Source organism: Pipistrellus kuhlii, unplaced genomic scaffold, assembly GCF_014108245.1.
Source record: "Pipistrellus kuhlii isolate mPipKuh1 unplaced genomic scaffold, mPipKuh1.p scaffold_m20_p_1, whole genome shotgun sequence".
Lineage (NCBI taxonomy): Eukaryota > Metazoa > Chordata > Mammalia > Chiroptera > Vespertilionidae > Pipistrellus > Pipistrellus kuhlii.
The window spans coordinates 158079604-158151692 of record NW_023425404.1 but is presented as its reverse complement, the minus strand read 5'-3'; the positions used below and the strand labels follow the sequence as shown (position 1 = coordinate 158151692).

Here is a 72089-nt window from a genome sequence, read left to right as displayed (position 1 = left end):
CCTGGAGGTCTTCAGGTTGACTCCCACTTCTTAAAGGGGGAATACAAGAGACCACAGTACATAACTACAGATTGGAAGGCCTTTGGAGGGCTCATTTAAGGAGTTTCAATGGGGACTGATTAAGGCAGGACACCTAGACTCCTTTAGGACTTGCATATCCAAAGCCTGGGACTTTTCTAGCAACTCAGATGAGAGTATTTCATGAGGTGTTTCTGGACCAGGTACTGTTCAGTGCAAATTCTGAACCTTTAAGTGAGACTCAGCATAAAGGCACTGGCTTATACCTGGGAATATCAGAAAAGATGTTAGGACCAATGGTCTGAGGGAGTCTAAAGCCACAGAACAAAATCATAACAATTTACAAAACAATAATGGATAATTTTTATTAACTACTTTACTGGTCATATCTATTTGCTCATTATAATATCCTTTGGTGAATTATTTTTCCACTTTTGCAAGTGAGGGAACAAAAATATTGTGAATTGCTCACGATCTCCATAGATAGAAAATGGAATTTTTCTTTATCACAAATGCAGGCTGTTTAAATTACTCAAGGTAGAAAAAGAAGACAATACTATTTAAATGGTCTTATTCTTGCAATGGTTATAGTATTCAGTCATAGTTTTAGATTGGGAAGATGTCCTTTGATTTTATGGAAGGTCCTAAAGGCCCAGTTGGCCAAGATCACACAAATCTATATATAGATTTGGCCAACCATCCAGTACCTTAGCAAGACTCACACTGACCACTAGGGGGCAGACACACAATGCAGGAGCTGCTGAGCTATAGCAACTTTGCAGAATGCCCTCTCGCATTCTGGGACCCCTGGGAGGATGCTGGGGGATGTTGTACTGCTGGTTTTGGCCTGGTCCTCACAGGCCAGGCCAAGGGATCACCCTGGTGCATGAATCTGTGCACCGGGCCTCTAGTAATAAATGTGAGTTGAGAGTAAAACTCAAGTCTTTTGACAGCTAAGGCAAAGTCCTTCTCTTAACGTTTGATGGTAGAAGTTAGAGATGTTCAGAAAGTTCAATTGTTCTGAATAATACAGTAACCAGGAATCTGCTACCATCTAGTGGGGCAATTGAGTAATTAATATTTTTGAAAAGTTTCAGATATTGCACAAGTATACTCTTGTTAGAGAAAAATGTGTGAATAAGGAATTATAGAGGCTCTTTAGTCTATTGTCAATATTTTCCAGATGGTAAAATGGGGAAATTGAATGAAATATCCAAGGTCATACAATGTGGTGGCAAAACTGGGATAAAACTCTGGTCTCTATCTATACTTACAGTTCAGTTCTCTTTCGGTATTCCACCAATGAGAAAGGAAAGGGCCTTTCAATTCATAGAATCCAGTTAGTTAAAGTATTTTCCTAAATAAGTTAACTTGTGAGGATTTCAATTCTTTAAATTTTTTTTTTTTTTATTTATTTCAGAGGGGAAGGGAGAGGGCGAGAGAGATAGAAACATCAATGATGAGAGAGAATCATTAATCAACTGCTTCCTGCATGCCTCCTTCTGAGTATCAATCCCACAACCCGGGCATGTACTCTGACCAAAAATTGTACTGTGACATCCTGGTTCATAGGTCAACACTCAACCCTTGAGTACACTAGCCAGGTGGCAGTGAGTTTTTAGTTACATTAATGGAAAGGAAAACTGGTGGATGTAACATGGACATATGCCTATGCATATCCCTCTATATCTATGTATTTTGTGGCTGTGTCTACCCCTCTATATCTATAATCTTTTTTCTTAGGCCAGCACTAGAATAAGTTTCCTTTTCTTGGGTACTTGATAGTTTAGGATAGCCTAGAATTACACTGAATGGTATTTAATTGCTGATTAGTATTTTTCAAAAAGTTAATAAAGTTTTAAAAAGTTTAATAGAACATATAGTGTACATTATATGAAATAAACTTTAAGCCATTACAGTCATAATGGTAGAGAAATTTTATAACAAATTTAGAAGATGCTTATTTCAAAAACAGATTTTTATTTCTACTTTTGATAAATTTACTTTGTATATCAGAAAGTATACATGATTTATCACAATAAACTTATAAATATTCTTTAATAACTGGTTTCTTGAATCTGTGCATGAAATTTGTATTTTTTCTTCCATTAATGTAACTTAAAATTGTGGAGTCTGCTGGATTTGTCACATTTTCTAGTTTGTTTCTTTAATTCTTTTGTCTGAAACAATTTACTGAATATCTGGGGGAGTAAGAACAAATCATTTAAAAGAGTTGTTCTTTTGAAAAAGCAACAGGAAAACACAGATTTCTCTTAGGAAAAAGCAGTTCTTATCTTTTTTTGGATCTTATCCATATGGGAGATTTTGAAGATTTTCTTGGTTTTTACTTCTTTTCTATACTTTCTGGATGTATTTCTCTCATAGACAAAAGCTACTATCAAGTGTCTTATCATTTGTTATCATCTTGAAATTTTCAGGATGCTGGACACAGATTGCTGTATTATCAGCAATCTTACCTAATAATAGACAAACATGTAAATTGACTGTACCTCTGCTACACCCACCAGCCAATCAGAAGGTATATACAAATTAACCCAACAAAGATGGTGGTTAATTTCGATACACAGGCGCTGAGTAACTGGAGGTGGGATGCTTGTGTTGTTGCCATGGCAACCACATAGGAGTTCTGACCCCCTCAGGTCTCTCAGGGTCTCTGGGTAACATGGGAAGGAGGGGCTGGAGCAGAAGCTTCTGAGCAGAAAGAGACGGCTCTGGGGCCTGAGCAGAAAGGGGCTGGGCTGGAGTGGAAAGGCGGTGCTGGCAGCCAGGGAAAGGAAAGCCCATTCTAGCACAAAACTTTGTCCTTCTAGTTTTATAATAATACCTAAAAGCAAGAAAACTTTAAAACCCTTAACCCTAAACAAATATGTGTGAAATGAGCCTACCTATTGGAATATGTAGGTAGAAAATACCTTTCTGATCAAACCAAAAAAGTTTCTTTTATCATAATTTCAGGCATAATTTTGAGAATCTGCTCTTTCTTAACTAAGCACCCACAGAGAAGTGGGTGTCCAAGCTGAGTACATGTGCTCTGAGGTCAGACTACCACCTTGAATCCCAGCTTCACCACAATTTATGGGTATCCTGTAGCGCCAGTCACTTAATCTCATTATGTGTCAGTTTTCTGATTTATAAAATTGGCATAATTATTGTAGCTGTTTCACAGAGGTTTACTTGTATGTGTGAATATGAGATAGTGCAGTTAATGTATTTTAAACAATGCTTGACAAATAGTGAGCAGTAATTTTCAGTTATTAAAATACTGTTGAGAGGCTCCAGTTAAGAGATCTTGACGTGATCCAAGTCTAGTCTTAGCTCAGTGGCACCATGAATCAATTAGATAACATTTTAAATCCCTGTTCACATCCTCTACAAACAGCTGCCTTTTGGCCCAGTGACAGTGTGGTCTGCCCAGAGAAGAAGCCTGTGCAGATGTTGGAAGTATGCATGGGATGCTGGCATCCTGGGTACTATGGTGAAGTCTGGAAGGAGGAAGAGAGCAGGCATATCCTTTGGCCGCATGGATGCCTGGCCCAATGGGGAGGGTTTCTGGCTGGACAAAGCCTAGAACAGGGCACCCTAAAGTACGGTGCCCTGAAGTGTGCCTGGGTTTGAAGAATATACTGAGCAGTACTGTTGTTTTGTTTAAGCTTCGAGGGAAAATATATTTCCATCCACTTAAGTTCTGAAGAGACATAGTTGTTGCCCAACACGGTGCAGGGGGTAAAATGCTTTGGGAGTAAAATGAGCTGTGAACTCTGAGAAGAGAGACCTCTCACTCTAAATCCCATTTCTTTCTGTTGTACCTGCATAAGGAAGATCAGAATCACAATTCCCACTTTCTCAGCCTGGCTAGGAAGTGAGAATGTTGTGACTTACAACAGAAGCTAGAAAGTATGGATGGTGATTGAGGAAAGCAGCAATCTTACTAAGCATGGACAGAAGAATTGTCTTAAAGTTGTGTATGATTGGGTGTAAAATCAAATAATGTGTTTATTAATTTACCTGGGTAAGGAAAAAAGAGCCCAATCCTAAAATGTCCATATCATTAATGTTCTAAGCATTATGTTCAATGAGCAAAACCAGTCTTTTATAAAGGAGGGGGTGGTGAACAAGATGTAAACTTTGTTCCTATTTTGTAAATGTTGTGCTTTGGATTGGCAGCTGCACATATAAATATCTGTTTGGGAGGGCTTGACAATACCATATCCTAGTTAATAAAAGAGAAACATGCAAATTGACTGCACCTTTGCTATGCCCACAAGCCCCACCCACCAGCCAATCAGGGCGAGTATGCAATTAACCCAACCAAGATGGTGGATAATTTGCATATCTAGGCCAGAGCAAAGACTGAAGTTGCATAGAAAGAAGCCAAGCATTGTGGAGAAGCAAGCAAGTGGGGCGGGGGAGAAGGGAGGAAAGCAGGTGGACAGTGACCGACAGCAGGAAGCCCTATTGCAGGAATCTTCCTGCAAGGGGCATCTAGTAATATAAAGTAAGAGAAAAGGCTCAAATCTCAGAGATATGCAAGTCTAAAGATGGTGGCATTTCAATGGCCATTTATTGTCCTTCCTGTGTCTTAGATCCTTGTGACTAGAAGAATGATAAAGAAGAGCATTGGCCTAATTGCACTTGGCTCGCAAAGGAAGGTCTGGAGGATCCAGGTCTTGCAGTTAGTGTACTTCCATAGCCTGGGAAGAAGCTCAATCCTTTGTCTGAGGTTTTCTATGTTCTCCTCATAGATTTGAGCAGAGCAGTGGAGGCAGTGACCAGTCTCACAGATAGGTGCTCTTGAGAAAACTGCCTCTTCTCATGAGTTAAATATTTAAACCACAGCACACTCTGGCTTCATGGTTGTTTTCAGAAATGGTTAAGAAATAGAAAATGTTGACTTTGATTGGTGGTCATATGGTGCAATACATGGATCTTGTGACATAGAAACCCACACCTAAAACCTATATGTCCACATTAACTGATGTCATCCCAATAAATTTAATTTAAAAAATAAAAATAACAAAATAAAGAAATGGAAGAAAGATATGGAAGATGTATTTTCAGAAACCTGATCTTTCTTCAATTTATGACAATCACAATACTTTCTTAAAATTTTTAACATGTCAGTTTTGGTTAATGTTTGCATTACATAGCCATGGAAATGTTTAGAGTAGGGGTGTCGAACTCAATCAGAGAAGGGGCCAAAATCTAAAATCCAGCCTAAATCGCGGGCCGAATGGTTTACTGAACAGTCATAAACTGTCATTGTGATGGAAACGCAGCGGAGTGCAGTGATGACAGCGCGGTGCAGGCCACATTGCAAGGCCTGGCGGGACGGATTTGGCCCGAGGGCCTTGTGTTTGACACATGTGGTTTAGAGCAACAATTATTTTAAAATATGGCTGTGCTAATCCAAAATAATCTAATTGACTTTATATACTTGCCAATTGATGACAATATTGATTTTGTTTGAATTGAAATTAATCACAGGTTTTATCATTGCAATCTTTTGAGTTTATAACAGATAATTCTTCACAATTACTGTAATTCTCTGCTTTTACATGGAAACAACCTATTAGAAAGTACAATAGTGTCTGAGTACAATTGGTGGTTTAACTTGAGTATACCAGATATCATATTTGGAAACATGAATGACAATGAGCAATTGTATATAATGTAAACTGGAATTGAAAAACTTAATTTTCCCCCTCCGTATAAAGTTTATAGCACTTTCGGCCTTATTGTGAACTTATATTAGTTTCTTATTTTCATCTGATTAATTTTATGATATCTAAACTTATTCTATGAACTACTCAGGTTACTAAATTAGAAAGTAATTTTTTAAAAAATGTTGATTTCATTTCTGCTCAGCAAATGCACCTTTGATTTCTACTTACATTATCTCACCAACCTTAGGTGTGTTTTGTCATATTTTGCATGGCCAGTGCCAATGGCAAATATGTTTATCCAAAAAACTTCTAAGTGAGTAAAATTTATCTCTGATTCTCTCACTGTATCTTCTGATGGCCTTCTCCTTCTCTAAGCCTTTCCCCAACTACCCTAACTACTCCATTTCCTAATGGCCAGGAACTATTCAGATGTACACCCCTCTCTGACTCCCCCCTCCCCCATCAATATGGCTGGGCCAGTTGCCATTTTGTTCATGGCCATCATCTGTCCTTACTATTCAGTGTTCTATCCTGTTTAGTCAGACCTATGCTGTACCAATTGTTAGATATTTTGAATATCAACCCTGTTAAAGGCCTTTACCTCATTCCTTTCCTAACAAGATTGGCTTTTAAGAAAGTGTCTGTGGTCTGTTATTTATATGTTTTTATGGATTTGGATAAATTTTATTGATTTCTGAGAGAAAGGGAGAGGGAGAGAGAGAGATAGAAACATCAATGATGAGAGAGAATCATTGATTGGCTGCCTCCTGCATGCCCCATACTGGGGATGGAACCCACAACTCTGGCATGTGCCCTTGACTAGAATCAAACCTGGGAACCTTCAGTTTGCAGGCTAATGCTTTATCCACTGAGCCAAACCAGCTAGGGCATATTTTCTTTTCTTAAGTTTATTTATATATTTATTTTTAGAGAGTAAGGGAGGGAGGAAAAAGCATGAGATGAGAGAGAGAGAGAAATATCAATTTGTTGTTCCACATTATTATGCATTCATTGATTGGTTCATATATGTGCCCTTATTGGAGATCGAACTTGCAAACTTGGTATATTGGGATGATGTTCTAACTAACTAAGCTGCCCAGACAGGGCTAATGTTATATTTACAAGGACACTGAATTGGAGAATAGGTAAAAGAATGTTGTTTCAGGCAGGGGTAATTTGGAGGAAGTGGTAAGATCACTGTGGGGTTGGCTGCCTCACTAACAGGAAGAGAACACAGATCCACATGCCTCAGTCTGGTCTCCTAGTATGTCTCCTAAAATATTTCCTCCCATCCAGGTGCTTTTGAAATTTGAGTTACATATTGAGTACTTTGGCTTCTCTTCTCAGCCAATATATATTTTTTAACACGTTACACGCTCAACCTGTTTTGTCTTCCTAACAGAAAGTATAGTGTTAGTCAACCGGTGATTGACATGGCGCTTAATGTGTTAAGAAAACATTTTTTTTTTTCTGGAAAAGAGAATACTAAATTAAGTCAGCTTAAAAGATTAACCCAATTTGAAGACTGGTTAAACATATCAAATCTCTCTATATAAATGCCTGTGACTGGCCAATCAGCCAACCATTTGACCCTCCAACTGGTAGCTATGACATGCACTGACCACCAGGGGGCAGGCACTCAATGTAGGAGCTTCGGTGACTTGGCAGCTGTGCTTCTTGGATGATACTCCTGGAACCAGAGAGGAGGGAGCCTGATTCCAGGGTGTGTCACCTGAGTACCACCCTCTTGCCATCCAGGACCCCTTGGGGGATGTCAGAGAGCAGGTTTTGGCCCAATCCCTGCAGGCCAGACTGAGGGACCCCACCGGTGCATGAATCTGTGCACCAGGCCTCAAATCCTTGGCTCCCCACTTTGGGTCTGGCTCTCCACAGGGCCTCTAGCTCATTGCAGATAGAGGGTGTGGGTGCAAATTTTCCCACTGCCACTCTGGGTTGGGAAATCGGCTGCCACTTCCCTCCTTCTGGGTGAACAGTAGTGCCCTTGGGCAACTTCTGGTGAAGGAGCAGCTCAGGTGGGAAGAAGGAGGTTCCTGCTGTCACAGGACTCTGCTTAGGCAGACGAGCCTGGGTGGGAGCCTGACATGGAGCAGGGTCCTGCCCTAGGCTGACTAGATTCCAGGCTAAGTAAATCCCGTTTGCTAAATAATCGCATTTTGCAGCTAAATGCCCACAAGTCATCAGTTACCACCAAAATTAGGGTAAAGTGAGACAGATACAGAAAGTGACATAATATTGGGAGAAGAGAGGAGGGAGCCCAATTCCAGGGCATTTCACCTGAGAACCTCCCTCCCTTGGGGGATGTTGGAGAGCAGGTTTCAGCCTGAGCCCCACAGGCTAGGGTGAGAGATCTCACCGATGCACGAATTTGTGCATAGGACCTCTAGTTTGTACTAATAAAAGGGTAATATGCTAGTTAGACTGGGAAACTTCTGGGAGGCCTTCTGGATGTCCGTCCTGACAAGGCAATGGTGACAGGGCTGAGGCAAAGCAGGTAGGGGCAAGTAGGTTGGCGGGGGATGGGTGGGCGGCAGTTGGGTGTGAGCAGGCCAGCAGTGGGGAGCAGTTGGGGGCGAGTGGGCTGGCATGGGGGAACATTTAGAAGGGGGGTGATCAGGCTGGCAGGCAGAGTGGTTAGGTGCAATCAGACAGGCAGGCAGGTGAGCTGTTAGGAGCCAGCAGTTTCAGATTGTGAGAGGGATGTCCGAGGGGTCCCAGATTGGAGAGGGTGCAGACCGGGCTGAGGGACCTCCTCCCTTCCCCCTTCTCACCCCTTCTCCATGCATGAATTTCATTCACGAAGGTGGGGAGAGGCCACAAGAGTAATAATAAAAATACAAATCCATTGTTATCAGAACACTGGAAACCTTGAGAAGATTTTAGTAAAAAGGGGCTTAAGTAAAAAGCTCAAAGGTCCAGAGCTGGTGGTTAATTGAGGGCCTTTGAAGGCTTACTCTGTCTCCCCCCTAATTGTCCAGATAGGTGGTCCAGAGTCTGACTGGACAGGTGGCACCATGACTTATTATTATTTGATGTGTCATCTTCCCACCTATCACTAAAGTAAACACGAAATATAAAACGAAACAACTTCTGGTGACTTCTCAACTGGAGGCTGATGACTGATGCATCATTCTCGTCCTTCTGGACTTCAGTTCCCAGATGGAATTTCAGGAAAGCTGACTTGGCTGCTGGGCTGCAGGAAGTGAAATGGAAATGATAGACCTTGTGCTTCTTGCATTGGGCAAGAAGTGAAGTTTTACACAGTCACTTCCACTGGAGTTGGTTTAATGGCTGAGAGCAGCAATTTATAATACTTTAAGGAGCTTGTGTTGATATTCAAATTTTGAAACTTCCCATTGAGTTTTCCCCTCATCTTCCCCTCAGGGTTTCCCTTCTTTCTGCCTGAGTCACTTACTCCCTGGTTCATTGGTGGTGAGGGTGGCTGTCTTTCCTAGGAGAAAGGAGTTCCTCTAAGGATAGATATTGTACTTTGAAATGCTGACTAGATGCTCAGTAAATGTACATTTAAAAGATAATGTATTCTGTAAAACATGATCTAGCTAGATATGATTTCTTGTGGAAACAGGATAAAGGGAAATATGAATATAAGCTTTTCTAGTTTGTAACCTGATAATTAAGGTTGATAGTGAAATATCCTTCAGAATTGTCCTGAAATCCAGCTACCAATTTTAATGCCAATAGGGTATGCATAGATGTTAAGTGTATACAGATAGCCTGAAGTAAAACTATCTGGATTAAAAAATCCTAACAGTCAAACTAGTTATCCTTGGGAGGATAATGTAACCACAGTGTGCCTCAATTTCCACATCTATGTACTGTGGATAGTAGTAATGCCCACCTCATGGTGGTCAATTAAGCTAATGTAGAGATGGTGGTTATAAAACATCCACATATTATTTGATGTTCCATTCATTAAAAAATGCATTCTATTTCCTCTCCGCTTGAAAGTGGATGGGTGTTTGCACTGCCCCTTGAATAGAATGTGGTGGAAATGATGCTGCCAGACTTCTGAGGGACGATTAGAAAGGACAGCTCCTGCCATTACAGTGGTCCCCCTTGCCCCTGGGGAATGTGTCCCAAGCCTCCAGTGGATGCTTAAAACTGGATACTACCAAACCCTAGGGGATATGTATAATTTTTCCCCCGCTATGCATACATACCTATGATAAAGTTAATTTCTCAATTAGGCCATTTCATGGGTAGGAGATTTTTTTTTTTTTTTAATCATAGATCTTGGCAACCTCAGATATTTTTTCCTTTCCTTATTAAGTTGAGAACTTTTGCCTTTCCACTTGAAGGAAGCACTTCACAGCTCCTCTTTGGCATATCTGAATTGTCAGCATCATTATTTTTGAGCTTGGGGACTTTATTAAGTAAAGCAAAGGTGACTTGAACACAAACCCTTGATATTGGGACAGTAGATCTGATAACCTACATGGCTATGTGGTGACTAAGGGGTGGGGAGCATACATTGGACAAAGGAGTGATTTCCGACCAGAAAGGGATGAAGTTAATGGTGTGAGATTTCATCGTGCTACTCAGAATGGTGCACAATTTAAAACTTATGAATTTAAGAAATAAATGTATGTTTATTTCTGAAACTTTCCAAGTAATATTTTACTTGGACCACAGATAACTGGAACCATGGGAAGTAAAACTGTGGATGGGTGTGTGTGTGTGGCGGGGGGTAAGTGGGGGGCTGTTGGACTTCTGTGTGTCTTGGGGAACCCTCTGGAAACCTTCAGCTCCATGTGAGAAGTCTGGCTGTGCTGAGGCTGCTTGCTGTGTGGTGACCCCCTGACAGGGGTCCTCAAACTTTTTAAAGTGGGGGCCAGATCACGGTCCCTCAGAGAGCTGGAGGGCCGGACTATATGAACTACTAATTCCTACTGTAACACCTCGGCTGCGCTCACTGCCCAAAAAACCTGGCGGGCCGGATCAGACTCCTCTGCGGGCCGCATGTGGCCCGCGGGCCGTAGTTTGAAGGTCCTAGAGGGATGCCCAAGGAGCCCAGGTGATACAGACAACCGTTTGATTCCTCTGAAGCCCGTCTAGCTGATGTGAAAGAAAAAGCATTCAAAGTGTCCCAGCCCCAGCCACTGCTTGACAGCAACTACATGAGCAATCCTGTCCCAGTCTACCCCCAGAGTTAGGAGCAAGTTTGTTTTAAGCTGCTTTAGCTTAGAGCTGCTGAGCAGTAGCTAAGTGTGTTTGTGTCGTTAGACTTTTGCTGTTAGGTTTTTAATTCATAATTCAGTTATCTCTCTGAACCCATTTAGTCTGTAAGTCATATGAACTAGGACCTTTGCCTCGTGTGATGTGATGAAGATTAGGTGAGATAATGTAGGAAAGTATTTTGAAAAGTTAATACTGTGTAAAAATTCTACTCTTTTTTTTCTTTTTTCTTTTTTTTTTTTATGTATTACCTAATCTTAGCAGAAGTTAAATGTACTTCCATCACTAATGCTATCTGTTTAGAGGTAAAAAAGGTTGAATATTTCCTCACATTTATTAATTCTCAGGAACTAAATGAAAAAAAAATTAGGTGAGTCATTTAGTCTGTATGTACAAAGCAGCCAAACTGACACAAGTGTTAACATCCCTGAGAATAAAGACAGGAAATTCTGTATCTTGCTAACTTGGCTTCACGCTTTTCATGTAGTAAATGGAGCTGTAGCACAGAGCAAGCCTGTTTCAGGTGGCTGCGTGCTGTCCATTCCATGAAGATCTGCTTTCAGGGTAGATTTCTGCACAACCACCTGCATTTACACCTGCTGTCCACAAGGTGGAGGCAAAGGTTTTAACGTGGAACAGGCATGCCTTCTGGAGCTTTTCATGGCGCAGTATACACTGACGCAAAGATCCCTACTTCTGATGTTGAAGAGTGAGGACGCCCACTTTCAGAAAATTTCTTCCTGTGGTAGACATAATCCAGGAATCCCAAACTCCTGACCTATGGATTGGTAAGGAGGTACTATCATTAACCACAAACTGGAATTTGCCCCAAAGCTTAAATTAATGAAAAGTAGGAACCTTGTGGTTGTAGGTATGGTTGAAGGAACAAGTAAGTACCCTGTTAGTTTAATGAAGGAAAGAATATTCCAGAGCCTGGAAGAAATGGACAAGGATGAAGTAGCCACAGGGAGAGGCCATCTTTTATTTGAGTATGTATGGTTGGGTTATCTTTAATGGAAGACAAAAATTTCATTTTATAATTGACACAATTCTCATAATGCAATGGCTGACTGAGGTAAAGCTGTGTTAGAAATTCACCCTTGTGTGATATAATCAGTCACTTAGCCAACAGATGCTTAATTGGTTGGTCTCAGATGCTTTTATTTTATTTTTTTAATTTGGGTGAGTTGCCAAGCTTCTAAAGCAGTTATTGGCAGGCTGGTTTGCACAGCAGTTTCAAATTAAGAGTGATTAAATCCAAATTTCTGAGGGGCGGGGATGGTTCTCAACTCCACTCTGTTTTGTTTTGTGTCTCACTTATGTGGTGCGAAGAGGTGCGCACGGGAGACCAGAGGCATAAATAGACAAATTCTCTGAGCCTTCATTTTTAGCTATTTATCTCCAAACTATAAACTGTCAAGGTGATTAAATTCTTGATTTATTAGAGCATATTGCTGTTGAATTAAATGACAAAATAGAGATGCTTTCCCCTTGTTATGCTTTTGAATTAAAATCTCCATAACAGGAGCTTTGTTTTTCCGGAGCTTTTCAAGGTGAAGCCTTAATTAATTCACCAATCCTGTTAGACCTTTTGAGGGGATAGTTCCCAGGTGATGGTTTAAAAAAAATCCCCTGGGAATGACTTAGGAATTCAGAAAAACAGGAAGTTAACAGTGAAGCTTGAGAGACTTTAAACCTTGTAAAGGACGACAAAGATAACAGAAGTTGTGTGTGACGGTTAAGTTTTATGTGTCAGCTTGGCCAGGCAATGTGCCCATTTGTTTAGCCCAGCATCAGTCTAGATCAGTGGTCGGCAAACTCATTAGTCAACAGAGCCAAATATCAACAGTATAAGGATTGAAATTTCTTTTGAGAGCCAAAAACCAACTTTTGCTCATGAGCCACGAAGTTACAATTGCACTGTGGTATTTTGTGGAAGAGCTACACTCAAGGGGCCAGAGAGCCGCATGTGGCTCTTGAGCCGAGGTTTGCCGACCACTGGTCTAGATGTCGCTCTGTAGATGTTTTGTAGATGTGATTGACATCTAGAACCAGCTGTCTTTAAGTAACAATTACCTTTGAGGATGCACGTGGGCTTCATCCAATCCATAGAAAACCCTAAAAACAAAAGCTAAGGGTTTGTATAGGACAGTGGTCGGCACACTGCAGCTTGAGAGTCACATGCGGCTCTTTGGCCCCTTGAGTGTGGCTCTTCCACAAAATACCACGTGCGGGCGCGCCCGTACAGTGCGATTGTAACTTCGTCGCCCTTTGCAGAAGTCTGTTTTTGGCTCTCAAAAGAAATTTCAATTGTTGTACTGTTGATGTTTGGCTCTGTTGACTAATGAGTTTGCCAACCACTGGTCTAGGAGAATTCTCCTCCGAGACTGCAACGTGAAAACCCTGCATGTTGGCCTGCCTTAGCGACTTCACACTTGCAAGCTCCACAGTTGGGTAAGCCGATTCCTTAACATAAACTCTCCATCCCTCTACCTCCTATTAATTTTATTTCTTGGAAAACTGACTGATGCATTGTGTAAGTGTCATTCTTAGAAACAAAGTAGACGTCTCTTTGTTTGCGTCTATCAGAGTGAGGTGCCAGGTTTTTGAACAAAGATGGTAGGGTTATAAAGTATAAAAAACTGAGGACTACTTATATATAACTGACTTTAGCCAGTTGAATCAGCCATGGGAGAGAGGAGATGGGCATTCACAAACATTTCTTTAATGTTGGGAAGTGATTAGGAAGTAAGCCTGGATGTTGGCAATATCTCAAAAAGTCTCAGCTGCCTACAGAATGGAATGGATGCAGGCATAATAATGCATGTAAGGTTTAAAATTAAAACTTCTGTACTAAGCTGATGAAATATTTAAGTCAGTGATTCGTATTATTAAAAAAAAAAAAAAGTGGTGAAAGGTGTTCAGAGCTCTTTGGAAAAGATAACCCAGGGAATCATGAGAACACCGCTTCAACCAGTCACATAATATTTAGTGAATACTTGGTGACAAAAATTTTACGGCTCTACCTACTCAGCCATAACATACTTGACCAAAATGGACTGGTTTTTAGTAGCTACTGAACAATTCATAAATGTAATTTCTCAAGAACAAGAGACTTTTTCCAAAATTAATTTCTCAGAGCAGTAGTTCTGGGTGGTATATAAGGAAAGGGGTCAGTGGTTAAATTCAGGAAAAAAACAAATTTGTATGCAGTAAATTGTGACTCTCCCAGGGTGATATGCTATGTTTGTTTCAAAAACCAAATTGACCAGGGATACTCTTCAAGTATTCTCATTAGCCCTGCATAGCATGCTGGAATGGAAAGCTAAATAAATATGTTTTTTCTTTTTCTTTTATCTTTACAAACTGTATTACTTTCATTTGCCTTTTTGAAGTCTCTTCTCATATTTTATCAGTGATGCCTACATCCCAGAGTAGTTTTTGAAGCTTCAGCAAGGTAATTTTGGAAGGAAAATATCATTTTAAAAAATTAAAAAATGTTGCCTAAATATGTAGTGGATAGTTTGTTGGTTTTGCTCCTTTGTGGCATCTGATGAACTTCTCTATTTGAGGTCAATTTCTCATTTTGAAATGTTTGTGGGAGGTAGGACTGTATGTTCTATAGAAGCTGCAAGGGGCAGGCATTTTATTACCGTTCCTGGCAGTTTACGTGTTGAGTGTTTGACCTTGGCTTAATTGATGAAATGCTCCCTACTGAGAGTTAGAATCTTGAGGAGTGATCAGGGAGGACTTTGGTTAATGTTCCTGCAGTTATATTTGCTATAAAATATGTTTCATCTCTCCATGTAACTCTGTATCTCCCATTAGTGAACTTGAATTCCTTGAGGCAATTAATTATAAATATAGGTTTTCATTGACTTGTATTGGTTTAAGAGAGGTATTTATTCTGAAAATAGAATCTTTCCAAGCAAAATATGTTAAGTTAGAATGCCTTCATTTTCTCTGGGCAAAGAAAGCACATAGAATATAATCTATAATATATATATATATATATATATATATATATATATATATATATATGGTTAATTAAATCAAGCTTAAATTAAGATGTCTAGAACTTTGGCTATAATTGCTCTTAGGAGTAATCTTTAGTAATATTAAATGTTTTCAGCCCACAAAGATTTATTTTTTGCAAGGCAGGTACTACCTAACTAATGCCATTCAATTTGCAACTGGGAGCAAGAAGATATCCTCAAAGAGTTTTCTCCTCCTCTTCCTCTTCCTCCTCTTCCTCCTCCTCTTCCTCCTCCTCTTTCTTTTCCTCATTCTCTTCCTCTTCCTTCTCCTCCTTCTCCTGTCCTCCTCCTCCGCTTCCTCCTCCTTTTAGAAGTGTGCCATCTTAGGCTATTTCTGGTTGAAGGCTGGCTAACTTTTCCTTAATACCACCTAAGCCTAAGAAGCAATCAAGAAATGGAGCTTAGTGTGTTGGGAATTGTAAAGTGGATGCTTAAAGTGGTATTATAAAAAGACCCAGCAGAGATCTAGAAAAAAGCAGGGGCTGTGAGGTTGAGGCTGCCTACTGTGGTATTTGGTGAAAATTACAGGAACAGTGTTAGAGGCCTGCATTGTACATCACCCTCAGAAGCATTTGTGGTTTGCATTGTATTTCAATTTATTTTTATAGCAAATCATCATACTTATTATACTGGAGCTGATGAAAATCAGGGAGTACTGAGCTGTCTCCCTGAGAGCCCTGGTTTGGCCTTGGTTAGGCCTCAGATGGCATTTCCAGGAAGATTCCAGCTCTAGGTCTACAAGAATAATGAAAATGCATATTAGAAACACAGAGCTAATGGGCAGCAGTCAAGTTATTTTTCTGTTTGAAGATAAACCTGTCTAACATGACCCATATATCTACCATGGCTCACTAATGAGTCCAGAATAAAAAATGTAGGAAACTCCCAAGACCTGCATACAAAATTATCATGTACACTTCGGGAGAGACCCCAGCAGCAAGCTAACCTACTGGTCTGAGCGTCTGCCTCCTGATGGTCAGTGCACGTCATAGCAATGGGTTGGGCAGCCTTAGCATATCATTAGCATATTATGCTTTGATTGGTTGAATAGATGACCAGGTGACTGGGAAAATGGACACTTAGCATATTAGGCTTTTATTATGTAGGATCTAGTACCAGCCTGGGGACCCAGATTCTAGTCCTAAATCTGCCAGAAGTTGGTTGTGCATACTTCTGTAAACTCCTTAACTTTTCCAGATGCTTAATATTCTCATTGTAAAATGAGTTTGAAGAGAGAACAGTTAGAATGGGAAGAACACTATCAAATTATTTATTCTAAGGTTTTTAAGATACATTTCACAAAGCTGGATGGTGGTTTTTTTTTGTTGTTTTCTGCCTTTATAAACAATACTTACCTAAGATAATATATATGCATCAGTCCTGTAGGGTATCTTTCATTTTAGCATCAATCTAGAATGAAAAAAAAAATGCTATCTAATTATTCATGAAGCATTTTATTTGTAGTCTACTAGATCATGAAAGTAAACACAATTTGAACCTTGATTAAAGAGAGGATTCTTGTTAAAATGCAGTTTCATATTGAACTTTTTATTGGCCATCCTTCACATTTAGTTTTACACTCTCTCTGCCCTTGAAGAATTTATAGTGTCCTAAGAAAAATAAACAAGAGAAAAATTAGTGCTAATTATTGGGTGTGCACAGAATGTTAAGAGGCAACAGAAGAACTTAAGTGCCAGGCAAGGATTCCCAGAGGAAAGATCTAAATTGAATCCTGAGTCTTGATGAAAGACAGCCAGGTGATAGAAGGAAAATAGGGCAATGCAAGATGAGTCTTCATGTGCAAAAGCTGTAAGGTAAAAGAGCAAGTCTAATGTCCTTAGGAAAACTCCAAGTGGTACAAGAGAACCAAAGCAGGAAGAAAAGGAGCAGTGATAAATCAGGCTGGAGAGGAAAACACATGACCAAACTCTCTTGATTTAAAAAACAAACAAACAAACAAAAGAATGGACTTCACTTTAGAAGTGATGTAGAGCAATCAGAGGAATATACTAACCATTTTGTGCTTTACAAAGGTTATTTTGCCTTAGTATAGAGATGGGATTGGTGTGAGGCATGTAGAGAATTGGAGATAAGAGACCAATTGGGAAGAGATAATCCAGGTAAAAGTGTCAATAATGTAGAAAAAGTTGAAGGTGGGACTGAAAGATAGTGAGTTAAAATTGGTAGGATTTGGAATATATTTGGGTTTATATGGAAAAAGGAGAAATGAAGGATCACTATTTCTAATCTTGGATAATGGGTGAATGGTAATGATAGTAATGAATTTAGGCAATACCAGAAGAGGTTTTTAAGGGGAATATTTGGGGTATATTGAGTATGAATTTCTTGTGGAATAATCATTTGAATAAACAGCTTGGTACTGTGGGAAGAAATCCTGAATGGAGCTAGAGATTTGGAGATTAAAGGTGTGTTCATCGATGAGAACACATGGACAAAGTACTTGAGGCAAAGACTAACAGTAATTAGCATAATTATACAAAAGTTCCATTAGAAGGCTAATGGATTTTGATATTCAGGAGGGCTGAAAATCAGCATAATATTCCTCTGCTGTTGGCCAAATGGCTCAAGGCAATCCCCTAACCCAGTGGTCGGCAAACTGTGGCTTGCAAGTCACATGTGGCTCTTTGGCCCATTGAGTGTGGCTCTTCCACAAAATACCACATGCAGGCACGCACATACAGTGCAATTGAAATTTCATGGCCCATGAGCAGAAGTTGGTTTTCGGCTCTCAAAAGAAATTTCAATCATTGTACTATAGCTATTTGGCTCTGTTGACTAATGAGTTTGCCGACCACTGCCCTAACCTGTTAATTCTTATACTGTTTACCAAACTTTACCTTTGATATGCCTGTTTGCACTCCTAAAGGGAAAATGTGTATCTCAAGTGAATAAAAGTAGACAGAAGTCTCTCCATTAGAGAGAAAGGTTTTCCACCTGGCCCTCCATGCCTCCTAAATTCTTAGTTCTTATCTAGTATATCTGTTTGTGCACAGCCCCTTCTCTAGATCCTGAACCCAGCCCCAAATGAATGTGACATTCACATCTGGTGTGAATTGGAGGAGCCTTTCCACTTGAGAGAAAGCTTTTCTGCCTGGCCCCCCAGGCCTTCTAAATTCATATTTCTTGTCTAGTGTATCTGTTTGTATCTGGCCCCTTCTCTAAATCTGGAACCCTAGCCCCAAATGGATGTGACATTCACAGAGAAGAAGATCATGAAAAAAAAATTCTCTGGAAAACATAAATTTAAGGTGTGGGTAGAAGAAGAGGATAATATGACACAAAATGAAAAGCAAAGAATCATAGAAGGATAAAATGTAGAATATGATAATGGAATTCAGTGTTACTACTGACCTGGGTCATTTTTGATATTTTTAACAATAAAAAATAACTTTTCACTTTAATCAATAGTTAATAGTCTTTGGATATCGATATTATGCTGTTGTTATGAGTTACATTAGGGCTGAAATCTGACAATGACATGGAGAGTAACAGACTCATGTGGAATACACTTATGATTTTCCAAACACCTTGAAATCTTGTATATATCATTCAACCAATGTAAAAGGGGAATTAAAATGGTACCTAATATCTAGAATTGTTTTCAATTATTCTATAAACACAAATATATAAGGCTATTAATAGTTTGCCTAACAAGGCTATTAATGTTCTTATCAAATAGTATTGACTGAATAAATGCTAGCTATGACTTTGAGTATCACAAAATTTAGTAATATACTGAGAGCGAGGAATCTTAGTAGATATGCCATCTTTTCCTGAAACATGAGCGAGGAAGAAAGAGGGAGAAGTGGAAGGGCATGAAGCGGAAAAGATCGTCAGTCTCCTCTTTGCCCAGTGGCCACTTGGCTATTTGCATTTGTCTCTATGTTTTCAAGACTTTAATGATCACCTCCAGCATGTAATGTGGCTTTCTGAATACTTTGGGAAATCATAGTTGATTCCCACTAGCACTCCTTTGGAACATTTTAGTGGAAACATAGTAATGAGCTCTCAGAATCGTCATAAGGATGCCCTGCCTGTATGATAGTAAAGAGAGAAAAAATAATTTCAAGTCTAATTTTGCAGCAGAAGGTTTTTCTGCAATCGGTGAACCTCACTGGCAACATAGAGTGCCATAGTGAAGGCAAATGAAAATTGCACTGGTTGTTCTATTTCCTGTTCATTTCAATATCAAGGTGAGGGTAAGGCTAGATTATTATAGAAGAAGCACAAGTGTTGTTCGGATGCTCCTTTTGCACTCTTCAGGTGACTGTGACAAGTATATTTAGAATGGCAAATAGGTATGTATCCCTGAATATGTCCTGGAGTGAATGGGCTTTACTTTTAAGGGGGGAAAAAATTAGTCAAGCAAATATAGGACAAGGACATTTAATAATAAATTATAATTCAGATGTTATAGGGTAAGTGAGACAAATATACATACTAGCATTGAGAATTCTAAAGTGAATGCTGTTTTACCAGATTTCTCCAGAACATGAAGTCAGAAACCAGTGGTGATCTTGCTTGTCTAGCTATGAGATCAATGGAGAAAGACTATCCAAAAGGTTAATGGAAACAGCAGAGGGCCAACCTCTGAGAGCTCTAAGGAATCAAATGTGCCCAAGTGTCTCCCTAGCTCTATTCATCTCACCCTTCTTTAGCAGTTACTGAAAGATTGGCTACTCAGCAGTACCAATGCTATAAATGTACTGGCTCATCAAGCAAGAAAATAGAAAGTTAAACACTTGCCTTCTCATCATTGTAGTTGAAAATAGTTTTTAAATGACTATATATTACAATGAAAAATACACTGAAAAGCAACTCAACGAAATGAAAAGCAATAGACTTGAGGGAAGGAAGCATGAATTTTGTGCATAAAGCTGTTTGTCTTGGATGATGTCATAAAAGAAAACTGTATTTATTAGAGATCACAGGGACTGAGGAAGAGTTATAAAAGTGATATATTTGACAGAATGTAAAAAAATATTTAGATATGTAGACTTTGCCTCTTTTTTCCAAATAACCCAATTAGATCCTCAGAGCAAATTCTGCTGGTAAGATGATTTTATTTTACTCATTTAATCAGGAATTCTGACTTTATAAATACTTACAAATAAGATTAGCAATTAGATTTGGGACTAGAGAGTAAATGTAGAAATTAGAAGAGAAATCAGAATCTCTAAGAGTATAAAACAATGAACAAGATGATGTAGCTCAATTTGTCAAACGGATTAAGATTTTGTTACACATTTTAAGACTTTATTAGACACTATCAGTGAAAAACAAATAAAACCTCACTAAATTACTAAGAGAACTGGTATGCATAGTTCAAGCCTTTATCTTATTATTTTTTAATCTTTATTGTTGAAAATATTAAAAATTTCCCCTCATCCCCGCATTGACTCCTTCTAGCCTGCCTACCGCAGGCCTTTACCACACTCTTCTGTGTCCATGGGTTATGCATATATGCATACAAGTAGTTGGCTGATCTCTTCCCACTCACCCTCTCCACCTTCCAGACTTTATATTGCCCATTTAAAAAAAAGTCACTTCAAATATTTAAAACTGCTATTAAGAACAATAGACTTTTTCTGGTTGATAGAGAAAGCCAGACTAGATGTAGCAAAAATTATGGCTTAATTAGCAGAATAATATTCTCATAACAGAAGCCACCTGGCAGTGAAATAGGCTACCTCAAGGAGAAAATTGAGTGCAGGCATTTAAATGGAAGTTGAATGATCTTCAGAAGGAAGTGCTGAGTGAAAAATTATAGATGCTCTTACAGTCTTCTTCCCACGTTTAAATTTATATGATTTTTAAAATTGAGTTCTTGGGTATTTTTAAGTGTGCTCTAATACAACAATAAATAAGAAAAACAGAATTAAAAATAATAGAACAATAAAATGAAACCAGGCTTCATTGCTTTCATGTTTTAATAAATGAATAGAAATTTTATATGGCTTCTGGGGGAGGGGCATTCTTTAACTTATAGTTAAAGCTTCTAATTGGAATTAATTAGACTAAGGGGTATTTGCTTTTACATTGTAGGTAAATTATGTACAAAAAATGAGTAAAAAATGCATCATAAATGATATTTCTCAAACACATGACAAATAATAATAAAACCCACTCAAAATATCTCAGACACCACCAGAGGGGGGAGGGATGAAACTTAATATCATGAACTTCAGAAAGAAGTAGGCATGCACTGGCCAGTATGGCTTAATGGATAGGGTGTTGGCCTGTGGACTGAAGGGTCCCAAGTTTGAATCTGGTCAAGGGCACATTACTGGATTGCAGGCTCAATCCCCAGGGGGCTTACAAGAGGTAGCCAATCAATAACTCTGCCTCATCATTGATATTTCTATCTCTCTCTTCCTTTCCCTTCCTCTCTGAAATATATATAGAAGTAGGCAAGAAGGAAAATATTTTGATATGGCATCTGGCATTGAACTGATCTTAACCTTCGATCTATATTCCAGAAATGGAATGGGTGAGACAACAGAATCCTTAGAATTGTCACTATGTCTCCAAGTTAGCAGTATAGTGAATGAAAGTGCTGTCCTTATCTTTCAACTCTTCTAGTAATCTAATTGACTGCTGGATTGTTACAGGTAAAATGGGTGATGAGAATAAATGGGCTGGATGCATATGAAAAAGGCTAACAGACATCTCCCCATGAAATAGGATAGAACCTGAGTTGGTAGAGAAAATCCTAGTGTAAGATATGTAACAAAATGTTAGAGAAAGCAGACATCGGGTCTACCAACAATGGATCACATAGCCTGACCTGGGCTCTCCTCTGTCCTCCACTCCTTTAGTCTACATAAAGATTGGACACCAAGTACCAACCTCACGTTAGTTTTATAGGAGGAACCTATTGATAATATGCTCGGGTTTGATGAAAGAAATTCAGTAATTCACCTATCAGAAAATGCCTCACAAGATTAAAAAAAAAAGATCTGGCAATTATGCAATGTATATGTAGGGAGGAAGAGAATATAGAGAAGGAGTGAGGGAGGGGGGGAGACAGGAATGAGAGGGATCTGGGGGCTAGAGGTAGGGGAATCATGTTTAAAGAAAGATGAACCCAAGAACTACAAATTAGGAGTGGAGAGGGAAACTAGAAAGTATGAGTTCAAATTTCTTTGTCTTTCAGAGTTAGAAACCAATTGGTAGTGTCTAAAAGAAAAACTTGTAATAAAAAATGACTCCAGCATTTTAATATTAGTATGTTTTTTAATTTTATTTAATGGTAAAGAAATATTTGTGAAACCTTTAGTAATTAAATTAAATTAAATTACAGGGTAAACGAAGCCAAATATATAAGTGATAGATGATGTTACTTTGGGTGGTTGGGGACATTATGAAATAAACAGAACATGTATCATAGTAATATACATGTGAAATTTGTATCATCTTATTAACCAATGTCACCCAATACATTTAATTAAAAGTTAAATAATTATTTTAATAATTAAGATATAAGTTATGGTATGATCCAGTTTTCCTAAAAACATCTATTTTTTCTTTTAAAATTTCTCATTTATTGCATTTAAAATTTCTTATCTTTATTGTTAAAGTTTTACAGATATCTCCTTTTTTCTCCCCATTGACCCTCTCCACCCCACGGCCATCCCTTCAGGCCTTCACCACACTATTGTCTGCATCCATGGGTTATGCATATATGCATTTAAGTTCTTTCTTTAATCTCTTCCTGGGCCCTCTACCCCCTTCCCTCTGAGATTTATCAATCTGTCCCCTGCTTCTATGTCTCTGGATCTATTTTGTTCATCAGTTTATTTTGATTATTATATTTTACATATGAGTGAGATCATGTGATACTTGTCTTTCTCTGGCTTATTTTGGTTAGCATAATACTCTCCAGGTCCATCCATGCTATCTCAAAGGGTAAGAGAGTCTTCTTTTTTACTGCTGTATAGTATTCCATTGTGTACCACATCTTTTTTATCCACTCATCTGTTAGACAGTTGGGCTGTTTCCAGATCTTAGCTATTATAAATAGTGCTGTGATGAACATAGGGGTCTGTATATTTTTTCTTATTGGTATTTTGAGATTCTTAGAATATATTCTTAGAAGTGTGATCCTTGGGTAATGTGGCAGTTCTGTGTCTTTTTTTTTTTTTTAACCTAGTAATCAATCTACCTATTGCTACCTATATACATATGCATACATACATATATACATTTATACATATATACATACCATATATGAAATAAAATTTTCACAACATATAATATTTGACCATGCTCTATTAGATGGATTAATATTCCTACTGTCTTCTTTTTTCTCTTTCATTTAAAAAAGCTGTTAAGAGGTTACAATCTATAATTTGAAAAACATCACACTTTGCTATCTGTATTTGTACTTTTTTTCTTTAAAAGTGTAAAATTTCCCAAGTTTTGCAACTCCCTCAATTTGCTTTTAAATTAACATAGTATGAAAACAGTCATTTTTCTTTTATTGTAAATACAACAAAGTTATCACAGCACTGGGAAAAGCTATAATGGCATTTCAATAACAAAAAGAAATGAGTAAATATGAATGCATGAGTCTTTAAAAACTGTGCTGGGATAATGGATTATCAAATCTTCTTACCTCAGAGTCACAGTAGAGGGGAGGGGAGTTCATGGAACAGCACTTGGAGGCAAAATCTGAGTGCTTCTCAACCAGTTCTTCCAGTTCTGTGACTGGGGCATCTGGCAGTTTCGCTCTCAGTCGCTCTGTCAGTCTGAAAGACCATTTTTTGGTAAGGTTTAATAGATGTAATCTATAAAGGTTTCTAATGCAAAAGATAGCCATTTAAGTTCTGGTACAATAAAAAATGAAAATATACATACTTGCTCCTCTCAAGAAAATTATCTATCTTTAATGACTCAATTTGAGATGAGAAAGTAAAATCTGTGTCTCTTTTAAGATCATGAAAGTAAACATACAAATTGCTGCTAACTTAAATTCCAGCTTTTCCTCTTTCATTCATTCAATTACATCATCATGGACAACTTCCTTGTTTTCCTTGACCTTTCATCTTCTCTCCACTTCTAGGTTTCAAGCTCCTTCAAGGACATTTCCCTTACAGAAATTCATGCCACTGTAATGCTTTTTCTCTTCTCTCCTATTTTGAACAATTTCCCCCTCAGTTTACCTCATTAACCATGCAGGGAAACAAGGTCAGGGATCTTTGAATCTTGTTTTTAGTTCTGCTATTGACCAGCTCTCCATCTTACTGCCAAGGTGGTACTAGAATTTGAATTCATTTGATTCTTTCCCAGTTTGAACTGTCTACGACCTTGGTAACTCTATCCTCATAGTGGACACTCCGCCTAGTTTTATGACTTTCTCCAGGAATATTTTCCAGCCCAGTAGTAGGCAGTGGGAGGTGGAAGAGACCCACATTTATCTTGAGTTGGAGTTGGGGTTGGCAAAGAGGATGCTGGGAAGGGATAAGAGGGTCAGGGGACTAGTTTGCTCCTGAAAGCATTATTGAAATGAGTTGGTTCCAGTTGGAAGGAAAGGCAAGTGAGGCCAGAAGGAAATCAGAGAATGAGGGGAAGAAGTAGCGGGGGGAGGGATTTCAAATACTTAGTTGGAATAGCCCCAATCTTCTCTAATTTCACAACCTTAAATTCAATTCTAGGACATGTTTCTATGGGATTGAGATTATATAAATTATCACTCAGTTGCCCCGGGGCAAACCTGATGTTCAAAACTATTGGGAAAGACTTAAACTTGCATTATCTGTTTAACATTATTCTATGCCACCTTCATGTTATTCTATTATATAATTTTCTGGTAACATATTAAACAATTCTGAGCCTAAGGCTTTCACTGTTTTTCATTTTCTATTACAGCTTTGCTAAGGTTGATTTCAGGGAGTTCATTGAAAGAGGTGTCCACCTTTGGGGATTCTTTAGGAAGGTCATTTTGCAGAGGTTTATTTGTGCTTACTGGAGGCCTGTGTTGTGTATGGTGCTGTGAAATAGATCCAAGGTATTTATTTAATGAAACTGAGAATGACAGTGTCTTCTCAACAGAGACATTTTCCAGGAACCCGGTAAAACTGCTTTCATTATTATGGCTCCTTATTTTACTGTTAAAAACCTACTTGTAAAGAAATGCCTTCTCCTCTTAATGGAGAAAAATGACTATTGTACATTACGAATGATTGATTAACATGTGTACTTACAATTTATAGAGACTACATACTGGTGATGGGTGATACTATACTTAATTGAAAGTTTGGGTCCTCTTGTCAGACAAAATAACTATAAGTTATATAACCTTTTCCAGCAGTTTTAAAAATATATATATTTTATTGATTTTTTAACAGAGAGGAAGAGAGAGGTATAGAGAGTTAGAAACACCAATCAGCTGCCTCCTACACACCCCCCACTGGGGATGTGCCCTCAACCAAGGCACATGCCCTTGACTAGAATCGAACCTGGGACCTTTCAGTCCATAGGCCAACACTCTATCCCAACAGTTTTGAACATCAGGTTTGCCCCCAGGGCAATTGAGCCAAACTGGTTTTGGCTCCAGCAGTTTTATAGTTTCTTATATGTAGCAAAATTTACAGATTGTTTTAGGGCAACAATGTTAATAAACTAATTGTTTTTCTTAATCAAGTCATTACAGATTTTGTAATTTATTCGTTTGGCTGTGTTCTAAACTGATATATGTAACTTTCTTCCTCCTCCCCTGAAAATAGCTGTTTCTTGCACAGATAATCGATTCTAACTACTTTTAAAAACTATTTTAATTGAACCTCCTCTTTTTATTGCTCACTTAGCACATCTTAAGTCTTCAACTGTGCTTTCAAACTACAATACCAGGCTAAACTGATGAATTTGGGGGACACAAGTAGAATTCATTCCTTACTTTTTCTTGTACTCAGTAAATAGGTTTCTTGAGTAATCTGCACATATTTCTTGTCCCTTGTCAATGAAAGAAGATAGCTCCTTCTTCAGTTGTGGAACCTGTACAAAAATAATAATTATACAAAAAATGTTTATCTTAACCCTGTTCCAGGAGGCGCTAAATTAGAATTCCATGAAACATGTCGGTAAGAGTGCTTAATCTACACCAGACATTGGCAAACATGTTCTGTATGAGGCTCAGTAGTAAAAATTTTAGGCTTTGTAGGCCGTATATATTTCTGTTGTAACAACTCAACTCTGCTGTTATGGCACAAAACATTCATAAACAATGCATAAACAGTGAGCATGGTTTATGCATGAACATTGGAATTTGAATTCCATATAATTTTAATGTCATAAAATGCTAATCTTTTTTTAAACTCCCCATTAAAAATGTAAGACCATTTTAGCTCATAGGCCATACAAAAAAATGGGCACCAGTCTAACTGTGGCCCATAAGCTCCAGTTTGCCAATGCTTAATCTTGACAGGATGGTTGAAGAAATCTAGCAAACTGCACCTTGGCATTGAAACAGACAGTGGGATCTTTAGAGTCACAGCATTCTTCCAGGCTCTTGAAGGTTGGCTCAAGAACTTTACTGAGAAACACTTCTGGAACATCAGTTCTTCTGGACAGTTCAAATGTATACCTGGCATGAGGGAGAAAGAAGATGCACTTTAACATGCATGGGTATACTTGTGAATATGTATCATGTTTTGAAATTTGGCATCAATAACAAAGGCAGAGCACCTAGTTCTGAATCTTTAATTAAAAATAAAAAATTTCGCTAAAATTCAAATCGAGTTTAAGATTAAAAACAATATTCTCATCGAAATACAAGTTATTAATAGTTGCTTTAAAGTTATTGTAACTAATACTGAACTAAAGCTCTATATGAAAAAAAAAATATATATATATATACATATATAGTCATGTATTACCTATATGTATAAAAGCCTAAGCAACCAAATGACTGAATGACCAAACAACTGGTCCACCAGTGGCTATGATGTGCACTGACCACCAGGGGATTGATGCTCAATGCACAGAATCAGGCTCCCTCCTGTCTGGATCAGGCCTGTGGGAATTAAGTTGAAACCAACTATCCAAAATCTTCTGTGGGATTCCAGATTGTGAGAGGGTGCAGGCCAGGCCGAGGGACCCCAGTGGTGCATGAATCCGTGCACCTGGCTTCTAGTATTAGGTATATCTACTTCAAATGCATATGAAATTGTCCATGTTTTACTATAACACAATCCTATATAATAAGAGAGGAATATGCTAATCATCCATTATGCCCTGAGGTGTAATGACCTGATCAGGGATCTGCAGGAGGGTGGGGCAGCGAACTACAAGTGAGTAGCAGAGAGCTACAGGAGAGGGCAGGGTAGCAAGCTATGAGGGGGCACTGGGGAGCTACAGATGGTAGCAGCAACCTACTGTCATATGGATTCATGTGCAAGGCTATTATTTCTATATAAAGGATCAAATGCATATGGAACTGTCCTTTGTGTAACTATAGCACAATTAATTCTATATAAAACATCAAGTTAGGTACTTTCTGTGGCTATTCTGTGAAAATATATTTGCATCAATTCCTTAATTATCTTATCCCATTGCTTTCTATGCATTTATAAAAAAAAATATTTAGATATAGAATTTCAGTGTAGTCTACATTCTGCTCGCTGATAGTGATAAATGTTTTTCTGGAAATTTGACCTGCTTGTGAAGTTTATGCCATGAATGTGCGTATACTATTCACAGTATATGCAACTTGTGGTGTATTTATTTTAATTCTTTTCTTCATGATGCCAGGTTTACCATTTCTTCCCCATCTAGTTTCTTTGTCATTTAATGCCAGTGAATATACATACTGTCAAGAAGGTAATGAGATCATCTCCACTTACCTGTCCATGGCTTTGGTGTTTCTTTTGCCACACATATCTTTACTTGTGGGAAACTCAACTTCTGGCAGCTCTGGTGGCTGAGTAGCTGGTATGAAGTAGACACAAATAAATATGTCCATGGGTGTTTTTTCTTGACAACACTCCCTAAACTTATCATTCTTCGTGGATAAGTTGTCACAGATTTTTATTGTGTGTTCAGGCAGCTATAAAAGCAATTGTGATTTTTATGCATTGTTAGTTTTCTGGTAGATCCAAAATAAGGAAGGTTTACACATGCTTACCAGCCCTGGCATGCTGTATAAAAAAATCAGTGGGAATGCTCTTCGAAAGTAAATTGGAGGACATTTTGTCACTATGTACTAAAAACTTTAAAATATACAATTTAAATTTCAAGAATTTATCCTCAGAAAACAATTATACTGAAGAGAAGATTTAGTTATAAGACTTTTAAGGACAGAGTCACTTAAAATACAAAAAACCAAAACACCTAAACCCAATAATAGAGGACTAGTTAAATAAAGTAAGGTATACCTAGGCAATCAATGTAATATATTTTATATAGCTATATGGAGGGGAGAGAGAGAGAGAGAGAGAGAGAGAGAGAGAGAGAGAGAGAGAGAGAGAGAGAGAGAGAGACTATTAATGACTTATTTATAAGTAAGATTATAGAAATCACCCATTAACACAGACACATATTCTTAAAGGAATAAGACCAGGCAGCACAATGTTGCTGTTCCTAAAGAGACCTACAGACTTTAGATAAAGGAGAGTAACTTTTATCTAAAACTTGAGGCCCAGTACACGAAATTCATGTGGGAGTGTGGTATGGGAGGGGGACAGGCCCTCAGCCTGGCCTGCATTATCCCACAATCCAGGACTACTGGCTCCTAAACACTCTGCCTGCCTGCCTCATTGCCCCTAACCACTTGCCTACCTGCCTCATTGCCCCTAACCACTTGCCTATCTGCCTCATTGCCCCTAACTGCTCGCCTGCCTGCCTTATGGCTCTTAACTGCCTCTGCCTCAGGCCCCACCATTGCAGCTTTGTCTGGGAGTACTCTAGAATGACATCCAGAGGGTCGTTTGGCTGTTCGGTCCAATTAGCATAGTACACTTTTATTATTATTTTTTTAAATATATTTTATTGATTTTGTACAGAGAGGAAGGGAGAGAGATAGAGAGCTAGAAACATCGATGAGAGAGAGTCATCGATCAGCTGCCTCTTGCACACCCCCTACTGGGGATATGCCTGCAACCAAGGTACATGCCCTTGACCGGAATCGAATCCGGGTCCCTTCAGTCCCCAAGCCGAAGCTCTATCCATTGAGCCAAACCGGTCTCGGCTACACTTCTATTATTATAGATAACTGTTTAAACTCGTTATCTACTCCAAAATATTGTGCAAATGAAAAATGGTGGAAAAAACTGAAATGACCATCAAATTCTGACAATTTTAATAAAAACAATAATAATTTCTAATAGTATATTATCTAATGGAACTTTACTACATGATGATGAAAGTTATCTGTTTCTCTACTGATACTAGTGAGCATTTGAAATTGGGGCCAGTGTGACTGCAGAACTGAAGTTTAAATGCTAGTAGTCTAATAATAATTAACTTAAATAACGATATGTGGCTAGTGATGTGGTACTGGGCTCTGCAGGTACATTAAGTTCTTGGGAATCAGATACCCTTGTCTTTATGTATGGACTTTGCTACTTACCGCTGTCTAACTTTAATTATTGACCCTTACCACTATTCTGTTTTCTCATCTGTAAAATGGACTTAATGTATTTAAGTTTCATAGGATATATGTGGTATCATTGAGATGATACATGTAAAAAGCAGCTTACAGGAGTGCTTGCCACTTAGTGAGTGGCACATGATGATGATGATGACGATGACAGGGATTCTCTTACCTCCTTGGCCATGCAGTCCTCGGAGGTAGACCCACAGCACTTGGAGAGGATTGTGGTAACATCTTCAGCAAGTGGCAAAACATCCTCCAGATTAGCAGTAGGTGCTTTTTGGGCTAATTTTATGAGATGGCTAGATAGTTAAAAAAAGAAAAAGAAAAAAAAGAAAGTTAGCTTTCTCCAAATCTCAGTTTCCTTGGTTTCATTATGAACAAACACCCTAGAGAAATAATTACATCATTTCAACAGTTCTTCCTTAACAGCTGCACTGAGCACATCTACTCTGCAGTGGAGTCTCTGTGCGGAAGCCACTACTCAAATTCAGTCATCCCCAATGATTTATTTTCTCCAAATTTCCAGCACACAGATTCTCTTTTGGCCAGATCTACATACTTGAAGAGTGCATTAAAACCCTGACCAGGTGGCTCAGTTGGCTGGAATATCATTCCATAAACCAAAAGGTTGTGGGCTCAATTCCTGGGCAGGACACATACCTAGGTGGTGGGTTTGATCTCCAGTTAGTCAGGGCACATACCAATTGATGTCTCACTCTCACATAGATATTTCTCTTGCTCTCCCTGTCTCTCCCTCTCTCTCTAAAATCAATAAAAATGTATCATATCCCCAGGTGAGGATTTCTTTAAAAAATGCAATAAAGAAGGCATTAATATATCTCTATTTAGGACCAATGTGGTGTTTTGGGGGCCTCTCATAATTTTTAAAAAATATATATATTTTATTGATTTTTTATAGAGAGGAAGGGAGAGAAATAGAGAGCTAGAAACGTCAATGAGAGAGAAACATTGACCAGCTGCCTCTTGCACACCCCCTACCGGAGATGTGCCTGCAACCAATGTACATGCCCTTGACCAGAATCGAATCTGGGACGACCCTTCAGTCTGCAGACCGATGCTCTACTACTGAGCCAAACCGGTTTCGGCTCATAATCTTCTTAAATGTTTTTATAAATCAACTTACAAACTACAATAGAAATAAAGTAGTGAAGACCTATGGCCCTAAACCACAGTGTTAATACATTTTGATGATAGGGCATGAAACCCTTACATATTTTGTAATGTTTACAGGGCATTAAGTATTTTATAAGGAATTACGTTATACTGCTGATAAACTTATTTTTTCACTTAATCAGGAATATGTTTTGTATCATTAAATATTTCTTATTGTGATAAATAACTATTTACACACACACACAGACGCACACATACACACACACACACACACACACACACACACACACACAAATTTATTTCAGAGAGAGAAATATCAATGATAGAGAATCATTGATCATTTGCCTCCCACACACCCCCTACTGGGGACCAAACCCAAAACCTGGGCATGTACCCTGACCAGGAATTTAACGTTGACTTCCTGGTTTATAGCTCAATGCTCAACCACTACCATCATCATCTGGACTACCTCTCAATAATTTTCAAGTGTATAGTTCAGTAATGTCAAGTAAATTCACATTGTTGTAACAGATCTCTAGAATTTTCTTGTCTTTTAAAACTGAAACTCTACATCCATTAAACACTGATTCTGGCACTCCTTCCTTAGCAATTATAAATTCTGTTTTTATGATTTTGACTATTTTAGTAGCCTGGACTGGAATCATACAGTATTTGTCCTTATGTGACTGCTTATTTTACTTTGTATAATGTCCTCAAGGTTTATTAATGTAATAGCATGTGAAAAGACTTTTTGAGGCAGCCTAATATTTCATTGTATGTATATATCACATTCTTTATTTATTCACCTATCAATAGATATTGGTTTGTTTTCACCTCTTGGCAATTGTGAATAATGCTGTCGTGAACATGGATGTGCAAATATCTCTTTAGATTCTGCTTTGAATTCCTAGAAATAGATATAGATATAGATATAGATATAGATATAGATATAGATATAGATATAGATATACATACATACAGGTTGGGGTAAAAGTAGGTTTACAGTTATGAGTACATGAAACAGTTTATTCTTGTATTATTAATTATTGTATTTTCAATAATAAAAACTATAAACCTACTTTGCCCTAGTTTGTGCACAGAAGTGGGATTGCTGGATCATTTGGTAATTCTATTAATTTTTTTTAACGAATCTTCAATGTTTTCCATAATAGTTGTACCATTTTGCATTTCTGCTAACAGTGCACAAGGATTCCAACTTCTTCACATTCTCACTGATGCTTTTGGCAGTGGCTATCCTAAAGGGTGTGAAATGGCATGGTGGTTTTGATTTGTGATTAGTATTGATGTTGAGCATCTTTTCATATGCTAGTTGGCCATTTTTATTTCTCCTTTGGAGAACTCTCTAATTCTTTTTAATAGGTTATTTGGTATTTTGTTGTTGAGTTGTAGCAGTTTCTTAATGCATGCTGGATATTAAACCCTTGGTAGGTATATGATTTGCAGATACTTTTCCCCATTCACTCTGTTGGTTGTTTTCCTTAGTGCTCAGAAGTTTTAGGTTGATGAAATCTCCTTTACAACATAGCCTTGTTTCTTATTGTTCATGTTCTGTGTAGACAAAAAAGAACTGGGTATACATTTGAGAACTATTGGAGCATAAGACTATAGTCAATATCTTCTAACACAAACCCTAATATTTTGGATAGATAGTGCAGAATCAAACAGCTGCACATACTGATGCTTAATCCTTACCTGAGCCTTGATTTCTCCTTCCCATAAGCAGCATAGTGTGAACAGATTCTATTTGACATAACGGTGAGAAGCGATAAATGTTTAATCTGGAGTCTCTAGAAAAGAAATGAGAGAATCCCTTTAGTGGTTAAGATCCATTCACAGTAATGTGCAGGAATGGAAAAAAGAGACTCTGAATATCATGACTTTTTTTGATGACCACAAAACTGAATTCTGACCAAAGAAACTTACTGATATTTCTTCCCCAGAAGTGATGGTATATTTGTTTTTCCAATTAACAAAATAGACCTGTTAAAGTCTTTTACTGATTCCAGAATCTGAATTTCTAAGAGTGTAAATATGCAATAAATGGCACCTACCTCTTTCGTAAAGCATACAGTGGGGCTTGATGAGGTACAGCAGGACCCTACCATTGAGAGATAACTCTTGGTATAACTGACTAACAGCAGCAGAGGAGCTTGTCCATAATTAATGGAAAATTCATACATAAACCTGTGGAGGGATAGGGGGAGATAGCATTGGTCAAATCATTTGTGGGAAACAAAATCTAATAAAAAAAGTAATATGCAAATTGACCATCATTTCAAGACACAAGATGGCCGCCCAATGTGGTCAAAAATGGCTTTCCCCATGTGGACACAAGATGGCCTCCACAAGATGGCCTGCAGGGGAGGGCAGTTGTGGGCAGTTAGGGGTGACCAGGCTAGCAGAGTAGGTCAGTTGGGGGAGACCAAGCCAGCAAGGGAGGGCAATTAAGGGGGGGACCAGGCCTGCAGTGGAGGACAGTTCGGGGGACAAAGCCTCCAGGGGAGAGCTGTTTGGGTGACCAGACTTGCAGGGGAGGACAGTTGAGGGCAACTCAGCCAACAGGGGAGGGCAGTTAGGGGTGACCAGGTTGGCAAGAGAGGGCAGTTAGGGGTGACTGGGCCAGCAGGGAGGACAGTGTGGGCAACCAGGCCTGCAGGAGAGTTCAGTTAAGGGTGACCAGGATGGCAGGGGAGGGCAGTTAGGGACAATCTGGCTAGCTGTGGAGCAGTTGGGCATCAATTAGGCTGTGAGGGGAGTGATTAGGGGATGATCAAGCTGACAGGCAGAAGTAGTTAGGGGCAATTAAGCAGAGGCAGGCAAGCAGTTGGGAGCCAGCAGTCCTGCATTGTCCCAGATTGGAGAGGGTGCAGGCTGGGCTGAGGGACACCCCCACCACCATGCACCAATTTTGTGCACTGCGCTTCTAGTTTTCTCATAAGTATTTCTATGGAGAGAAGATATATATTAACTTATAGTTTTAATATCTAAAAAGCACTAAGGATGTGCAGAAAGGGTTTTAATACCAATCACTTTTAATCAATATTTTCATTAAATAAAAACGTTATTTTCTAGATTTCCATGTAGATAGTTTGAGAGGAGGGGCCATTTGTCGCTTCAGTCACTTAATATCTACATGTGCATGGCCAGAGGTAGATGTTTATTAATATTAGTTGAATTAACTAAAACAAATGCACTTATGAATTTACTTTTCACAATCTATCTCTGTTTACTATTCTAGAAAATTGCTATGAGTAGGTTTACTTATTTATTGAAATCTTTTTAACTTTCAGGAGCATAAGACTATGGATCTGAAAGAGATTCTGAAAATTTACAGGGATGGGCAAGCCAGCCAATTTTTATAAAAAATTATGACCTGAATTTCATACTTTTAAAACCCATTTGAATGCCATTGCTTTTGATTTTTTTTAGTAAATATATTTTTTCATTATAATTAATTTTCTCCATTTGTGTTCATTTTTATGATCTTCCAAGACAAATTTAAAGAATCTCCATATAATCTGGCTCCTTAGTAATGTTAAGCAATGAGAGGGTCAGAGTAATATGTGCTCTTATGTAATGCAACATGCATCTTAATTCACAACTGCTTCTTAGAATGTGAAGAATAAAGCTGTTTGTTTATTTTGGTTTAGTGAAAATTAAGTATTAAACATGTGCATAGCAATAAAATTTTATCAGATGGAGTATATAGAGATCACTAGCTTAAGGGGAAATACTATAGCTACTGTCAAATATTTGAAAATCTGTCATGAAGACAGGGGATCCAAGTATTGTAGTTCTGCTTCAAGAACTAGATAGGACGAATTGGGTAGGTGCTGGCGAATGGTGGTTTTCATCTCTGCCTAGGAAAGGCATTAACAGCAGGCGGCAGTGACAGCAATGAGCTGTCTTGGATGAAAGTCAAGTTCTCGTTATTGGAAGTTATCCAGGATTCTGTAGAAGAGGTGTTTGTATAGAGTAGGGGGTTAGACTAGATATAGTTCTGATCTTTTGTGCCTTAAAGTTTTACCTCTGAGGAAAGCAACTTACCGGTTAGCAAATTCCTTGGGATCTTTCCTGAATGCCTCACAGATTTCATCATTACTTGGCTCTTCGTAGGTAGGAAATTCCTGTGGCTGGTGCTTCAGGGCAGCCATACAGAGTTTCCTTTCCAGGTCCTCTTTGGTGCAGCAGTCAGCAGTTCCTGGGTGCACTGGGAATGGGGAGTCACTGTCGCAGGACCTAGCAGACAATTCTGATGTCTAGAAAGAAAGAAGAGAAACCAGAAAACTAATATATACAAGTTTCCAAGCTTATATCAATAGTTCTCCACTCAGTGTAACATCTTTAGTTAAAAATTCTCGTTAATAACAAACTGTCCATGCCAAAGGCTCCATGAGATGATTTGGCAAAGTTGCAATTTGCATAATCATAGTTATGGGCAAGTACAGGGTCTTATTTATGTTAATAAATGACTTTCCTCAAAGCAGGAGAAAACAGAACCATCATTAATAAATGGACTGTGTTTGATTGCAGTCATTAAAAGCTTTATCCTCTAGGCCAGTGTTACTGCACAAGGTTATTAACATCACTGAAGATAAGAGAAGTCATTTCCAAAAGATCTCATATGATATCCTACCTGATTTCTGCTGCAAATACCCCATCCAGAATCAGGACCCTCCTTCTCTCCTCTTTTTATTACCTGAGCAGACCCTTGTTAAGTGCTTTAGTCTTCTACATTGATTTGCATTCTCTTAGCCAGTTGTTCTTGAGCCTGCTTTTGCATAAAAATCTCTCATAGAATATCTAAAAATTAAATGCCTGAGTTTCCCATCACTTAAATTCTGAAACAATAGGTCAAAGATGAGGCCTTATGATTTGTTTTCTCCCAAAGCTTATTTTCAGGTGTGGCATGGGTTGAAAAAAATCACTGGTATAACTTAATCTACTGCCTCAACATGTATACACTGATACAAGTGGGCAAGCTAACTCCATGGTGAGAAGACTACAAAAGCAATTATAGCCACAAAAAATGTTCTTTTTGGAAAGAATTTGAAATGAAAATGTAGAGCATGAGTAGTTATTATGGAAAAAATTATGTTGGGATTTATTTGGGAAAAAGTGCTTTCAAATCCCTATGCTTATTTTACATGTTAGCCATCTTTACAAGGGAAAACACCTAAAGATGTTTCCTATCAATGAAGGAAAGCAACATGATTAATCACTTATATAAAAGTGAACATCTCTCATCCTTTCCCACATCTAACTTTCGAACTTAAAAACTCTTTTATTCTTCTTTCTTTAGTGAATATCCTCATCTATTCCATTTCTTTGCCTGTCAAGTTTCTTATGGTTTCTTTTTATTACCTCCTTTCAAGTAAGGAATTTAAAAAGAAAAAGCATAAGCACATTTAAAAATAAATACTTTGAATAAGTACGAGGAAATGGAAGCTAGTGTGCAAATTGCCAATGCCATCCCTGGTCTCTTTATGATCTGTCTTTATAATTTAGCAGCTTCTCTCAAATGAAGGCATGGATTAGCAAATATATATAATAAAAATGTGTTTTGTTGTTCTGATCATGGTCAGTAGTTTGATGCTTGCTTATTTTAAGGTGGTTTGGAAGGTCAGGTTGAAATGACGGCTGTTTAGGGACTTAGTGATGGGGGAACATGATTATGAAATTCTTAGAAAGTAGATAAGGGCCAGGTAAGGCAATTAAGGGTAAGAATAATCATTGCGTAGATTCTAGTCCAGTGATCTTTGGAACATTGTTTCCGCAGGCTAATTGCTGCAGGCTTACACAGGGAGACATTTGCCTTGTAGAGGCCTTTATCAAGATACATTTAAATGCCATTTGCATTGAGCCTGATAACTATATTAGTAAATTGCTAGAAACACATGTGGGTTCATCTTTCTTCAGTCTATACTTTGAACCCTGTCATTTCAGCATTTTAATTTCTGCATGTATATTTCAGGGGAGAAATTCCAAAACCTAGTGGTTTATGCATACAGGGAAACTTTTGAACACCAAATTAATTTGAGGCCAACACTAAGTTGGCTCCGGGTCAATCAGTACCAGGCTTGGCATGATAAAGGTATATGTAGATTTTAGGATACACACAACCTATAAGAACTATTTCCTGAGTCAGTATTTTCTCCCCCAGTTTTCTCATTTGAACCTGTAGGACTGATGGGCAGAGGTGATTTGTTAGGCCAGAATAAATCGGAGCTCTAGAGTAACAGGCTTCATATTTTTTCCAAAATTGGAGTAGGTGGAGTTGCTGTCTAGGATTTCCCTAAGATATGGCATGAAGACCTGTCTTGGCTTTCTTCTGTGGGTCACCACAGACCGGCCCGGCCACAGTAACCTACCCTGTTGTCATAGCAGCCAGGGTCAGCCTCTTCAGCACAGCAGGCTTCGGTCAGGGAGACAACTTCCTTCACAAGATGACTGACCTGTTCAAAAGTTCCGCTGGGAAATTTCCTGCTGTAGAAGACCATTGATCTGAGGGGAAAAGTAAATCAATACTCAATTAGAATTAATTTTGCCCCACATTTGTACATGTTAAACTATTCTTTTCAGTGTTTTTTTTTTTTTTAAGGAATAGTGCACTTTTTATTGATGAATGAAAAGAATAGGATGTTGCCTTTTATTTTTTGTTCTAGGTAAATTGCCCTTGTAAAGTGGCAGGAGTTGAACGTGAGAGTTCCATCAAAACAGCTTCATGTTCTTTCTTCTCTCAAGCCTCCTCCCCAAATGAACCTGCTCCACACCCTGTTGCCTTTGTTTGCCAGTCCTGGCATGTACTGTTTTGTATTTTAATTTATCTTAGAAAACTATTGTTTAGTAGACCGTAGTACTGATAGTTCAACTGGAATCTTTGGATGTCCTCCATTTGTCTGCCTACTCTGCTCTTTTTGACCCTGGGCTCTCTCTTGTTAATCTTGTCATCAATCGGTTCAGCCTTTCATGCTGAGTTGAAGTTAACCTTACATGCCATTTCATTCAAGGTCCAGTAACCTAGAGGGTGAGTGAGTGCTTCATACTTACAAAGATGTGAAGTCATCTTTTCCGAGATTGGTTAATTCATTGCAGACTTTATCTTTTTCATATTCTCGGCCTAGGAACCAAACCAAAACAAGACAAAACAACAAAAACAAAAAGAGTTTTGTATATTCCCTTTTAATTAATGTTTCATTAAATGCATATGTAAATGGGATCCTTTATGTGACTTATTTGTGGTGAAACTAGCATTTTTTTTAAATGCAATTCCATTTTTTGTGCCTTTCTAGCTATTTTATAAAAATAGATCAGAATTTTATGGCATGCTATAAATTTTAATGGACAGCAGAAAAAAAGTGATCTAATACTGAAAGTAAATAAGTCAAATGATTATCAGAGCCTGTTGATGTGTTATCATTCTCTTAGGTCCCATCTTTATAATAATGCTAAAATGGGACATTGTGTTCCTCTCTTCTTTTTAAAAAAATATATTTTATTGATTTTAGAGAGGAAGGGAGAGGGAGAGAGATATAGAAATATCAATGATGAGAGAGAATCATCGATTAGCTTCCTTCTGCATTCCCCCTTCTGGGGATCAAGCCCACAACACAGGTATGTGTTTTTAGCCAGAATCAAATTTGGGACCCTTCAGTCTGTAAGCCGATGCTCTATCTATTGAGTCAAACCAACTAGGGCATTTCTTCCTTCTTTATCTTTGTTTCATCTATGCTCTTAAAAAAAAAAAAAGAAAGAAAGGAAGGAAGAAAGAAATGGAGTGTCTACAATCCAAAGTGAAGAGCCATCCCACTGATGCAGGACCTTGAAAGGGATTGTGTGAGAGCTGCTCTATTACCCACCTCCCGATTGTATAAGAGCATCCTAGGAATTCCGCAGTGGCAAAAGATGAAAATTAGGTAAACATTTTTTTGGATAAAGTTGTCAGTGTGGTGGGTTTGGGGGAGTAGAAAGGTGTACTTCCCCTCATTTCAAGTGTGGTAAAAGGGGTTTTGAGAAAAACACTCATTAACCTTGATAGGTAACCTTTAGAGTGTGGGGTACTATGGCCAGGTGTTTGATTCAGACTAGAGAAAACTAAAGGGCTGGGGGCTGATTCAGTGCCAGGAGCAACAAAGGAGAGGGTTGTGAGTGGGAAGCTTTGCTGAGGCTTGTGGACCTGACATGGATCAAACAGAAGAGCGAGCTTGCCTGGAGTTGTGTTGCCCCCTCCTCCCATTTCTCCCCCAAAGGGCTGACTAGAGGACAGTGAGCCAGCAACTGTGGGATACCTCTGTGCAGAGGCAGGCAATTTGAAATCTGAGGTCCAAAGGAAGGTTTTGAGGTGTTAGCTGGATGTGAGAGATCTCCTAGGATGATGAGAAAGATCTCCAAAGAAGCCACAAAGGAAATGTCAACATTGAACATCTCCCATAACCAGAGGAAACAACACTACTCACTAAGCTGCCCAGTGAATTGCTTTTTCCTGCTCTTACCTCTCCTGCTGGCTTCTTCCTTCCCTGTGTTTGGAGAACCAGAAGCAGCCTAGAGAGTGGGAGGAAAGAGGAGAGCAGCAGAGAAAGGGAGGAAGGTGTACCTATCCCTCTTTGGCACCACAGGCAGTGGGACTGACCTAGGCTTGATCTTGTGGAATAGCTTCACCTTTAAGCAAATTTACATATTTTTGGCTATTAAACACAAACATTCCCATGACTGTTATGAGGTAGTTATTTTGAGGTTCAAAGGGACTAGAAGACCTTTTATTTGAGAGTGAACAGAAAAATCATGGAACTTTCACTAAAGAGACTGGAAAGAGCTAGATTGCTCAGGAGGAGATGAGTTTTCTACTGTCTGTGAGATTCACTTGTTCAACACACCTATTCCATATCCAGTGGGGATGGTGAACATATGGAAGGTAGCCAGTGTTGTTCCTTATGTCATTATGCAAATAAATCTAGGACATTTTCCAACATGCTATGGTGCTCTTTCTTTAAAAAAAAAAAGTATATAAATTACTCTGTTTCTGTTCTAAGATAAGATAACTTTAGTGACTTATCTTCCTGACTTTAAATATTATGAAATCCATCTCAGGTGATGGCAATTGCTGTCATGCCTTTATCACCCAGATGTCCTTACCTCCCTAAAGTTACAGTCTGTGGAAGAGCAACTTTACATAAACGAGGGTAAAATTTTTTGTTTTATGGTTTAGAGTGAAGGTGGTTGGATATAGGCTAGAGAAGGTCGTCTTCTCCTCCTCCCCCTCCTTCTCCTCCTCCTCCCCCTCCTCCTCCTTCTCCTCTTCCTTCTCTTCCTCCTCCTCCCCCTCCTCCTCCTTCTCCTCTTCCTTCTCTTCCTCCTCCTCCTCCTCCTCCTCCTCCTCCTCCTCCTCCTCCTCCTAAAAAAGATTCTCTGTAGGATTTATTAGATTTATTGGTGCAGAGTACCCATAGAGGAAGCTGTTGCACCTTGTATCTTTCAGGTGGATGACTCAAAGTATAGTACTGACATGAGAAGAGTCAGAACTAAGGACAAAGACCTTCTTAAGCAGCACTTTGTAATAAGGGACCACTAAAATACCATAAAACAACACAGAAAAACCCACATGTTCAAAACCTCTTATTTTGAAAACTAGGACAAACACAGTAGGATTGATAACACTAATAGTCAGTGGAGTATAGAAAGCCACTGATATCTGAGAACCTTTAAATCTAGCACACTTCCCAGAATTATTGACTGGTTTACAAAGATGGATATTGTCACAATTTCAAAAGGTCAAAATAAGGCAGAAAGGGTCCATTAATCATTAATAATATTCCGTGGGACTGGAGAGCAGGATATACAGGGGGAGAAATGAAGGTAGAGCTGTCCTCCTGGAACGAAGAGCCGTAACCTCAGGATGCCTGCAGAGTGGTTTTAGGTTGCTCAGAAGGGAGAGCTGGGAAAAATGGCTGGCAGGAGACTTTAGTTCAGTGGCAGAACTTGACTGTAGCCATGGCTAAATACTAGCTGAAATGGTGAACAGCCTCTTGGAGAAGTGAGTTTGTTTTGTTACTGGAAATATTCAAATGGAGCTTAAATATCTATATACTAGCATATGAAAGATCCCTGATTTTAGTGCAAGATTGTATCCTCTTGATGTCTAAAATCACTTCCAAGGGATTACAAAGTAATCCCTTTTAGAAGTAGTAAGAAATTATATGGAACCTTTTTACCCATAAGCTATGTTTACTAAAAAATAGCTCTTTCTCTTTTTAATGTATAGGCTCTAACTTTTTAAAATAAAATCTCCCTGTTAAATCGCAGATATTATTTTTGTTATTACTTTTCATTATGAATATTACTCAGTAACATTCACGGTGGAAGCTTGTATTCAAATGGGGCACTCTGATGAACGTTTTCAGAAATAACTTGTTTCTAGCCTATCAGGGTTGGATTTCTCACTTCAACAAAAAAGTAATTTTTATTCAATGTGTTTCAGGAATGTATGAGTATATGTGAATGTAGTGTAAATGACCACTATAGGTTGTCCCTTGTTAAATAGCTTTAATGAAATCAGCTACTTGTGTTTGCCCCAAAGTACATTGGAATTCACAGGTTTTATGTAGTGCTTTCGCTAGAATAAAAAATTATTAGAGAGAAACAGAAAACCAGATTTACTCTATAAGACTTAAAATGGGTTTGAAGCCATTTTTACGAGAATATTCAGCCTTCAGCATGACTGAAGCAAGGAGGAAGCCCAAAAGGGAGGCATTCAGAAAATTCAGAATTAAATATATGAAAAGGTAACTGCTCTTACAAAACCTACCTACAGAGGGAGCTGTTGTGCCATGTGTCTTCCAGGTGGAAGATTCAAACTATATCTCTGATTTAAAATTTTTATTTATACAAAGAGAACATATACAGCTTATAAAACTAGCAGGCAAATATGCTAATCCTATTCTCATCTTTCAAAAGACAATGAAAACTGAAGTTAATTTGCAGTGTGATTATTACAAATTGATTTCCATTCCATGGAGTACTGCTTAATAAAATTGTTTTTCATTCCAGTTGAGCCGACGTTGATTCATATAATCTAATCTATCTTGAACGAATTGTAAATGACATCCTCTACGCTTTAATATGCCTCGTGGTTATAAAGCAGCCAATCTGGACTTTGACGTGGCCCCAGTAAATATTGGCATAATCTCAGTGACACTGGTGAAATCTTCTTCACACTGTGACCTTTCGGCACTAAATGTTTACAAATTTCATTATCAGAATTTTTGGTTTTTGCAATAGTGGGTCTCATTGTGAAACATTCTGGCAAGTCATGTCTAATTCTGGAATTCTGAAAAGAAATTAGATCTACTTTCAGGAAATCTTTAGTGCTCCATGTAACTTAACTCTCCCAACACAGCTGACAATATTCATTCATGCATGCAACAGACATGCGTAAAAGGTTTACTCTGTGCCAGACATTGAGTTCAGTATTGAATATACAAATAAAAAGCAAAATAGACACATCTCTGCCCTCATGAACTGCTAATCTATTGGGGATAGACATAAGATACTGTCTTGGTACACACTCCACTTTGGGGAGGTATTTTGAATGCTTTAATTATTGCTGTTATAATCTTTCTGTGAATGCAACTTGGTCCCCTAGAAAAGCTTTGTATACCAAGAGCGATGGATGGGCCCTAAATAACACTGAATTGAATACATGCTGATATAGAAAAATGGGAATTGCCTTAACTTGCTGTTTTCCAATTTTGTTCAGAAGAATCATGGGGATTCAGAGCTCCGCTGGGCATTTTATATTTTTGCAATTTTCATTTCTGTGGCACTTTTATTTCTATTCTACACTGACAGGCTCATCTATGTCAGCAAAGGTCAGCATATTTGCTTTGCTTTCTTAGTTTTATCTTTAAGGTCATGGTTTGCAGTGCTTACTAGGCAGTCGGACTAGATATTGGTGATTTCAGAGTAATGGTTTTATCTGAGAGCTTGAACATTACTGGCCTGGTTTAGGAAGCTGACCTGAATATTGGAGCTAAAGAAAATTACAAAATGTATCGCCAGAAACACTTTCATTGAAGAAGTAGCAATCAAGTTTATTCCATTTTAGGCTTTTTCTTTTGGTTTCATCTCTGATGTTTTTCATTTTGAAAAACATCTTGATTTTCATCATGAAACATTCATCTGTTTTTTCATATTGATATTGTTTCATATTGATATTATTGTTTTCAGGCAGGTGTGCAATTTTCTGAGTTTGAATCAATGGGAAGAAATTCAATTCTTTTAATACTAAATCTAGAGGTCTACATGACATCTGCCAATTAACTACTCTAGAGGGAATTAAATGTAGCTCTTACTATGCCACCAATGGAACACCAAAGGCATGGGGCCTTTTTTTCAGACATTGAAAATTTAAAAACAGTAGAATATATGAAATAAATAGGTTAGTTGCCCAGCTGCAATAGTGACTTGATAGTTACTCAAACTAATGTTGTTGGGTTCATCATGGGTAGTAGCCTGTTTAGATGATATATTCACCAAAGTCCTAGGAGGGATTATTTCTCCATGCATCTCATTCCACCTCCCATTCCCTTCATAAATTGGGCACTTTGTCATCTACAAATGCTTTTGCAGGGGTGAAGTAAGGGAGTAAGTTTGGGATGGGTGAGGCTGATGTCCCCTGCATCCTAACTTGGAAACTTAGAATGCATTGCAAGGCTTAGTTTTTAAAGCAATCGAAGAATAAATAATATCAGGATAATGGTTCACATTTGTGTAGAGGGCCAAATGGGAAGACACCTGGATATTCTTTAGATCACATGTGTCAAACACAAGGCCCGAGGGCCAAATCCGTCCCGCCAGGCCTTGCAATGTGGCCCGCACCGCGCTGTCATCACTGCACTCCGCTGTTTCCATCACAATGACAGTTTATGACTGTTCAGTAAACCATTCGGCCCGTGATTTAGGCTGGATTTTAGGTTTTGGCCCCTTCTCTGATTGAGTTCGACACCCCTACTTTAGATTGTTGCTGACTGGGCCCGGGATATTGGCAGAATCATGTCAGTTGCACTCCCGCCCTGGGAGTGTGAAGATATTCTTACTGTATTTTCCGGCGTATAAGACGACCCCCTAATTTTACAGTTAAGACATAGGTTTAGGCCTATATTCGCTGTATAAGACTACCCCCCACTTCCGAGGCAACACCAGTTCTTTTTTAATAGACTGCCTCTCTAACTCAGCCAACCCAAGCAGGCTTTTTATGCATGCAAATTATACATGTTCTGTACCCGAAGCTACACTGTGTTCTAGTAAAAAGCCTGCTCAGATTGACCAGAGTCAGAGAGGCGGTCTATTAAAAAAAGAACTGGTGTTGCCTCGGAAGTTGGGGGTAGTCTTATACAGCGAATATAGGCCTAAACCTATGTCTTAACTGTAAAATTAGGGGGTCGTCTTATACGCTGGAAAAATACGGTACTTCCTGGCTTGTGTTTGTCCAAAAGGAAGGAATGGGTGGAACCTGGGCTCTCCCAGGCTCCTTGTTTTCCTGTGAAACCCCTTGTTGGATTGGAGTATAAATAGATGCGCTGCATGGCTTAGGAGGTCATCAGTCTGCCTCTCCAGCAGAGGAGGACAGCTGCCCTCCCAGCTCCCAGCTTAAAATCTATCTTTGTGTCTTCTCTCTTTATTTCTATTATTTCTCAATCCCTGGGCACCTCCACTTAGAACCAGTTCGTTCGTCTCTCTTTCTCTGTGGGACATGAAAAAGGGAGATCCCTGCCATCAGGCCCCCACACATTTGAGTACCAACAATTAATCAGGCACTGTTCCAAATACTTTACATATTATTAATATCTCAATCTCAAAAATCCTAGGAGATTTGTAGTTTTCATAGTTCACTTCCAATATTTACTACATATTTTTGTGTGACAATTTAAGAACTTCATCTCTGTGTATAAATTGTTTATATGGAAAATTGTGTTAACATCCAAATAAGCAACATTAACTTTTTTGAGCATATTTTATCTGTGGGTTTGAGAATTACTCTTAGAATTCAGTATTATTCTGTTTATGGTATTAAAAGATTATTATTCCTGCCCTTCTAAAGTCTTAATTTGTAATTACAAGTCCTGGAAAAGTTAATTCTTCCTCTTCATATTCCCTTTATTTATGGTTTTAAAGATTTGTTGTTGATTTTTATAGACAGAGAGGAGAGAGAGAGAAAGAGAGAGAGAGAGAGAGAGAGAGAGAGAGAGAGAGAGAGAGAGAGAGAGAGAGAGAGAAAGAAACAATGATGTGAGAATGAAACCTCAAGCTGCTATCTCCTGCATGTCCCCTATTGGGGATCTAGCTGACAACCCCAGCATGTGCCCTGAATGGGAATTGAGCAGGAAGCTTTCAGTGCACAGAATGATGCCCAGCCAACTGAGCCACACTGGCCAGGGCAATATTCCCTTTTAAAAACAAGGTTATAAGGATTGTTAAACCTTACAAATAGAAAGCTGAGCAGGATGGCTGAAAGTCTGTCTAGCGCTTTGGTTTTTGTATAGACAGGGACATATAGTAATACTCACTAGGTACTTGCAAATAGACCTTAAAAAGCAGGCCAGTACTAATTGTTTCCTTAAGCAAAATTGTCTTATTTTTATAGAAATTCCTTTAGTGCAATGATCATATTCTAATGTGTTATATGTTTGGCATAATTCTAGACACATGTGAATTTTCAAAAAGCCAATTCATTAAGCACTATGAAATCTGAAAAATAAGGAATGGCAAAGTTATATTTCCATAATTGTACACATTTGAGTTGATATAAACAGGAAGTACTGATAATTCTGTTTCATTGGCTAATTATGGACTTTTTTTTTTTTAAAGAAAAAACTTTTTAAATGTATTGATTGAATTTAGAGACAGAGGGAGGACAGGGGAGAGAAAGAGAAAGGAGGGGGGAGAGAGAGAGACAGACAGACACAGAGAAAGTGAAACAACAAGAGACAGAGAAATGTTGATTTGCTGTTCCACTTATTTATGTATTCATTGGCTAATTCTTGTGTGTGCCCTGACTGGGGATAGAACCTGCAATCTTGGTGTAACAGGATGATGCTCTAACCAGCTGAGCTACCCAGCCAGGGCCTGCACTCCATCTTTTGACTAAAATAATTTAGAAAATGTTGGACACAGACGATTTTTCTTTTCCTACCCATCCATACATTACAATGGCTACTAAAACTATATGAAGTATATTTATACAGTTACTCCAGTGTCAAGCCTATATTATATATATTTATCACTGTCTATCTCCATTATACATGTTTTTTGTCAAGAAGATATCTTGAACCATTTAAATGCATTTTTAAGTTCAATAGGTTACCATAAATGGCATTATTTTATAGAGAAACTTCCTTTTTAAATGTTAGTGATCATTCATCAGTGTCAGATAATGGTGAAGGATGTCGAAATAGAGGTTGCAGAATTCTCTGTTATTCTTCAAAGGACACTATAACTCTTTTAGGCAAAGGAAATGTACACTTACTTAGTCAGCAGTCCAACTTGTTGACTCATGTTCCACCTGATAATATCCACATGTAATTCCAGGACCTAGCCATTACTGAACTTTCTGGTATTTGAACATCCTGATCAATACTGCTTCAGTAGGCATTTTTAGGTTCAGATCTACTCCAGGGAAACCCTTGGGCAAAGGAATAAGCTTTCAGGGTTTCTTGGGTGTTGGCCTATTCAGAGGTCTTTTAAGGGACACATTTATTTTACTTATTTATACATTTATTACAGTGCATCTCAGACTTTGTAATCTTAAATAAGAACCATAGCTTACTTAAAAATCTATTGGTGAATGAGACAAAGTTTTAAATAATTTGTACAACAAAAGTAGGATCAAGGAAAAGTTAATGTAAATCGAATAAGTCAGGAGTAAGATTGTTCATGTTACATTTAACACCAATAATTCCTAGACTATACACATCTTATACCACAGGTTCAATACATTACTAATATGAATATTAATGTATGACTTCGGTGAGACCGACAGCACTAAATGAGAACGAATTTCTCAAAGCTGGGTGAATGCTGATTCCCTTAGAAGTTTTTAAGCATCATCCAGAAAAGTAAGTTTAAACTGATTATAAAATTTTCAGCTTGGGAAACTTCATAAATTGTATACATCACATAATTTCAACCTGTATCATTTAAAAAGATTTTTAAACATTGCTAAGAGACAAAGATACTATTTGAAGAATAATCTTAATAAAATATAGTTCAATTATTGTTTGATAATCATGTTTTATATCTATTAAATTATTTTATGTGGGATATTTTAGAAACTACAATGTATTTTCAAATATATGTTTGGGGTTCCTTTAAGAGACTCAAATCTCAGCAGACCTCATTGATATGGTATACTATGCTCTCAGTAGCAATAAATATTTGAAATCTGAATAAAAATGCTCATGGATAGATTAAAGCCTCCATTTGCATTATCTTCTACTAACTAAAAAGATTCTAATTTTTCCCAACCTGGGCAGCTCAGTTGGTTAGAATATCGTCCCCATACACCAAGGTTTCAAGTTCAGAATCAGGTCAGGGTCCATACGAGAATCAACCAATGAATATATAAATAACTGGAACAACAATTGATGTTTCTCTCTCTCAAATACATTTACAAAATATTCTAATTTCTAAAGGTTCTCCCCAGGTCATGGTTATTAAAAACAAAACAAAACAAAACAAAACAAAACAAACAGGGAAGGATAATTTTACAAATTATATACTTTTTTTTTTTCCTTTCTTGAGATTATCTTGATTTCTTGGCTATTCCAATGGAAAGCTCTAGTCTAGGCCACATTTCAGCTCAGATGAGCCCTGCTTTGATTCTTCTCTTTCTAATATCTTTTGCAGTTACTCTGTTTCCCACCTTTATATACTTTTTTAAAGTGGTGACAGACTAGTAAGAGTTCTTGTAAATGGTCCCAGCACAGGAAGTCTCACCTCTTTCCAGAGCATTCACAGTGAGCAGGAGAAGCAGGATCCTCTTCATTTCCCAGCTGGCAGTCCTGCAGCAACCTGTTGCCTGCAGGTGACCCAGAAAAAAATGGCAGCCAAGAGTAACCAGTTCCCTTTTAGTAAGCTTCCGGCTATGAACTAATCAATCATTAATCTCTATACAGAAGCCAGGGCATCCTTGGCCCACAGAGAGAAAATAGACACCCTGGGGAAAATGTGACAATTGGGAGCGTTTTTAATCATTAACTTGGTCAAACTGCAGAAGAGTCGGTGTATATGTAGGTTACTTTCCTACTACTTTTTACTGAAAATTTTTAGTGTCCTAGTGGGTACATTTCCCCTTTCTTTATAGGACTGTTTGCCTCCCTTGGACATTTCTACCCTTTTCCTGTGTGAATGGAACCTTGGAGGTTATTTCTCTCTCTCTCTCTCTCTCTCTCTCTCTCTCTCTCTCTCTCTCTCTCTCTCTCTCTCTCTCCCTCTCTCCATTCTTTCTCCTGCCCGCCCCTCTCTGTTTAAACCCACTACAAATAAGGATTACCCTAAATCACATTAGGTGTTTTAAATAATAAGGAAGGAAAAAGAGTGAGAAGCCAATTTATCATAATTGCTCAAATTCATAATTGAATGCTATAAAATTTATTTAAGATGTTGGGATAGTACTTTATGTGCAATATTACACTTTTTGAAGCTACTGACATCTTTAAAACAAACAAAAAACAAACCTTTGAAGTGAGGCAAATAGCTGGAGAGGTTAAATGACCCATGGTCGGCAAACTGAGACTCGTGAGCCACTTGCGGCTCTTTGGCCCCTTGAGAGTGGCTCTTCCACGGCCTGGGCGAGTCTATTTTGAAGAAGTGGACTTAGAAGAAGTTTAAGTTTAAAATTTTGACTCTCAAAAGAAATTTCAGTCGTTATACTGTTGATATTTGGCTCTGCTGACTAATGAGTTTGCTGACCACTGACTTACTCCAGCTCCCAAAAGTTAGTGATGAATTTTGGACTTCTATGGCTAAGTTCAAGTTCTTTCTACTACCACTATACAACTGGTATATGTTAGGGTACTGTAACCTGAGATCTCACAGTGGCCCTGTAGAACATGGAATTCAATATCTTCATTTTACGGAAGAGGGAACAAAGCCCTAGATAGATTCTGTGACTTGCCCAGAGAGCACACATGTATTATAGTCATTCATCATCCTTCGTCAGAATCAGGTCAGCTCCTGCTCCTTGCAGGGGTCCTTTATTCTGGAAAGAGGGTCAAATAGGGTTGGGATATACAGGCTCTGGAATAAAATCCTCACTCAGCCCTTATTGTCCGTGTAACCTTGGGAAATTATTTTCTCTTCCTAAGTCTCATTTCTCTCACATGCAAACATGGTGATAACTCATTATTTTTTGTCACAAGATAATTGTGAGTTTAAGATAATCCATGTGCAGATTTACCGTAACATTAAACACATGATAACATGCATTGATGTCATCTAATAGTCCTTATTCTAGTTATTATTACTTTCTTCATTGACCTTCAAAATTGATATCTGTGAATATCATGGGAACCAATGAAACTTAGAAGTATCACTGATAAGTGATCTAGAAATCCATGAACAATTTAGTGGCCAACGATTAACTGTGCAGGCAGAGTCCATCAAAATCTCAATAAACTGCACAAAGGAGTTATAATTTTAGTCAGATCCTCCATCTACACTGAAGATACTTGGATGTTAGGTTCAGAAAAATAGAGCTCATTTAGTTGGTAAAAGGTAACTAAGCAAAGCAGAGATATCCTGTAAGGTCAGTGGGAGCCTGTTGGGTAAAGGAGATCTTGGAGAGAAAGTAATGGGCAAATAGTTTTGCTTTTGGGATCATCCTCCTGCCTACAAATTGAAACTTTTTCTTCTACTAAACTTTTGGTTTATCTGCAAATTAATTTAAAAATGTTTTAGTTTTACTATAACTTATTTGGAAACAAACTTTAAACAAGTGTCAGAGTTTAAAAATAATTGAGAAACCCAGAACTCAGAGAATAACTGTTAACACCTTATAGTTTTTATTTTATTTAATATATGTACATTGTAGGTTTTTATTTAGCAGTTGAAATTTCAGTCATATTTTTTAAAAATATATCTTATTGATTTTTTACATAGAGGAAGGGAGAGGGATTGAAAGCTAGAAACATTGATGAGAGAAACATTGACTAGCTGCCTCCTGCATACCCCCCACCGGGGATGTGCCAGCAACAAATGTACATGCCCTTGACCGGAATCGAACCTGGGATCTTTCAGTCCGCAGACCTATGCTCTATCTACTGAGCCAAACCAGTTTCTGCAAATTTCAGTCATCTTCTGATGATTAATTCATTGAGATATACAGCTAACTGTTCCCTATAATTTTGCTAAGAAGTTTAAGGCCAGCCCGTTTTTCTACTTTAAAAAATTAAGACTTTATCTCAGCTTTTGCAACATCTACCACTTTTGTTTAATGATAAGTTGCATGTAACAAGAATTGCAACATCTCATTTAGGTATCCTCTGAGAAATTTCTACACTAGCTGCCAAGTGCATTCTTTTAGCTGAATTTATCTTTTTCTAACTGAAAATTGGCACTCGCATGCTGGTAGCTAAATGCATGAACCTTTTCTCAGTCCTATTTATGTAATTCTCCTTAGCCTTTCAAATGTTGATTTCTTGTATTGATACTAAAACTGGGGGGGAAATTATAATTGGCCCAAGTGAAAAGTCTCATGTTGCAATGTGTATTCTAGTAAATTAGATGAAAGGGGGAAAACAAGTGAAAAAGACCAAGTCCAATATCCTGACACTATGTTACAAGCCGTTCTTGCAGCAACTCAGGAATGTTTTGGAGAAATAGATTTTTAAAGAATTATTAAATATTTAAGTTGTGGGATTTTGCAGGAATTGTTTAGCACATGAAGGACTGATTTGAAATGGTCTTCCTCTTATTTTTCTTGCCACTGGCTTCAGAAGAAATTTAGGTTGCCCCCCCACCCCCAAACAAAGTGAGTTCTAGGTAAAATCATGAAACAAAGCCCATCTATAGTTCTTTTTCTATCACATTGTTTCTCTTCCTGCCAAAGCTGCTTAGACATTCTTGCATTATAGTATTGCTGCCCTGTATGGGGTGAGTGTTTTTCCTCTGATTTTGTCCCAGATCATCGCTTTACCTTGGTTTTCAATCGTTATTCTCTGTATATAGTGTTCATTTTATATCCGTTTTGATAAGTGTCATTAAACTTTTATCTATTAAGTCTGTGTTTTTCTCCAATGTTGTAAAATGATCAGCTGTTATTTTTGAAGGACTTTTCTGTGTCATTCTCACTCTTCTCTATGGGACTTTAATTACACATACTCCCAGTAGTTTATTAGACTATTTGATATTATCCCATATATCTCTGAGATTCTATTCAATTTCTTTATCCCTTGTTCTCTCTGTTATTCAGTTTGGATAATTCCTATTCATTAATCTGAGTTGATTCTTCTTCTATCTCTAATAGTATTCAATGAATTCAGCATTTTTCAATTTTAGAATTTCTACTTGATATTGATCATAGTTCTATGTTGCAGTTTAGATTCTGTTTATTCATTAAGACTATGGTTGCTTTGAAATTTTCAAACATATTCTTTTGATCTCTTTACATAAAAGCTTCTTTGTAGTCTTTATCAACTATATACTATGTTTGGGTTATCTCAGAGTTGATTTTTATTGACTTATTTTTATCTGAATTATGAGTGACATTTTTCTTTTCACCTTTGGTAATTTTCATTTTTTTCTCATATTTAGTAATAGACTGAACAAGCAATGTGAAAACTTGACAGTTTTATATGTTTTAATTTTTTAAATTCCATATAACATAACAAGTGGTTTTCACATTGTTTTTCTCATTCTTGATATCCCAGAGTTTAATTAGTATTATTCAGACATCCTTTTGACTGAATTGATTGGAGAATGGTCAAATTGCTACCCACTCAGTTCAGTCAAACTATTCAGAATACTCAAATATGTGACTAAGAAAGGGATCTGATGGACTCAGTTTTATGTTATACCTAAACTCGAATTTAGTTAGGAATAACAAGAACTAGAAAAGTTGTTTTCTGGTAACAGAGAAACTTTTATTCACATTCTTTTTCTGATCTAGTTTTTTTTTTTTTTTTAATGGAATCTATGATAATTTATTAGAAAGTTCACTTATGATTTTTACTTCAAATGTGGAGATTTTAAACAGGAGGTTAATGCATAATTAATGATAACAGATAAGGTTAATGCATAATTAATGATAACAGATAACTTTACATATTTTTTCCTTTTTGTTGTATTTAAGTTACTGTCATGTGAATGATATAAGGTTGCACTCTGAAAAAGGAGTCCAGTTAAATATAAAAGAATATAGTGCAATACAAACACTGGCCATATATATGAGTGGCCAGATAATCATGATCTCTGAACACATAATAATCTGGCCACTTAGAGTATGTGTGTGTGTATATGTATGTATGTATGTATACACACACACACACACACACACACACACACACACACACACACATAATAGAGTCCTGGTGCATGAAATTTGTGCATGGGGGTGGGGGTTGTCCCTCAAACCAGCCTGCACCCTCTTCAATCTGGGACCCCTCAAGGGAGATCCCTCTCAAAATCCAGGACTGCTAGCTTTCAACTGCTTACCTGCCTGCCTTTTTATTGCCCCTAACCACTCCCCTGCCAACCTGATTAATGCCTAACTGCTCCTCTGCCAGCTTGTTTGGCCCTAACTGCCCTCCCCCTACAGGCCTGGTCCCATCCCAACTGCTCTTCCTTGCAGGCCCGGTCACCCCCAACTTCGCTCTTCTGCCAGCCTGGTCACCTCTAACTGCCATCCCCTGCAGGCTTGACCACCCACAACTGCCCGCCCTTGGAGACCCGGTCCTTCCAACTTTCCTCCCCTGATAGCCATCTTGTGGAGGCCATCTTGTGTCCACATGGGGGCAGTCATCTTTGACCAAATGGAGGCAGCCGTCTTGTGTGTTGGAGTGATGGTCAATTTGCATATTACTCTTTTATTAGATAGGATAGAGGCCTGGTGCATGGGTGGGGACCAGCTGGTTTGCCCTGAAGGGTGTCTGGGATCAGGATGGGGGTTCCCTTGGGGCAGCCTGGGTGAGGAGCCTGTGGTGGTTTGCAGGCTGGCCATGCCCCCCGGGGACTCAAGTGAAGACCCTGATATCTGGGATTTATTTATATTCTATAATTGAAATTATGTAGCTTTGAGCAGAGCCAAGCCTCCTGCTCGCTCCATGGCTGCAGTAATTTTTGTTGGAAATTATTTATCTTCTATAATTGAAACTCTGTAACTGTAAGTGGAGGCCAAGGCAGGCCAGGGCAAGTGGAAAGCTTGGCTTCCTCCATTGTCAGGGAAACCCAAGCCTCCTGCTCTTTCTGTGGCCACAGCCATCTTGGTTGAGTCAATTTGCATGCTCGCTTCTGATTGGATGGTGGCATGGCTTGTGGGTGTGGTAGAGATACGGTCAATTTGAATATTATTCTTTTATTAGATAGGAGATATATATATATCGATATATATATTGGAGGCCCGGTGCATGAATTCTAACCATGGGGAGGGGACATGAGTGGTTGGCTGACCTGCCTGATGGTCAAACTCCTGGTCAAGAAGACAATTTGCATATTAACCTTTTATTATATAGGATATACACTGAGTGGCCAGATTATTATGTGTTCAGAGATCATAATAATCTGGCCATTCAGTGTGTGTGTGTGTGTGTGTGTGTGTATGTGTGTGTGTAATTTGTTTTACTTCAAATATCTGGGACTCTATTGCATTTCCACAAAGAAAATTTGGCATAAATTTATAGCTCTGATAAAAAAGTTTTTTTAAAAAAATGTATTTTTTAATGGATTTCAGAGAGAAAGGGAGAGGGAGAGAGATATACAGAAATATCAGTGATGAGAGAGAATCATTGATTGTCTGTCTCCTTTATGCCCCCTACTGGGGACTGAGTCAGTAACCCAGGCATATGCCCTTGGCTGGTACTGAACCTGGCACCGGTCCATCGGCAGGCCGATGCTCTATCCACGGAGGCAAACCATTTAAATTGAAAAAAAAATTTATGATAATAAAAAGCATGGACTTTGGTTATAGGTAAATATGTGTATGCAAGCTTTACTAATTAACTCCAATTAATAAAAGTACAATGAGTTTAACAGTTTAAATAGAAAATTTACTTAAAACATCTAGCAAATACAAACATTAAATTCAAAATACACATACTTAATGTAACTGCTAGTTATTTTGTTTGTTTGTTTTTTGGGTTTTTTTTTTTTGTTTTTTAGAATAAACTGTATGTGTTCTTTTTCTCAATCATGGCAAATTCATGTGTAATGTGTTAAATTTTTGATTATGTAAATCTTGACTGATATAACAAGTCAGAGAAAGAAATAAAATAAAATAAAATAAAATAAAATGCCTACCTTTTAAAAACTATAACTGTACCAAAGCTATAGCCATGTGGCATAAGTATAGTAACACATTGTTCATGTATTTTTTTTTGTTACATTGCGAATTACATTAATTAGACTAGCATTGATAACAGTATTCATTCAAATATTTTTATTTTAGACACTGTTCTAAGTTTTGGTACAAAGTAAAGAAAACACAGACAAAAACATTTGCCCTTATGCAGTGTAATTTTAATAATATGTAATAGATAATAATTATGTTTTAATAAGTGTTAGGTAATTATACCTTAAGTAGTTGTAAGTTATGTACTAATAATTGCTTTCTGATTAGAACATTTTTAGTAGATCGCTTTGCTGATGATTTATGCCAGGTATACTAGTAGAAACCTGCTAAGCCCATGTACTTTTAAATTGTGTAGGGAATATTTATTCAGATACAATTATATAATTTTTAATTTTAAGGATAACTGGGCCACCATTTAACTAAGGAAAATTGTTTCATAATGAGTAGTCTTCCCCAATGCAATTTGTTTTTTAAAGTTTTGCACCTCCTTTATTAAAAAAGAGAATTAGACTTATGATTACACTGTAGTATTTTTTTCTTTTCTAGTCCATAAAAATAGTTCTAATCACAAAATTAATAAGTAAAACAGTAGTGGGGAGTGAAAAAAGGTAAATAAAAACACACATGGATTTAACAGCATGGAGAACAAGAATCTTCACATGAAAAGTGTATAAATAATAGATGATGCACCTTTTTTTTTTGGTGGTGGTAGTGGGTGGGGGGAGAGCTGGCTAATAATAAGAAAAAGAAAAGAATTGCCATTTTTCCTTGTCATCATCTTTTTTCACCTTCAACACGTGAATTACCTCCATGATATATATTACCTAAGGTGTGTACAATGCTGAAAAATTATATTAATTTTTCCCAGATTTCCCAAAGATGGGTTATTGTTCTTCTTATATATACATTATAAACTTTCTAAATAATTAGAATTCCTACTAAGAAGATTCGTGATTTGTTGTATAATCAGAGAAATGATGAAGATTATTTTCTAGATATTTTTTCTTTAGTTATAGACTCCATGTTTTGGTCATTTGTAAATTTACTCCAAGGTTGTCAAATTCCAATGCAATCAGTTGGCATTTAACAATAATTCTTAATGAACTAGCCAAAAAATTCCCAATACTGCATGGTCACATTAATAATGGCTCTATCCCTATGCTATAGTTGTTGTGGTCTAAACATTCTTTGCTTAGCAACTTGGACTGTGTAGATTAATTAATACAACTATTTTTTCCATATTTTTGAGGGGGTAAATGTCATACAAATAGGCAATGGGTCCATATGCAGGCAGCTAAAAAACATTAACACAGAGTGAGAGCTTAACATTTACTATGCACTAGGCTGACCACTTTACATAGAATTCCTCATTTAATTTTTATAAGAGCATATTAAGTATGGGATATTATCCCCTTTCTTATAGGTGAGAAAACTGAGCTTTAGAGTTTTCTAATCTAAATTTTAAAATCAAGCATTTTAAAATGAGTGTTCTGCTATCAGTGAATAAGCAATGACTGTAAATGAGACATATTTTCCATAAGACTATTTGCAATTATATTTAGTACTCTTCTGGCTATTAAAATGCAAGTTCATTTAAAAGAACTGAATTAAGAGTAGCTATCAAGGATGAGAGATTTTGATACCTTTTTTAATAGCAAAAAAGAGATTGCATATTTGAAAAAGCCATAAAATTAGAAGTTGGCAATGTTGATCTTGGGGTCATTGGTTTAGCGTTATGCCAATTTAGCACTTTTCTTATTAAAAAAACACACACACATACTGTATGGCTATAGTTTTAGCACAACTGGCCATGTTAGATACACAAGCTTTTTGTCTTAAAAGGGTTGGAAAAATTACAGCACTTTTGCCAACTACCTTAAACTCTACTACATTTCAAATACATTCCAGGTTAACCTGTGTTAAAGAACAATCCTGGAGTCGTTATTTAAAATTTTCTATATCTTCTGTAATTACATGTTGGTCGAGCCTATATTTGAGCCTATTTTAGTTTCTGATGTCTGTCTGCTGTTGAGACTTCATGGAGATTGACAGCCTGGAAAATGTGTGCTTCATAAAGCAGGATAAAATGTTCCAGTATAGTAAGGGGTCCTATACCTTCCTACTTATCGATAGTAGGTGATATGACAAACTTTTTAATTTCATTCCATTCAGAATTCCATTAAAAAATAATAAGCATTGCTCACTTATTAATTTGTTCTTTTACTTGTGTTTCAATTTGTTTTTTACTCAGATGTTTGCTCAGTACCTGCTATGACTAAATGTCCGCTGTCCTTGGCCTCCTGTACAGATCGATCCTGTTATGTATTTAACGGGGTGGGTGGTACAGCCAGCTAGTGTTTACCGGGCTCTTCAGACTTCCTTTCCTTTCAGGAACATGACCTGTCCTGGACACTGCTGCTGCCTTTCAGTGTCCCTCGCTCCCCAAACCCTCTGCTGTAGAAACATGGTGTGAATAGGAGTAACCTCACAGCGTCCCATTTAGGCTGTATTGTGGGTCTCTCCCTTCCTACCTCAGCGCTTCTCTGCCACACCAACATGGGACACTTGTCCTTCAGATGAATCTTCAGAGCTGGAGGGGTGAGGGAGTTATCGTCCCTTAGACAAACCTGGACAATGGGACGGGAGTTGGTAGATAAATACTCTTTCCCATTCACCAGGATTTTGAAGTTCTAAGTGGTTCCTCTGAAGGAATCACTTTAGTGGGTGAGCACCTCCCACAATAAAATGCAAGTCCTGTTGTCCTCTGCTTCTAGGAAACCCAGGCTGGGGCAGCTGCTACAGTAGTATTTTTCTAACAGAATTCATGCTGGTTTTCTGGAAGTGATGTCTCACTGGCCACACAATGATCAGACACCGCTGCTGGAGGTGGGGTGGTATAATTTTTGGCATGCAGTAGCAGCAAAATAATTAAGAATTTGATGATGGGTTGAGAAGAGGTACAGGAGATAATAAGCCAACTGGCTTCTACTAGTGGTTGGCAAACTCATTAGTCAACAGAGCCAAATATCAACAGTACAATGATTGAAATTTCTTTTGAGAGCCAAATTTTTTAAACTTCTTATGCCACTTCTTTAAAATAGATTTCCAGGCCGTGGTATTTTTGTGGAAGAGCCACACTCAAGGGGCCAAAGAGCTGCATGTAGCTCGCGAGCCGCAGTTTGCCAACCAAAGGCTTATATAATTAATTTTCAATTGGTGTGCTGCTGCACACCGGTGTGCTGCAAGAATTTTTAAAACATGCAATACCTGACTACTAAGTCAGAGGCATTGATCTCTTTTCCTTTTGATTCTCCATTTAAAAAAAAAATCACAACAGCCAAAACCGGTTTGACTCAGTGGATAGAGCGTTGGCTTGTGGACTGAAAGGTCCCAGGTTCGATTCAGGTCAAGGGCATGTACCTTGGTTGGCGGCATATCCCCAGTAGGGGGTATGCAAGAGGCAGCTGATAGATGATTCTCTCTCATTGATGTTTCTAACTCTCTATCCCTTTCTCTTCCTCTCTGTGAAAACTCAATAAAATATATTTTTAAAAAATCACAATAACCATCACAATAGCCATCCAGCATTAATGAATCAAAATTATACTTTTTTTTTTGTCAAACTGGCAAACAAATATATTTTTTGGTGTGCTGTAGAATTTTAGTAACTTGTTTACTAGTATGTGTGCCATGAGATGAAAAAGGTAGAAAATTGCTGCTGTATACACCAGTAGCACTGAGTGCTATTGTGGAGTTGGCTGGTTTTGAACAGCTTTAGAAACCTTGAAAATGAGTGGTTCAGTTTTCCAGCCCATGCTGTTTGGAGAGCCTTATCTCCTGTAGTCACTGCACAATTGCTGTCTTGTCCCAGGGCTATATTAACTCTCCTGTTCTTTGTAACATCAGTCTGAAGATTGTGAGCTTCTTGACATTGTGTACTATCATGCTGCTTCACTCTGTTATTAGTATGAGGCTAGTGGGACATGCTGAATGGGAATTAAGATGTTCTCTGATGTGTCGGTAGGACACAGGGGAAACAGTGATTAGGGATAAACTCTAGGAAGACTCAGGGGCCTGTCATATATGTAAAATGTTTAGAAGTCTATAAAAAAGAGACTCGGCACTGGGGAATTCTCTTTGGATTTTGGAGATGGTATATAATGCTCTTGGGGATACATCTCTAACCCATTTATCAGGGATTCGGTAATTGACTGGGTTCGAACGGGGTCAAGAGCAAGTGATGTCTTTGAGAAGAAGCCAGCGTCCCAGCACACAACTGGTTTGGGGTTGTCCTCTAGGGTGCAGTACGTACACCGAAACAATGGTTTATAGAGGGTGAAATGTGATGCTCTGTCCTCAATAACTAGATCCCCTGGGAATGAGAACCAAAGGGAGGATTGGCTCTGCTCACCAATATTCCAAGTAACCTCTTAGAATTTGTGCTTCCCAGTTCTTGGCTCTCCTGCAATAGAGGTCCTGGGTCCAATCAGGGAAGTAATTCTACCAAAGGTAAGGATTCGGATGGTCCAACTACCACTCCTAACCAGATAGATAGTTCCTGTCTGGGTGGGAATGATTGATCCTGGTTGCCTATCATAGAGATGTTACATGCTGGGGAAAAGGGGTATTATCTGGTGTCCAGGAGAATATCTAGGTGCTTCTATGCCTGGTCATCTATAGACAGGGTAAACCACAATGGAGTAATGGAGGGCTTTGATTTCTCCTGGAGGTCTAATTGTCTTCCTAGGCAAGGACTCTGGTACTTCTGAATTGTTGCCCAAGGATTAGGGAGGTCTAAAATGTGTGGTGGAGAGAAAAAACAAAAGCAGTGATAGCATTGGGAGGAGTTGTGGCAGGGACCAGGATGTGTCTCTCTGACTTGCTAGATGTGATGCTGAGCACGGTGGATCTGAGCCGTGCAGGTGGGCAACTGTGTTGAATGACTCCTGTGCTCCACTCCCCAGTCTCAGCCCACCTTCCTATTCCAGGGACCACAATGTTGATCCATTCCTGAGAGGGGTTAAGTAGACAGCATCTTACCTCAACTGCACTGCTTATCTCTTGCTTGTTGCCCTGATGTTTCTCTGTGCACCAGTGTAGAACTTTGGCAAAAACTAGCTTCGCTACTCTGTCGCATACACCCAGCAGGAAGTGAGAGAGAGTTATTACCAGGGGGCAGTTCTTGGCTGATGAGGATAGAGGCAGGTGGATAAACCCTTCTTCTTTTCTTTGTTAACACTCAGATGGGCAATTCTATGATACATTTTAGCTAGCTTCTATGCTGCTTCCCAGCATGACTGAGCCTCACAGAGACAATCCACTTGCTGACAACCTCCAGAATTGCCTTCCCCTCTCGGCTCCTCCTGTTTCTAGGATTACTTTACAAAATAATGACTTTAGCCTTGCACTTGACTCAGGTTCTGCTGCTTTGAGGGAGGGCAATGCAGGCTAAGATGGCCCCCTTGAAGTGAGGGATGGCCAGGTGACATATGCCAGTCTGGGAAGCACTGGAGATCCCTTGGGTGATTCCTTATTCCTGTTCTCTCTGTTTGCCCTGGTGGTTGTGTAAACATGGGTTGATATGGAGTCAAATGGAATGTGGAGACACCACAAGGAAGCCAGCTGCTCTACACGTGTGAAATTGAACTTCAGTTATGCCATGGACTTTTGGGTTTTTTTAGTGAAGTGTATTTAATAACAAGGAGTGACATGGTGCAATATGAAGAAGAATTATAGCACTAATATCTCTTCTCCCAACCCTTATTCTCATCTCCAGGCAAAAAAAAAGTCTAAATGGTGTTTAATTTTTCTTTATTTTGAGTTATTTCAAACACATTGAGAGATAAGAAAATCACCTAATTAAAATCCATGTGGTTGTCACATAAAATATGAAAAGCACTTTTCTCTGATCACATTCTCCCATCTCCGAGGTAACCAGCATCACTTATGTTCATCCAGTGAATATTTTCATACTTTATTCTAAATGAATAATTCATTAAGCAAGAATACTGTTGGGCATGCTTGTGTTCTTAAATGCTGTCAATACCTTAGGCTGCTTTTTGTGATATTCCTTTTCTTCCCTCAAAAACAAGGATTCTGCCCTGGCCAGGGTGGCTAGATGGTTATAGCACTGGCCCATGGACCAAAGGTTCTTGGGTTTGATTCCTGGTCAAGAGCCTGTACCTGGGTTGCAGGTTTGTTCCCCACCCCCGATGAGGCTTGTGGGAGAGACAACCAGTCCATGTGTTTCTCTCACATTCTTTTTCTCTCTGCCACTCCCTCCCTTTCTGCCTCCTTCCTTCCCTCCCTTCTACTCTCTCTGAAAAGCAATGAAAAAAAATAACCTTAGGAGATGATTAACAAAAAACAAAACAAAAAAAATGCAAGAATTCTGAGATTTACTTAGATCAAAACTAATAACCGCACTTTATTCACTTTCATAACTATGAAACTTTACATAGATATGCCATATTCTATTTACCCATTTTCCTGTCAGTAGACATTTATGTTTTTTACATAATTGAGCTGAAGGCCTGAGCTATTCTCCTGCTCCCCTGGGAAAGTAAAGAGCTCTGTGTTTTATGCCCAATTAGGAGGATTACACCATTTAAGTTTGTGAAAGCTGCATCTGTGAACTACTTGGGCCAAGGCCATACTCTGTCGGAGTCAGAGTGAGCAGAAGGTGAAGCAGAGAAGGGCCTAGTAGAACCAGTAAGTCTCTGAGTTGACTGGTTTGTGGGTTTGAAAATGGATGTATATTTTAGGTGAATGCTTAGCAAACATCAGAGATTCTCCCTTCTACTTACTGTTTTCATAAAGCAGAGACTGTCTTTCTTAAAAGGTTCAGAGCTATATGTTACAGGCATTTGTAACAGTTTGTTTTTATTTTTAATTTCCCATTCAAGGTAGCATTGAACAATCACCCAATATCACTTCCATTGGGTTCTCAGGGCTCTGTTGTAAGGTCTCATTGTCTGAATTGTTTCAATGACTTGAGCATAAATGGACACTCCTATGCCCCTCCCCTCATCTTAGGATGAAAGACTAGAAATAAGAAGTTTATTTTATCAAACTTTGTGAACACAGCCAGGTCAGTGCTTCTCCATGAGAAGCGACCAGTCTTAATGTTTTATATGCACCTTGATAGGAATGACTTCTGTTATAACTTTTCTTTTTCTTACCTGGGACATTGATAGATGCAACTCATTTTTTTTGATGATATATTGAAAAATGTAGCAAGCATGGAAATATTCCCACGATAGACGTAAAATATAAGACTGGAGTCTACGGTACATGTTTCCTCTTCCTGATAACTTCACATAAATGTCCTCCTCCTGGGAGCGAAAGAGCCCAACACTTGCTAGAACCATATCTCTGTTTGCCCAGGGTATAGGTTTATAGATGAAGCCATTTGTCACGCACTGAATGACCATAAGCCCCCACGTCCTGCCCCCACAGTATTGTTCTGAGTCCCTGGATACGTTTACAACCAAACTAATAATAAGTAAAACAGAATAGTAACACTTTTGAATAGTATGGAGGATAAGGGGGGGGGGGATAGATTGTGGTGCTTATAAAAGAGAGCTAGAAAGGATTGCCAGGTATTTTCCTCTCAAAAACTGAGAAAGGCTCTCAGATTCTAAAGTACACCTGATAGGTGGGATTCAGCGATCTGTTTCCAGGTAGCAGAACCTCAGATGGAGTAAAAAACTGCTTACCAGGGGCCTAAGTCCCCTCACTGGGAAGGACCATGGTGCCCAAGATGCCAACTCACAGTGAAAAAGCAGTGTTCCCTGCTTTATTGTGACCAGGGGGCTCTTCAAGTGTGGGATGATGAAATGTCCTTGTTGAATGTTTTGGAACAAATAAGACCTTGAAGTACTTAAAAAAAACCTTACAGAAGGTCCCTCCAAGCTACAAGAGGGACATTCTTGCTGGTCAAGAATGTGGACATTCAGAATAAATTTTATTAGATTTAGAGAAATAAAGAAATATATCATCCCTTTATCTCTGAGAGCTATAATAAATTTCATAGCTGCTGTAGTCGAAAAGAATAAATGTAATAAACATGTCATTAAAAAGTTGAATATATACTCTGAAACCAATGGGCATCATTCCACTAGACTCTGGCTAATCAATCAGGTTGGCACAGCCTCTGATCACAGTGTATAGCACATAGTAGATTAGATATATTTTAAAAATTTATCACTGAGTCCTGTCATTTCTACTTCCAAGATGATAATTGCAATAGATAAACTCTATTGAGGTCTTTCTCTGTGCCAGGGATTCATCTAATCACTTTACGTGCATTATTATTCCATTTAATCCTAACAGAATTATTATGAGGAAGAGTGTATTAATATCCTAATCTTCTAGAAGAGAAGGGGTTCTGGAGAAACTCTCCCATCTCTCATTCATTCATTCATTCATTCATTCATTCCCTCTTAATATTCTTTGCTACCACCTACATTTGGGCCAAGTCATTTCTTTCTTTGTTTACTTCTGCAGCCTCCTCCTGGTTTCCTGTACCCTATTGTCTGCCTTCTCATCATTTCCCACAAGACCACCAGAGCCAATTTCTAAAAAGTACATTGGGTTCTGTCCATTTCCTTATTTTCCATGGACTTCTCATTGCTTTCTGTTACGATGATAGTCTTGACTCAGTATATATCCCCAGTGTATATCATCTGTGCATAGTCATCTTGTTGTATTTCTTCCCTTGTTCCTAATTTTTAGCCAAACTAGTCTTTTGTTTCTGAAAACACTGCCTCAGAACCTTTGCACACACTATTGTTTCTCTTCCCATCTGGTTAATATTAGGTTCAGCATCAATTGACAGAAAGTTCCAACTAGCAGTAGCTTAAGCTAGATAGGATTTTACTCGTCTCCCATGAAATTTCTGTAGATGGCCTGTGGCTCCACAGTGCCAGGGTTCAAGTTCCTTCTATCCTGTTACTCTGCTGTGTGTGGCCTTCCTTCATAATTCAAGTTGGCATCATCTGTATTCTTGGTATCAAGATGAAAGAAGACACCAGAGAGGAAGGTATGAACAGCCCAGAAAAACTCTCCACAGAAGTAGAAGAGAAGGAAAACCATTTTATTATTAAACCAGAACGTGATGCCATCATCATAAGCCATCTGCTGAAGAGTTGGTAAATGCAGAAAGAAATCACTCACCTTGCCGGGACTGGTTTGGCTCAATGGGTAGAGCGTTGGCTTGGGGACTGAAGGGCCCCGGGTTCGATTCCGGTCAAGGGCATGTACCTTGCATATCCCCGGTAGCGGGTGTGCAAGAGGCAGCTGATCGATGACTCTCTCTCATTGATGTTTCTAGCTCTCTATCTCTCTCCCTTTCTCTCTGTACAAAAATCAATAAAATATATTTAAAAAAAAAAGAAAAAAAAGAAATCACTCACCCTTATGTAGCCAACCAAACATAACCCATCGTGTAGATATTTTCAAGCTAAAGAATCAGCTCTCAAGCACCACTTGCCACATGTAGTTCATGCCAAATTCACTGGGTTTGGGTCTCATCCAAGACTTTCCCTTTCCACCTCCACGCACTTCCCATTAAAACTACCCAGGTGAGTCCAATACATATGCAGCTGAGTTGATAAACACTCAACTATGGTGGGAACAGAAAATTTGTATTTATGTAAATATGAAGGAAGAAGAATAAATAGTGTCTGATAATAGACATAAATGGAAATGTTTCTGTTTGAAAGTAGGAGATTTTGTAACTTGAAAAATTTATAAAAAATAGAGTAATCAGATGATTGGCTATATCAAGGAACAGTTAATGAAAAATCTCTTTCAATATTAAACTAAAGCCTCAGGGACTTTTGAGAGTACTCATTAAAATTGGGTAGAATAAAACGGTAGTGGAATATACCATAAGTACTATGTGAAGAATTAACTGAGACTATTTTTTTGTTGTTGTTAATCATCACCCAAGGATATTATTTTGATTGATTTTTAGAGTGAAAAGGCAGGATAGGGGGGAAAAGGAAGAGAGGGAGGGAGGGAGGAAGAGAGAGAGAAAAAGAGAGAGAGAGAGAGAGAAAGAGAGATCAATTTGCTGCCTTCCACACATACCCGACTTGGGCTGGGGTTTGAACCTTCAACTCAGGTATGTGCTTTTGATTGCCTGGGCCAAATACTCTAACCACTGCACCACCAACCAAATGAGAATGTTTATGTGCAATCAATGTAGATATTATGCCTTATTCAACTTCTATCTTGATCATTTATGCTCTATTTCTTATAGACTCTTGAAATAGTAACGGTTCCAGGAGATAATACACTCTGCTTAGAACAATAACTGAATCAAAGACCCAGGCAATCCAATTAAGTTTATGAAAGAAACACACACACACACACACACACACACACACCAAGAATGTACTTACTATCTGCACTATGTTACTTTTCTGTGAGCTTTTATGGGCAAATTTCAAGTAGAAAATACTAACTCTGATTCTTAATAATACTGTTGGTAATGCTTCCATCAACCATCAACCTATTTCGTGGTGACAACTCCTGCTAGACAAAATTGCTGTTTTCCTGCCTTATCAGCTTCTAGTTGAACCATAAATTGACAACAGATTTATTTTTTCCTCCCAAACTGTCCCAAAGGGGGAGAAAAAACAGGGAGGAAAAGCAAGAAGTTTAACGATACACCACTATTTTGAGAAATCATTAGTTGATTCCATCTTGATAGTTCAAAACACCTTGTGTAGTAGACAGTTTTCATTTTCTTACAGCTTCTGTTTCACTCCTCATTTATTGCACAGCAACTATTAGGTTTAGGTGAGATTGGTCTCATGTCTGATAAACCTTCTCTGGAGACAACCTATGAGCATAAGTAATCCCCCCTTTGCCACAGTTTAACATAATCTGCTGTAGGGATTGTTTCAGCAAAAGAAATGTAACTAAAGTTAAACCAATCAGAGTAAGGCCATAATGAGATCTCCCTAAGATGGCTTGTGGGTGACAGTTAAGGAAGTATTTCAGCCTTTGTTACCATGAAGCTTATATTTGGTGATGAGCAAACTGAGGAAAATTGAATTGGAATCCACTGATAAAAACAAAACAAAACAAAACATGCTTAAGCCTGCTAATAACTCTTTTTAGCTATATGTGCTAATACATTACTCTTGTTTAAACCAGTTTGAGTTGAGATTTTGGATAATAGCAACAATAACAACAAAAAATCCTCTCTGATAAAACAGCTATCATCTTTACTGTATAATAGCTACCACTCAGCATGCTCGACATTGTGCAAAATATCTCTTACTGTCATTTAATTGACTTTGTGAAGGCTAACCTCCTTTCTTGGATCCTAGCTCTGTCTATGCAGAATTTTCACAGAATTTACATTTATCCTTTCTTATAGGTTGTCTCACTTCAGCTGTGTTTATCCCAATGGCTTTGTGTCTTCCATTAAAAATAAAGCACAACTTCAGTCAACATGCCCATGGTCATGAATTATTTGTTACCTTCTCTCTTTTCCCCCCAATATTATTAAGATATATTTGACATATAATAGTGTATTGGTTTTAGGTCTACAACATTATTTAACAGAGAAACACATTGTAGAACGATCACTCTGCTTTTCATAGTGAAACCGAGTGTAATAATCCAGTAAAGCATGAATTTTTAAATGTTGAGATTTAAAAATTAAGTTCTATCAAGAACTTAATTTATACATGCTGGAGATATGCCTTTCCAGTGTTTGCAATTAGGATGAGATTAAGCAAATGGGTTTTCCTAAGGGAATGCTGAAAAGATGATTATTATGATTATTATGTATGCATTATATGTTATGTAAAATAAATTCATTTGCAGAAAGTATAGTTGCAAATATAGCTTGTAACTTGATGTGAAACATCAGTTCATTCACCACCAAGACAGTAACCCATCTGCCTTTTACCATGAGTTTTTTTTTTTATGTAGAGATAATCAAAATCAGGTGTTTCTTAAAAATTATTTGATTTAAACCAAACACTTTTTTTCAAGTGTCTTCAAGTGGCTATTAAGATAAGGTGATAGAAGGAAGCTGGCCAACAGTCATTTCATTGAACATTCAGTTATTAAAATGCTAAAGAGGAACTATTATAATAGAACTTTAAAGAACTGTAAACAAGACAGTCTCATATTAATTAAGGTTGGTTAAGAGGAAGCCAATTTAATCCACTTAAGTATTAACAGAAAGCATTCTTTTTGTTGTTTTTGTGTTTGTTTTTTTCTCTCTTTAAAAAGATTTTTTTAAATTGATTTCAGACCAATTATAGCACCACACCTGTGCATACAGTCTGGCTGCAGTACTTAAAAAAAAAAAAAAAAAAAAAAAAAAAGATTTGTTGCATAAGTGCAAATTTGCTTTCTTTTCCTATACCTTCCCAAATCTGTACCTGCTATAAAAATTATTTTCATAATGATAATCTTGAGGTTGTAAAAGACAAAACACACTACATATTTAAGGGTATAGCTCTACTCAAGCAATAAGGAGTGTATTCATGAGTGATGTTAAAGAGAAACTGTTCATGGAGAATTGTACAGGTAGACTTTCTCTGTTGCTAGTGGGAGTGGGATTCTTGGGGTGCCACTGGAATAAAAATTTCTGGAAGGCCCCAGGGAAGGATGAGATGCAGTGAAAGGTTTGTTTGCATGGAATTATTTCCCTCGGTTTCCAAAGTCCAATTTCCTTAAACCAGTCCCAGAAAAGGTACAGGTGGGGATTCGGCAGAGCTAAAAGCAAAGCTAGTGTCCAGAGTTTCCGTTCCACGGTGAAGCTGGGTCCTTCACGCTTTCAGAGTGCTTCCCAGTTCGTCAGTCCATTGTGCGTGGGGTCCACATGGCTGTCTGCCATGCGGGGAAGTGCAGTGCCTGAGTTCCCTCAAGCCAGGAGGCAGTGCAAGAGAAGGGGGGGTCACCTTTGTTTAGGAGCTTATGTATCTGAAAATGCATGTCTTTCCAGTGGCCATGCTTATTCTGGTCAATGACCTGCTCCCAGGTGTGACTGAAAGGTAAATCACCTTTCCTACATCATTCAGACCTTACTGGGCATGCATCTATTCTTTCTTTGTCCAGTCCCTTTCCCCAAGATTTATGGACTTGGAAAGTGTTAAACTATAGCTTTCTGGCAAAGCTGTACAAGTGGCATGCTTCTATTATCTGGCTTTCCCTTTGCTCCTTTACTGTTAAATTAAGAATTGGGTTAATTACAATGGTATCAAAACTATACCACATACACTTGAGTGACCAGATTATTATGATCTCTGGATGCATAATAATCTGACCACTCAGTATATATCCTATATAATAAAAGGCTAATATGCAAATTGTTCCCTCAACCAGGAGTTCGACCATCAGGCAAGCTGGCCAACTGCCCATGTCCGGTACCCCTGGCCAGGCTGGCCAAATCCCTCCCATGCACAAATTCATGGACCAGGCCTCTAATATATATATTAGGTGTATACACACACACACACACACACACGCACACACTCTGAGTGGCCAGATCATTATGCATATAGAGATCATAATAATCTGGCCACTCAGTGTAGAATTAAACAGGCAAGGAAGACTTTGTTCAGGACTGTTGCAATAGGAGAGAGAGACTGAACTCAAGTTCATTGACACAAAATTGGGGCTTTATAAGTGCTGGAGTGAGCTAGCAGAGGACCTTAGAGTGAGTTTATTAATTCTGTTTGCAAATTGGCACTTGTCAACCTAAGGCTTCTCCCATCTCGGAGACTGGGAGATCCAGGCGCTGTTTTGATGATTACATTTCAAAGGAATGGACCGAGGCATATGAGAAAGATAATTTAAGTTATCTGGGAAAAGATTTACATCTTGAAGGGACACAGAAGATTTTATAGTTGCAAGGTTTAAAAAAATAAATTCTGTTAACCCTAGCTGGCTTGGCTCAGTGGATTGAGTGTCAGCCTGCAGATTGAAGGGTCCCAGGTATGATTCTTGCCAAGGGCATATACCTGGGTTGTGGGCTCGATCCCCAGTAGTCTGTGTGCAGGAGGCAGCCAATCAATGATTCTCTCTCATCATTGATGTTTCTATCTCTCTCTCCTTCTCCCCTCCTCTCTGAAATTAATAAAGATACATATATATATATATATATATATATATATATATATATATATATATATATGTGTGTGTGTGTGTGTGTGTGTGTGTGTGTATATGTGTATATATACATATATATATCTCCCCTTCTCCCTTCCTCTCTGAAATCAATAAAGAAATATATATATATATATATATATAGTAAATGCTGTAAGAAAAAGGTTTCCTTCTTCCTTTTGTTATTATTGGCTGGTTTTGTTGGTTATAATTCTTTGATTATTCCTCAGAATATGAATCCCTCAAATTTGTATTGTGTTCTACATATTGCGACACTTTTGTTTATATTATCGCATTTGATAATTATATCAACACCATGAGAAGTGATGGAGAGCAGGAATCTGCAAACTTCTCCTGTAAAGGAACAGATGATAGTAAATATTTTAGGCTTTATTTTGCCATAAGGTCTCTGTGATAACTATTCAGTTCTGATTTATAGCATAGAAACAGCCATAGGAAAAGAAGTAAATGAATAAACATGAGGGCATTTCAATTAAATGGTGTTCGAGGACACTAAAATTTGAATTTCATATCTTCCCTGAGTCATGATATTTTATTCTTAAGATTTTTTTCAACTATCCTCTGTTTGTGGGCTATAGAAAAACAGGCAGCAGGCCAGATTTGGCCTCTGGATTGTGGATTGCTGACCATTGGCTTGGAAGGTGATATAATGTGAAGGTTTGAATCTTATTTCTGCAAATTACAAATGCAAAAGTCTGGGTTAAATAATTTCACCTTGATCTGCCCTTTTGCACATTTTCATAGTAGAAGAAATAATGACTACTTTATAGTTCTGCTGGGAGGATGAAATTGAATGAGAAAAAAAATGAGATAAAATATAAAGTTTCTGGCATCAATAGGTTCTCAATTACTTTTATTTTTCATATATGTGATAGGTGAGGAATCTAAGTCTCAGAAGTTAAGTGCACTGCCCAGGACCATAGTGCTGTCAGTGGGAAAGCTGAGACCCTCAGTTCAATTCTCTTTAAAGTTTGGTGGACTCCAATCAGGCCGCCTTCTTATCTCATGGCAATTGTACGCAGTAGATCTCTTCCACAGTCTCAGGTCTTTCTCAGACGTAATGTGCGCAGCTCACTTGCTTCCACTCCCTGTCTTTTGTCACTCAGTATTCTGACTCACTTAATATTCTAAATTAAAAACTTATTGATGTGTTTGTTTGTTTTTAATCCAAGTTACTCACCACAAAACCCAGAAATGGGGCTAGCCAATTGAACTACTATCCCCCTAAGCTAAGCCAATTGAACTACTATCTCCTGCTGAACTACTAAATCAGACCACCAGCTTTCTTAGAGTGAAAAGGTTCATTTGTTCCATCTTTTAAGGTGCTTCTTGTTTCATATTATGAAAGAGTCTCCTCTGGATTTTACAGTAGACACCTGGCAGTGGGAAATCTGAGTGTGTTAAGATAATAGGAGCATAAAATGGCACGTTGTACTTGAAAATGCTAGCTCAACCTTTCAGCGACCTTTCCATTTCACTAAAATGTGAAAACATAGTTGGTAACATCCACAATGCAGCTAACTGTCAAATGGGGCTAAAATGTGTAGTCTAGTGATGAATATATCCTAGTTCCAGCATGTTCCAGACAGATGGTTTTAAAGTTTTATTGCTGAAATAGCTTTCTGATGAATAACTACAGAGATGAATAACATTTGGTAACTATAGCAAGAAACTGAAACCGGGTGCAGTTGAACTAGTCTTGAAAAATTGAAATGGTAGTAAGCATTCCATTGACTTCTTTTCTAAAATTTCCTCCTTTTCCTCTGTCTTTGGTCCAGATTATATTTCCCATATTCTTGTTGACTTGATAATTTATTTTTGTAGTCTTATTAATTTTCATGCAATTTGAACTCTATACAATACATACAATTTAATAATTATATCTTCCTGGTAAGATGAAACTTATATACACTGAACATTTTACTTCTAAAAAAGTTCTTGCTAAAAATCTCATTCACATAATATTAATATAGCATTAATGTTTTCCTGGTCATATATATTTTTACATTAATCTACTTCTAGTTTTTTTTGTGCTCTTTTATCACATATTAAGAGTACACTGCTGTTTTTTTCCAGCTAATATTACTTTTAATTGCCAAGTTTAATCCATATGCAATTTACTGTGGCTTCTAATAATTTAAATTTTTCTTATTTGTGTTTTCTACTTGATTTTCCTTTGATTTATGATCTGTGATTTTATAGTAGCTTATTGAGGCATAACTGAAAAACTATAAATCAAATATATTTAAAGTGTATAATTCAGTAAGTGTTAACTTACATACTAATGAAGCCATAATCTAAATCAAAATTGTAAATATATATCTCCCAGAAGTTTCTACTAGTTCTTTTGTAATCCTTTCCTTCTGTTCGTTCTCCACACACATGGACCCCACTGCTCTGATTTCTGCAACTATAGGTAATAGGCATTTCCCAGATTTTTATAGGCATAGAATAATAGACTATGTCCTTTATTTGGCTTTTTCACTCAGCATTATTAATTTGTGATGCATCTATAGTGTATTGGTTTATTCTATTTTAATGCTGATCAATATTTCATTATATGGATATACTGTGATTTGTTCATTCATTTACCTCTTGATAGACATTTGGGTTTTAGACTATTACAAATAAGGTGATTATAAATATTCTTGGTAGGGATGTATGCTTACTTTTTTCTTGGTCAAATACCTAGAAGTGTAATGGTTGTGATATTTGGTAGGCATGTGTTTAACCTTTTTTTTTTTTTAATCTTCACCTGAGGACATGTTTTTATTGAGAGAGAGAGAGAGAGATTGATGTGAGAAGGAACTATCAGTTGTCTGCCTCTTGTATGCACCCTGACAGGTATTCTCCCCAGAAAGGGGGCTTCTAAAAATTCTTATTTCAGTGCTACTCCCAAGAACCTCAACCCATTTGCATGAGTGAGAGAGAAATTTGATTGATTCTCCAGCCTAGGTATGTGCCCTGACTGGGAGTAGAACCCATAACTTTTTGCTATACTGGACAATGCTCTAACCAACTGAGACACTGACCAAGGCTGTATGCTTAACTTTTTAAGAAACTGCCAAACTTCTTTCCAAGGTGGTGGTGCCATTCTCCATTTCCACCAGTAGTATATGAGAGAGTTCCTGTTGTTCTATATTCTCAGCAACATTTGTATGACTAATCTTTTAAATTTAAAACTTTTAAATAGGTGTATGGTGATATCTCATTGTGATTTAAATTGCAGTCCCCTAATGATTGAGATTACACATATTTTCATGTAATACTTATTTGACACCTCTATCTTCTCTTTGGTGAAATCTCTGTTCATATCTTTTGCCTGTTGTTGTAATGAATTTTAGTTATTTATTTTCTTTGTCATATATATTTTTAATCTTTTCCCCTTGTTTGTGAGATTGTTTTTTTTTTAATTTCCTTAACAGTGTCTTTCAAAAGCAGACATTTTTAATTTTGATGAGGTACAATTTGTCAACATTTTTTTCATGAATCATACTTTTGAAGTTGTAGCTAAGATATTTTTGCCTAACGCAAGGTTTTCTATATGAAAAGTGATATAGTTTTAGGTTTTTAGTTTTTTAAGCTTTTATTTAGTTCTATAATTAGAGTCATTTTTTATATAGACTGTGACATAAGGATTGATGTTT

At 38.0% G+C, this 72089-nt stretch overlaps 1 protein-coding gene across 2 annotated transcripts; it reads right to left on the bottom strand.

The window, feature by feature from the left end:
• Positions 1–15528: 15528 nt before the first annotated feature.
• GC (GC vitamin D binding protein) lies at positions 15529–47860 on the bottom strand. 2 transcript variants are annotated; one of them, XM_036414293.2, is made up of 13 exons: positions 47712–47860; positions 37773–37842; positions 37094–37226; positions 34770–34981; positions 32774–32906; positions 32415–32509; positions 29737–29866; positions 27817–28019; positions 26429–26558; positions 25872–25969; positions 23592–23724; positions 16309–16363; positions 15529–15688 (listed from the first exon to the last, which is right to left on the bottom strand). In XM_036414293.2, exons 1-12 carry the CDS (start codon positions 47758–47760, stop codon positions 16328–16330), a joined length of 1422 nt encoding a protein of 473 aa, XP_036270186.1. In that variant the 5' UTR covers positions 47761–47860; the 3' UTR covers positions 15529–15688; positions 16309–16327. The 2 variants fall into 2 exon arrangements, with proteins under 2 accessions (XP_036270186.1, XP_045427801.1); XM_045571845.1 differs by having other exon boundaries at positions 25872–25973; positions 26433–26558.
• Positions 47861–72089: the final 24229 nt, after the last annotated feature.

Bases quoted from the DNA above. Each gene is read 5' to 3' on its own strand.
- GC (XM_036414293.2), bottom strand. From the start codon at position 47,760: ATGAAGAGGATCCTGCTTCTCCTGCTCACTGTGAATGCTCTGGAAAGA. The intron at 32,907-34,769 runs GTAAGTTGCTTT...ATCCCTCCACAG, and splicing joins CCCAAGGAATTTGCTAACCG to GTTTATGTATGAATTTTCCA. The intron at 25,970-26,428 runs GTGCAGTTTGCT...ATTTTTGTACAG, and splicing joins CTGTCTGTTTCAATGCCAAG to GTTCCACAACTGAAGAAGGA.